Source organism: Helianthus annuus, chromosome 14 (assembly GCF_002127325.2).
Source record: "Helianthus annuus cultivar XRQ/B chromosome 14, HanXRQr2.0-SUNRISE, whole genome shotgun sequence".
NCBI lineage: Eukaryota > Viridiplantae > Streptophyta > Magnoliopsida > Asterales > Asteraceae > Helianthus > Helianthus annuus.
The window spans coordinates 79,619,916-79,692,004 of record NC_035446.2 but is presented as its reverse complement, the minus strand read 5'-3'; the positions used below and the strand labels follow the sequence as shown (position 1 = coordinate 79,692,004).

The window sequence follows — 72,089 nt, the reverse complement described above, 5'->3', positions numbered from 1 at the left end:
TGATTGAAGGCTGTTGAAGGGTTTGGAGCATCTTGGAAGCTTGGAATCATTCGGGTACACTTTAGAAGCGTTCGGGAGTGAAGACCACGGGTTTTACCATCCTAATCTTTCGTTCTTTGTTCGTTTTTTATGTGTAACATGATGAATTCAGAATTTAATACGACTTTATTTGCATTCTTGATTATGTTTTCCGGCTAAAAACCATCAACTACCTAGGCTAATGACTATGGCATAATAAAGTTTGGATTTTTATTTGATTTTTGTCGTGGTTGTGGATCTTTCTTGTATTGTAAACGCTATGGTAGTTTATCTTGGTGCGTATGCGTGCTTGTGATTATTTGATTATTGTTTATTGCTTCATTCGATTCTTGGTGACGGTCTTTATCACATAATAGAGTCGGATTAGGGTTCTTGATTTAGGTGAGTGTCTATATCACATAATAGGTCATTAATCATTTAAGGTGAAAATCACGTGAAGTAACCTTAGAAACAATATTCGGTAATTAATTAAAATCAAGTGTGCTGCTAGACTCGTCGCGGAAAGGCTCGAGGATATTAATAGGTCTCGGAGTAGTTATAAGGAATTAACAACCCATTGTCTATTAAGCCAAGATTAAACCCATAGTTGCTTTAGACGTTCGCGCGGCAAAGTAGAGCGTCTTACATAAGCACTTTCAAGAAACTAGAGGACGGAAAAGAAATCTAGAAAACCGGTGAGCTTAACATCCTAGGTAGTGCCGCAAGAATCGCCTCGAGAGTGTTTGAGGGGCTTAGTGGTGTCTTAATAGGTTTAGCATTAAAAGATCCCGGTTCCACACCACAAAATTATCAAATAGGTATCCATTCTGAGTTTAGCCTGCGTCTAGCCTAGGTAGTCGTCATCGTCACTGGTCAAACCCTTCGTTCGAGTTCGTGTCTAGCTTTCTAGTATTCTTTTTTTATTTAGGATTTTTTTAGAAACCCCCCCCCTAAATTAATAAACAATTTAGTATGTCGTGTCAGTCTGAGTCTAGATAGAGTCGTAGCGTAATCAGTAGAGTCTCATGGGTTCGATACTCGGACTTACTTTAGCTTTACTACATCGATCGGTTCACTTGCCGGTTGTGTGTTTTAGGGTTTAGGTCGAGTCTTAGTTTTATAAATTTAAAGCTTAGAGAGTCTAGAATTAGGGTAATTTAGTTTGTTTTTTTTTAACCTATTTTCAGCACATCAAGTTTTTGGCGCTGTTGCCGGGGACTCTTGGCGATTGCGTTAATTACTTTGTTTGGACTTACTTGACATATTACGTGCTATTTGTTTATTTTGTTTGAGTCGTAGGAGTCTAATTAATTTAGTGTCTTTTATAGTTAGTCGAGTCGTTTAGTAGAGTCTTCTTACTTGTTTGTTCTCGGTTTTTGCAGTGGATGCCCCATACGCGCTCGCAGGGACCGCCGCCGTTGCCGTTTGCACTCAAGTCTTCCTTCTCGTCTTCTACGTCCGAGGTACGTGCTTCTAGCTCTACTTCATTTTCACAGTCCACCCCAGCTTTCGATTTTACACCAAAGTCTTCACCCCACAATTCCCCGCCATCCACCCGCCCACCTAGTCCACCACCCGTAGCTCACATGGCCCGTAGGACAGTTTACGACCAGGCTACCACCGGCTTCGCCGGTGGTAGTTCCCCCATCACCCTTCCCGAGATCCCGAACGATCGGTCTTGGCAGATTCCATCCTACATTATGACCGCCATCACAAATTCCTGCCAGTTCCATGGTCGTGACGACGAGGATGCCCCCGCCCATATCAATCGCATCACTCGTCTCTGCAGCACCTTCTCCATCGAGGGTGTCAATCTTGATGCTAGGTATCTTCAGGTTTTTCCGTTCTCACTTGCTGGACGCGCAGCCGTCTGGTTCGATTCTCAGCCCGCTGGCACTTTCACTACTTGGGCGGGCCTTCGCGATGCATTCTTAGCCAAGTATTTCCCGCCAGCCAAGGCATCTCGCCTTCGTGACCAGATTCATTCATTTCGTATGGAGCCAGATGAGCCTTATCACTTAGCTTGGGAGCGTTTTCAGACCCTGATTACCCGTTGTTCTCAGCATGGTCTATCTGACTGGGCGTTAGTAGAGAAGTTCTACAATGGGCTTACTCCTGAGATTAGAGCTCGTTTCGATACTTCAGCAGGAGGTCAGCTTATGGGAAAGAAGACAGTGGCGGAGTGCAATGATTTGTTTGAGAGTTTTGCCCACTCCGATATGGACTACAGTACTACCAGCAGGACTTCTATTCCTGTGCGTACCACCTCGGCCGGTCGAGGGGTAAACCAAGTTAGCTTGGATTCATCGGTAGCTGCTGCAGTCGAGAGAGCGAAGGAGGAGCTGAGGCAAGAGATGAGGCAGGAGTTGAGTGAGATAAAGAAGAAAGTCGATAGGTGTGAGGTTTGTCGAGGAGGACATGATACTATAGATTGTCCTACGATCACTCTTGAGCAGGTAGAGTACATAGCAGGTCAGTCTAGGGGTCCCACGAATCCGTTCAATAATTCTAATTCCAACTGGCGCGGTAGTGGTAATTCGAGTGGTTATCGTTCGTCTGGAAATCCTCCTGGATTTCCATCTGGTCAGTATCAGAGTAGAGGGCCCAGTATTTACACGAATTCTGGTTCAGGGCAGTTTAGTGGTTCAGGTTCGAGTGGTCAGTTTATGAGTGGAGGACCGACTCAGGAGAGTCAGGGTAGTGGGAAGGCTCCTGAGGTTAGTACGAACAGGTTGGAGGAGATGTTCGCCCAGATGATGACGCGGACCGATGCGTTCATGAAAAATCAGGAGCAAATTAATAAAAATAACGAGCTCCAGCTCAAGAATCAGCAGGCCGCCCTCCTCGATCTTCAGAGGACAGTAGGCGGGCTTGCTAAGCAGTTACAGGAGCACCCACCGGGTCAGTTTTCGGGAAACACTTTCCCGAATCCCGCAAATCAGTCAGCGAAGGCGATTACGACCCGTAGTGGGAAGAGTTTGGGAGAGGTTGTGAGAGAAGAAGTTGAGGATGAGAGAGGATGAAGTCGATGAGGAGATCGAGATGGAGGCTCCAGGCAAGGTGCACACGAGGCTAGCCCCAGCAAGTACCGCACACGCCGAGGAGTCGCCAGTAGAGAAGAGAGTGGAGAAGCAGCCGACGAGGGGTCGGCCGGCACCGGTGATTGATTATTCTCACCTTCCGTTTCCAGCCCGTGCCAGGCAGCAGAAATATGCTCAGGAGTACGGGAAATTCCTCGAGATGTTTACTCAGTTGAAGATAAATCTTCCGTTCATCGAGGCGCTTCAGTCTATGCCTAAGTACGCAAAATTCCTTAAAGATCTTTTGAAGCGTAAGGAGAGAATCAGTGAGCTTTCGAATATTCCATTGACAGGAGGTTGTTCCGCGGTAGTCTTGAATAAGCTACCAGAGAAGTTGACCGACCCTGGCACATTCACGATTCCATGTCTCTTTGGGGGAGCCGTTACCCCTGCTCACGCCTTAGCCGATTTAGGGGCCAGCATCAATCTGATGCCATTCTCGTTGTATGAGCGACTTGGTCTAGGAGAGCTTACACCCACGCGCATGTCATTGTCCTTGGCTGACCGATCAGTCAAGTATCCTCGTGGGATAGTAGATAATTTGTTGGTGAAGGTCGATAGGTTTGTGTTCCCAGTAGATTTCGTTGTGCTCGACATGGAGGCCGATGAGAGAGTTCCTATTATTCTAGGCCGTCCATTCCTTCGAACCGCAAAGGCGATCATCGACGTCTTTGACGGTAAGATTTCTCTTCGTGCGGGTGATGAGATTGTCACATTCGAGATCGACAGAGCGATGCAGCATCCTAGCGGCCGTGATGATGATGTTGGGCCGTGTCATTCCGTTTACTTTCTCAATTCATTCATATCCTGCGTCGACACGTGTCTTGAGTACATTAGTGGAGCTGATTTAGTAGGCGAGGGAGTTGTTGACGAGCATTCTGAGGATGAGGTAGATGAGGTAGAGGAGGAGCAGTTAGATGAGAGCGATGAGTTGAGTGCTGAGCCTTTAGGGCTCGATGCGATTAGTGATGAGAGTACTCCCGTAGAGATTCCACCGCCTTTAGAACTTAAGGTTCTTCCTTCACATCTCGAGTACGCGTTTCTAGGAAAGAAGCCGAGTATGCCTGTCATCATATCTTCGAAGTTGACAGAGGAGGAGAAGGCGAGGTTGATTGAGGTGCTTAGAGAGCACAGTGATGCGATTGCATGGAGGCTATCCGATATCAAGGGCATCAGCCCTACCTTTTGCACGCATCGCATTCTGATGGAGGATGTTTTCAAGCCTGTCGTGCAGCCACAGCGTCGGTTGAATCCGAATATGCAGGAGGTAGTGAAGAAGGAGGTGATGAAGTTGCTGGAGTCTGGTTTGATCTATCCTATTTCTGATTCGCTTGGGTGAGTCCTACGCAGGTCGTCCCGAAGAAAGGGGGGATGACGGTTGTTCTGAATTCGAAGAATGAGCTTATTCCATCTCGTACTGTTACGGGTTGGCGTGTGTGCATTGACTATCGAAAGTTAAATGACGCCACTCGTAAAGATCATTTTCCGCTCCCATTCATTGATCAGATGCTTGAGCGTCTCGCGGGTCAGCAGTTCTATTGCTTTCTCGACGGGTTTTCGGGTTATTTCCAGATCCCTATTGCACCAGAGGATCAGGAGAAAACCACTTTTACATGTCCATACGGCACATACGCGTACCGACGCATGCCATTTGGATTATGTAACGCTCCTGCTACATTCCAGCGTTGTATGATCGCGATCTTTCAGGATATGGTCGAGAGTTCGATGGAGGTGTTTATGGACGATTTCTCAGTGTATGGTAGTTCTTTCGATCAGTGCTTGACAAATCTTGAGAGGATGTTGAAGAGATGTGTGGAGACGAAGTTGATGCTGAAGTGGGAGAAGTGTCACTTCATGGTGACTGAGGGGATTGTGCTAGGGCACAAGATTTCGCGAGCAGGTATTGAGGTTGATAGAGCGAAGATAGATACGATTAGCCAGCTCCCTCCGCCGACTAGTGTCAAGTCGGTTCGTAGTTTTCTCGGTCATGCGGGATTTTATAGGCGCTTCATTAGGGATTTTTCCAAAATCACTCGCCCCATGACGCGATTGTTGGAGAAGGACGTTCCTTTCGTCTTTGACGAGGAGTGCCTTCGTGTGTTTGAGTTTCTGAAGGAGAAGTTAGTGAGTGCACCGATCCTCGTGTCGCCTGATTGGAGCTTACCGTTCGAGTTGATGTGCGATGCGAGTGACTACGCAGTTGGTGCGGTGTTAGGGCAGAGACGGGAGAAGCATTTTCACCCGATTTACTACGCGAGTAAAACGCTGAATGATGCCCAGGAGAATTACACCACCACGGAGAAGGAGTTGTTGGCGGTGGTGTTCGCGTTCGATAAATTCCGATCATATCTCGTTCTTTCGAAAACCGTCGTGTTCACTGATCATTCTGCTCTGCGTCACTTGTTTCAGAAGAAGGACGCGAAGCCGCATCTCATACGATGGATTCTGCTTCTTTCCGAGTTCGACATTGAAATTAAGGATAAGAAGGGGGCAGAGAATGTGGCGGCGGACCACTTGTCCCGCTTAGAGGATCCGAAGCGAGAGGAGATTCGTGAGGAGGCGATAGGAGATAGATTCCCTCACGAGTCTATTGATGCTGTCACGGCAGGAGCCGTGGACCTCCCGTGGTATAGCGATATAGCCAATTATTTGGCCGACGGGTTTGTGATGGAGAGTTTGAGTGCGCAGCAGACGCGGAAGCTGACGAGGGATGCTAGGAAGTACATTTGGGACGATCCCTATCTCTTTAGGATAGGCGGTGATCGAGTTCTGAGGAGGTGTGTTAGTAGAGAAGAAGGTGCGGGGATCCTGAGGCACGTGCATGAGGGATTGACTGGAGGACACCATGGTGCGCATGTGACCGCACAGAAGGTGTTTGATTGTGCTTTCTATTGGCCGACAGTAGTAGAAGATGCGGCCGAGTTTGTGAGAAAGTGTGACCGATGCCAGTGGACCGGCAACATCTCATCCAAGGATGAGATGCCCCAGAATCCTATTCAAGTGTTGGAAGTCTTGGACGTTTGGGGCATCGATTTCATGGGACCATTTCCATCTTCGAGTGGAAATCGGTACATCCTCGTTGCGATTGACTACGTTTCGAAGTGGGTGGAAGCTCAAGCTTCGCCTACGAACGATGCACGAGTGGTGGTGAGGTTCTTGAAGAAGCTGTTTACGCGATTTGGTACGCCTAGGGCCATTATTAGTGATCGCGGCACGCATTTTTGTAATGCGGTTATGGAGAAGGCGTTGGAGAGGTATGGAGTTACGCATCGCTTGTCTACCGCGTATCATCCGCAAACGAGCGGTCAAGTGGAGAACGCGAATCGAGGAGTGAAGAGGATTTTGGAGAAGACGGTAGGGAAGAGTCGGCAGGATTGGTCCGACAAGTTGGACGATGCGTTGTGGGCTTTCCGAACCGCCTACAAGACGCCATTAGGTACGACACCGTTTATGATCGTTTATGGGAAAGCGTGCCATTTACCGGTCGAGTTGGAGCATCGGGCTCTTTGGGCGCTCAAAACAGTGAATTTAGATTTGACCGAGGCCGCTAGGAGACGATTTTTCCAAATTCATGAGTTAGAGGCGCTTCGTGACGCCGCGTATGATCGTTCTTGGAGTATCAAGGAAAAGTCGAAAGCTTTGCATGATAGGAGGTTGCGGAAGTTGAAGGAGTTTAAAGTAGGCGATCAAGTGCTATTGTTTAACTCGAGGTTGAAGTTGATTGCCGGAAAGTTGAAGTCGAGATGGTCCGGGCCGTATGTCGTGAAGGAGGTTTTCCCGTACGGCACCGTCGAGTTGTTTGATGAAGCAAGTTCGCATGTGTGGAAGGTAAATGGGCATAGGTTGAAACATTACATAGGGGGTCCCATCGATACCGCCGAGGAGGAAACCGTTCCTCTTTCGGACCTGCCTAGCACCGCCACGTAGGGTCTTGAGTGAAAACTCAAGTGTAGAGTTTGTACATTGAGTCCTCGTCCGTGTCGCGTCTTTAGTTTAGTGTTCGTGTGGTTTCGCGTCTTTTATGTCGTTTTTCGTGTTTTTGCGTCTTGTGTGTGTCGTGAGTATTTTTGCAGGTTTCATTGCCTTCACGTGGCCGACGTCGACATGGGAGCAGCACTCCAGGTACGTTTACTGTTAAAAACGACACTAAAAAGGTCCAGGGGCAGAATTGGAAATAAATAAAGTTGAAAATCAGCAAACTGCTGCTGCTGTCAACCAAACAGCAGGCTTTTGCTGTCCATGCGGCCCGCATTAACTTAATAGTCTATCTTACGCGGCCCGCTTGAATGTAAAACATTTTGAAAAATAAACCAACGCTCGCGGCCCGCATTAGTTTGTCATTATATTTTACGCGGGCCGCGTGATTTGCATAAGTCGGCAGCAGTGATAAAACCCCCAAAAACGTTCATTTTGAAACCCTAATCTAACCCTTTCACCTCCGGCGATTAACCCCACCCTTACCTTCCATAGTTCCGGTCACCTTATACATCCCACTTCCACCATCACCGCCGCTGTCCACCCTCACAAAACACCATCTCCGGCCACCACCACCATTAATCACCGAATCCCACCACCTCCACTGACCCCGTATACAAACCCACCACCGGACCACCTCCACCGGTGACAATACCCTCCACCACCATCATCATACTCCGTTGACTAACCACTGATCTCCACCGTCGGCCAGTACCTGCAGTCCACCACCACCATCTCCGCCGCGGACCACCACTGTTAAAACCCACCATATCATTTTTCTGTTCACTCGGTTCGGTCACGTTACAGGTATGTTTTCTTGCAAAAATACGTAGTTGTTCAGTTTGTGTTGAGTCGAGTCAGTTTGTTCCGTGTCCAGTTAGTGTCGAGTCAGTTCTGTCGTCGAGTCAGTTTATTAGTCGTCATTAATTGCGGGTCAGTTTTGTAGAGTCTTTAGTCGGGTCACTAGTCTGTTTGTTCTGTTTGTTTGTCGGGTCAGTGTTTGATCAGGAGGTCCATGGGTTATTACTGAGTCAGCGAGTCCGCAGTCAAGTCAGTTTAGGTTATTGATTAGTTATAATTATGCGGACGGGCTCGGGTTGGTTTGTTTTGACGATTGATTGATTTGAGAGGCGTGAGGTTGGGGTTTGATAGACTTATAGGGGGTGTTCTTGTCTGCGGAATTATTGGGCGTTTTGTTTGGTCGCGGACGTTTATTTGGGATATGATAACCTTCCAGTGTGGGGAGGCTTTTCGCGCATTTTTCACATAAAATCTCCATTTTCACATACTATGCGCGCATTTGCCTCCATTGCTTCCACGCTTCGGAGTGTTTTGGTTTTTCGGCACTTAGGATTGCTCGAGGACGAGCAAGGTACCGGGAGGGGGTGAAAGTGTATATTTTGCGTCTAAAAGTGTCGATTTTAGAGTCGATGTGTCAAGTTTGCGTCATTAGTCTAGTTTTTGCGTCGTCTAGGGTCGTTTAGTGTGTCTTGTGCGTATCGAGTCATGTTGAGTCTTGTGAGTGTCATTTTGCGCGTACTATTGCATCGCTTGATTTTAGGCCGCTTCGCTCGTACTCAATCTCCATTCGGGCGAGGTTGGCCTATTTTCGAGTTGTTTATGTGATAAGCACTTGTATCGAACAACGGCCGCGAACGAAATGCTATACGGCCGTTGTCCGATTGTATATTATTATATTAGTATATGATTATTATATTAGTATATGATTATTTTATAAAAATAAAAATAAAAATAAATAAATAAAAAAAAATCAGAAAAATTCCAAAAAAATCAAAAAAATTCAAAAATACCAAAAATAGCTTGTGTTTACTAAGTGTTCACCTGTTTTGCATGTTTATTTGATTTGTTGTGAACAGGATGTCAGGTGAAGGATCCTCGTCAGGTGTGAAGCGCAAGAGGCGCAATACTCGAGCTCAGGCGGCTACACAGGAGCAGTCGGGTGCTCCGATACTTCGGGGGATCATATACAAGGATGTTGGGGTCCCACACGGGCAGAGTGACAGGTTGGTAGAGAGCCCATTGCTGCGTTTCACTATCGGGTCGTTCGAGTACATGAAATTCAATGCGATAAAAAAGCTGAAGTTGTTAGAATTTAGGCGGATTGATTGGGGTTTGGTTAATCAGCTGGGACAGGTTGAGAGGATTCAGGAGCTTTTAGGGCAGAAATTCAGATGGGCGTTAGAGTGCGAGGTGCCTCAGTATCTTGAGCTTACCATGGAGTTTCACTCCACATTTATCTATAGGCACGCAGGAGGTTTCGATCAGCCGGATGTGGTTTCGTTTGCGTTGGGCAAACAGGTTTTCAATATGAGTTTGCCGCAGTTTGCAGAGGCGACGGGTTTCTATTCGGCTGAGGAGGTTGGTTCAGATGAGTTTAGAGGTTTGTTGAGGCAGGTTGTGAGAGACGAGGCGGAGTCGTGTGTGCTGAAGGAGGATATAGCGAGGTTCTGGCGCACCATTGCTATTTCACCATATTCGAGCAATTTGGTGGCGTCAGATATCAGGGATCCGGTGTATAGGTTTGTGCATAAGATTTTGGCATCGACTTTGATAGGAAAGTACGAGGGGGATAAGGTGAATCAACATAGTCTGTTTTGTTTGATGTGCATGGTAGAGAGGCGGCCAGCCAACTTGGCGAGTATTTTGGCATGGTCCCTAGCGAGGCCGAAGAAGGGGGGAGGTACGGCCAGATTGTATGGTGGGCCGTATATTACGATGCTGGCGGCCAATCTGGGTGTGTTTACTGATTTTCCAGCTGAGAGGATGACTGAGGGACCAGCTCCATCTCTCATGGAGCTGAGGAGTTTACAGCTGGCTAGGATAGTCACGGTTACTGATCCGCTAGCATGGACAGAGGTTTTGCCAGCGCCGCCGTCACCGGATCCGACTGCCGATGAGGTAGCACACACCGCCACCCCACAGCGTATTCGGGCGCCACTGCAGAGGCATCAGTTACCTGCACGTGAGCGCCCTGTCAGGCAGCCGCGGCCAGTGCCGCTGACATTGGAGGGTTTATATGACAGAGTGGAGCAGGTTAGGCAGGAGATGCATGAGGGGTTTCAGGCTATTTATGATCATTTCCACATACAGCCACCATCATCGAGGCAACCACAGCAGGAGAGTCCAGCTGGTGGTCAGGAGGAGCCTGCTGGTGGAGAGCAGGGTTAGGCAGGAGATATGTGGGATGTGCAGCAGTTCTTGGAGCATTTATATCTTTTGTTTTATTTTATGCTGTTTTTTATCCTCGTAGTTGGTTTGTATTGATATGATATATTGGTTGGTAGGGTTGTGGGTTGGTTGATACTTGTTTGTTGATACTTTGATAGTATATATTATTTTGGTTTGGTATGTTTGAGTGTTAGGTTGATTTTGGTGCCGCTTCCGTTCGCGTGTCCGAGTTAGTACAGTTTGCTGAGCGCGTTTTGGATTGGAGGGCATGTGTGGTATCGACTGGCATACTGACAGTCTCACATATGATTCAGCTAAGTCGTTCCACTTGTACATTTGTATATTTTATTTATTTATTTTGTTTTAGGTTTTAGGAGTCATGTTTTCATCCTTGCATTAGGGACAATGCAATATTTAAGTGTGGGGATGGGACATTCAAGTCGTGAGTCGTTTAGTTAGTGTCTTGAGTCATAAAAAACCGAAAAATACAAAAAAAAAAAATTAAAAAAATAGAAAATGTCTTTTGAAATAAGAAGTTTGCAACATAAAAACGGAAAATGATAGAAAAGTCGGGTTTTTGATCGGGGTCAAATAATAATAATATGAGATAAAAAAATCGTGCTTGTGTCTAGTTTGGGATGCGCGGGTAGGCTTGATTCGGTTTCGGGTTCCTTTGATATTAATTATACTTAATTGTCGGTCTACTAGTGGGTTCTCATCTAGGGAAAGTGGGGAAAATGAAACCGCCAATAATAGTATAAGGGATGCCGTTATAAGCTAAGATTGTTAGAGTTTTTGGTCATTATCTTGTTGGAAAAAGAAAAAATAAATAAATAAATAAATAAGCGAGCTAGAAACTAAATGAAAGTAGCCATTCTATGTAATCTGTGGTTGGGGATAGCGACTCTACAGCCGGAATACCGCTAGAATGTGTGAAATCGACCTTGCAAAATAAATAAAAAGTACCGAGGCCTATGTAATCTGTGGTTGGGGATAGCGACTCTACAGCCGGAATACCTCTGGGATTAGGGAAAGCAACGTCTACGCTCGTAAATGTGAAAAAAAAATGAAAAAAATAATGAAAAAATGGGAAGAATAGATTTGATTTTAAACTCTCTTGATCTTGGTATAAGGCGGTTAGGAAATAACCCAGTGGTGGTTCCTTTTGTCCTATAAGCTTGAGGGGGGAGTAGGTGGACTTGCAATTCTTAGCGTGAGACCCTAGGTGGATTGACCGAACTTGAACCTAAATTGCATGATAAGGGCTTGAAACCGGGTTGGGTTTAAGAGGATCATTATACTTGCAATCGCGGCTAACACGAGTATCGATTTAATAAAATAACTTAAGCTTTTGTCCCGATCGACTATCCTAACTATGATTCCGTTTGCATTATTCTTTTTCGATGACGAAAAAAAGATAAGTGTGGGGATATTTGATGTATTGCAAAATACATCGGTATTCGCGTCGGTTTTAGTCGTTAGTTAGATAGTTTTAGTGTTAGTTTAGTTTAGAATGTATATACTTTTGATTAAATTGTGTTTCCAGGTCTTTACAGCCAAAAGGAGCAAAAACGAGCAGAAATCTGGAAAGGCGGAAGGCTGGCACGGAAACCGAGGAGTCGGGAGCTGAAACGAAGCGAAAAATGCAGTTCTGGAGCTTCCAGGCGGCCCGCTTAGACTTTGGAACACATCCAGGCGCCCCGCATCAACTTAACATGGAAAAACTGAATTATTTAAGTTCAGGCGGCCCGCCTGAACTTAAGGTTACCTCCAAAGCGGGCCGCGAGCCTTATGAAGATGGTTTCCAGTATTTAACTCTAAGGCGGCCCGCGTTAACTCTTCAATTTATCTCAAGCGGGCCGCGTGAAGACCCTATGTCGGCAACAGAAGTTGCGTGCATGAAAATTTAGGGTTTTGGGGTTATATATTGATGGATAAACGTTTACAGCTGATCATCTACGAAACTAAACAACCTTGGGCAAGTTTTGACTGCTGATTGAAGGCTGTTGAAGGGTTTGGAGCATCTTGGAAGCTTGGAATCGGGTACACTTTAGAAGCGTTCGGGAGTGAAGACCACGGGTTTTACCATCCTAATCTTTCGTTCTTTGTTCGTTTTTTATGTGTAACATGATGAATTCAGAATTTAATACGACTTTATTTGCATTCTTGATTATGTTTTCCGGCTAAAAACCATCAACTACCTAGGCTAATGACTATGGCATAATAAAGTTTGGATTTTTATTTGATTTTTGTCGTGGTTGTGGATCTTTCTTGTATTGTAAACGCTATGGTAGTTTATCTTGGTGCGTATGCGTGCTTGTGATTATTTGATTATTGTTTATTGCTTCATTCGATTCTTGGTGACGGTCTTTATCACATAATAGAGTCGGATTAGGGTTCTTGATTTAGGTGAGTGTCTATATCACATAATAGGTCATTAATCCTTTAGGGTGAAAATCACGTGAAGTAACCTTAGAAACAATATTCGGTAATTAATTAAAATCAAGTGTGCTGCTAGACTCGTCGCGGAAAGGCTCGAGGATATTAATAGGTCTCGGAGTAGTTATAAGGAATTAACAACCCATTGTCTATTAAGCCAAGATTAAACCCATAGTTGCTTTAGACGTTCGCGCGGCAAAGTAGAGCGTCTTACATAAGCACTTTCAAGAAACTAGAGGACGGAAAAGAAATCTAGAAAACCGGTGAGCTTAACATCCTAGGTAGTGCCGCAAGAATCACCTCGAGAGTGTTTGAGGGGATTAGTGGTGTCTTAATAGGTTTAGCATTAAAAGATCCCGGTTCCACACCACAAAATTATCAAATAGGAATCCATTCTGAGTTTAGCCTGCGTCTAGCCTAGGTAGTCGTCATCGTCACTGGTCAAACCCTTCGTTCGAGTTCGTGTCTAGCTTTCTAGCATTCTTTTTTTATTTAGGATTTTTTTTAGAAACCCCCCCCCCCAAAATTAATAAACAATTTAGTATGTCGTGTCAGTCTGAGTCTAGATAGAGTCGTAGCGTAATCAGTAGAGTCTCGTGGGTTCGATACTCGGACTTACTTTAGCTTTACTACATCGATCGGTTCACTTGCCGGTTGTGTATTTCAGGGTTTAGGTCGAGTCTTAGTTTTATAAATTTAAAGCTTAGAGAGTCTAGAATTAGGGTAATTTAGTTTGTTTTTTTTTAACCTATTTTCAGCACATCAGTAACTAGTGTTAGTTATGTTACTACTATTTTTTTAATTAGTAGATTAAAAATACTGGACTGTAACTTGTGTTATTACGACTTGACCATAGCAGTTGCAACCAAACGAGAAGGGATCTTGGCAGGAAAAAAGAGAACTACAATATCGGATACGACAAAAGGTGGCCATAAAGCGAAAGAAGGTAGATGGAGAAACCAATGAAGAATGGGAACAAGAAGTCGATGAAGGGCAGGTGGTGGGTACCTTTGACGTTGCACAGAAGTTACCCTTTAGTGTAACACATGTTACAAACATGTGTTACGCATGTTCAACCCCTTTGTTACTAAAAATCGGGGCTGCACATATGTAAGACATGTTTGTAACTTATGTTACACTAGAGGTAACACATGTATGATCATTTTTGGATCATTTGTATATATTTAAGTCTGTATAGACCTACAACATCGAAACCCCCAAAAAGGTTACACATGTTATGACAGAATGGGAAATGCGTAGCAGTGTTCAATGCTGTTGTTTCACTCTATAGTGTGTAACATGTGTGACATGGCGTTTGTCAGCAAAACATATAACTTGTAAGGTGATACGGTTGTATCTTTAAAACATGTTTACCTAAAATACTTACATGTTACAGGTTGTATCTTTAAAACATGTTTAAACTGGAAACTGGAAACACTTACAAAATATAAAGCAGAGTTACACAAGATTTAACATGTGTAAACTGGCAATAAATTGTGGACACCAAATGTCAACGAGCAATATCATCCTATTAATGTTAAATCATTCGTCACACTGGAAGAACTTCTTGCCATGTATAAGACTTATGACCAATAAGCTGGGTTCAATGTAAAAAATATACGTTAATGCAGTTTTTTATCTACTAATAACATTGTTAATAACAACTCTAGGTACATATGTAACATGAAGTGTATCGTTTGTCCCTTTAATTCGTTACGCTAGTCTCATATACTTATAGTTACATATATTACTTGTTTGTTCATTGATATGACATTTTGGATGATGTAATGTTGTTACATATGTAATTTTACTAAGTTTAAATTGACACCAAAGGGACTGACATATGTAACAAGTGTTTATAACACATGTTACGCTATGGGGCAACATATGTAACACATGTATAGCCATCTTACACATGTTACATATAGGTGTTACATGTGTTACAACGTCAAGGTTACACATGTTACATATAGTTGTTGCATCCAAAAAAATTGCCTTCACAACAACATCCGTATTCATTAAAAAATGGGCATACTAACAATGAAAATAAAAATGAATTTTATATCAATAGTTGTAATGCTTCTAAAAATGGTATTCACAACAACATCCATCTTCACAACACATAACAGCCAACCAAAAAACACACCATCGTCACCATTAAAACCTGATGATGCGTTTTAATCCTTCGGCGGGCTTCGCTTCTTGATAACCATCTTCATCTTGAACACAAAACATCTTTTCACCTGTGAACAAAACAAGTACATCAATATTAATCTTCTATAGTTAAAACTTATTAATCTCCTATGTAACATGTGTAACGTGGCTATACATGTGTTACCTCTCTAGTGTTTGTCCTGTATGATAGTTTTTGGATATTTTTATATATTTAAGTTCATATAAAACACTTATGTTAAGTTTAAGTTTGATGGTAATGTTTTTTTATAATATATATAATCTATTTATCCCTTTATTTTGTTACATATGTTACACTTCTGCCAGCTACATTCCTGCCAGCTACATTCTAAAATGTTTGTCCTGTATGTTGTAACATGTGTTACACTTCGGGGCAATATATGTTGAACACATGCAGAAATGAAAAAAAGGTAAACCTTTAAACTTATGAAAATGTATACATGCATACTCATGTGTAACCCTAATGTTGTAACACATGTAACAACTATATGAAATACGTATAACGTGTATACTCATGTGTGACCTTAACATTGTAACACATGTAACAACTAAAAGCAATCATTAACTCAAAATTGCTGGACAAACAATTTAGAAATTTAACATTAATCTTCATAAAAAATATCAATACACTTTGAAGAGAGAAATACAACATAGAAATTTAACATGAATTTTCAAACTAATTATCTACCATCAAAAACCTGCAAAATACATGAACATTTAACCATTACTAGTAGGGCTGTAAATGAACCGAACGAACACGAACAATGTCTTGTTCGTGTTCGTTCGTTAAGGAAATAAATGTGTTCACGAATAGTTCATGAACACTTACCGAACGAGATTTTATGTTCGTGTTCGTTCATTAAGGAAATGAGCGTGTTCGCGAACGGTTCACGAACACAAATAAATTTGGCAAGCTCGACGAAGCATAAAGATAGATGGCCCAGAGAGTAGCACTCGAACTTGAATCCCTTATTGTGGAACGGAGGTCGATCATATTCGTGGATGTAAATAATGAGAAATGAAAGTGAAATGATGCATAAACAAGGTGAAAGTGGGTTTCCTAGTTTAATTGTTAGGGAAATAAAATAAATAAAAGTTTAATAATATAAAAAGTACAAATAAAATATAAGAAAGTACAAAGATCTTCAATTAAAACACAAACATACGAACATAAAAGAATGCAAATCAACGAATGTTCACGAACACGTTCACGAACACTTTACTGAAAGTTCACGAACACAATCGAACGAACGAGACCTCTGTTCATGTTCGTTCATTTAACTAATCGAATGAAATTTCTTGTTCATGTTCGTTCGTTTATCAAACGAACGAACATAAACGAACTTCCCGCCGAACGATTCACGAACTGTTCGCTGAACGTTCGGTTCGTTTACAGCCCTAATTACTAGAACACTTCAAACACACAAAAACTTATTAACAACCATCTGAACAAAAAAATCATGCGTGAAATGATTTTCAAAATAAAACACTACAAAAAGTTAAAAAAACCATTCTGAAAAGAAACTCAAGAGATGATCACGATGAACATGTTAAAACACTTGCTTCTCTCTCACACACAAAAACTTATTAACAACCATCTGAACAAAAAAAATCATGCATGAAATGATTTTCAAAATAAAACACTACAAAAAGTTCAAAAAACCATTCAGACAAGAAACTCAAGAGATGAACACGATGAACATGTTAAAACACTTGCTTCTCTCTCACACACACTTGTATATGTGTTCTGGGTGTTCTTGATGAAGATGATGGAGATTGTTGTTTCTCACTCTAGAAATCAACTTTCTCTCTCTAAACACATCAGCTTCTCCCACCATAAACAATAACTTTCTCTCTCTTTCTCACACACACACTTGTATGTGCGTTCTTGGTGTTCTTGATGAACATGATGAAGATTGTTGTTTCTCACTCTAGAAAACAACTTTCTCTCTCTAAACACATCAGTTTCTCCCCTCATAAACAACAACTTTCTCTCTCACACACTTGTATATGTGTTCTTGGCGTTCTTAATGAACATGACGAAGATTCATCAAGGATAAAGCGGTTCGTGTGGATCGCCCATTTAACAAAGAGAAATTTGAACATGAACAATGGAACTTAGAAAAGGGAATGGATTAGATGTAGAAGATGTGAAGTACAAAAAGGTGATGGGGTGGGTTGGGGTGTAATCGATGGAGCTTGGGGAAGTGTGAGGGTTAGTCAAAGTACACATGCTTATCTTACACACATGCACATGCTTCATACAAAATGACCAAAAAACTCTTCAAGCATTGGTTTCAATGAGGTGATGTGGAGGAATGTAGTCCACAAATTCTAGTTTCCTAAGTTTTCTCAATAAAATGGGTTTTCTCCATATACTTACACTATATATATATATATATATATATATATATATATATATATATATATATATAGGGGACCGCTAAAATGAAAACCACCTCTAGTTGTAAAAACCATGGGAACCACTTTTTAGCCCTTAGATCAACTAGATGGATGGATGAGATTAAAAGTAGTTAATATTAATATTAAAAGTTTTTTGTCTTATTATGTTTTTAATATTTTATTGTTAAAGGGTATTTAGGAAAAATTGTATTTTTTGTCTTTTTATATATATTATTTTTAAATGTCTTTTTTGTCCCATTCATTTATTACTTTTTGGTCTTAATAATTTTTTATTAAGAAACTGATTTTTTGGTTTAAAAACTTTTTTGAAATCAGATTTTTATGATAATTTTTTTTAAGATTAGTTTAAAAAAACGTTTTGAAGAGCCGTTTTTTTACGCCCCGTTCTTACGCCCGGCTTTTTCAGGCGTCGTTTTTTTAACGCACCGACGTTTACGTTAAAAACTTTGCGCGCCGTTTTTTTAACGTTTTTGGCGCCGTTTTTTACGGTTTACGCGCTGTTTTTTTACGTTTCAATCGTTGTTTTTTTAACGCGCCGATTTTTACGTCGGGCTTTTTCAAGCGTCGTTTTTTTAAGCTCCGTTTTTTACGTTAAATTTTTTACGTTTTAACGCGCCGTTTTTTTTACATTTTATGTTAAATTTTTTACGTTTTACAGCGCCGGTTTTTAACGTTTTACGTTTTTACGTTTTTTTTCGTTTTAACGCGCCGTTTTTTTTACGTTTTTACATTTTTTGCTTTTTTAACGCGTCGTTTTTACGTTTTACGAAAAAACTTTTTACATTTTACGTTTTACGAAAAACTTTTTACGTTTTACGAAAAACTTTTTACATTTTACGTTTTTACGTAAAACTTTTTACGTTTTACGTTTTACTTTAAAACTTTTTACGTTTTACGTTTTACGTGAAAACTTTTTACGTTTTACATAAAACTTTTTACGTTTTAGGTTTTACGTTTTTTACGTTTTTCATTAAAAAGTTTACGGGTTAATTTTTTTTACAAAAACTTCTTTACGCAAAAACGAACGCACCCAGAAATCGCAAACTCAGGAGATGTCTCAGATATATCGTTATCATCATCGACTAGGGGGAAAAAATTAAAAAACAACAACATCAAAACAAAGTCTATCTCGAAAAAAAAACAGGGTTTGGCTCAGATTAACCGATAATCAAAAGGCTGCAAAAGAGGGGTTGCAGGTTTAAAAACCTACCCTTCGCCGTCCTTGCGGCGCCATCGTCATCAAAATCGGCGTTTTTTTTCATCATCGCCACCCACAGCCAACATATCAAAACCTACAGATTCAACAGAACACAAATCAAAACCCACGAAACCCACCGCCACACCACCAAACCCACTGCCACACCACCACACCCACCTCACATCGGAGCAGTCACCCTCAAAACCCATACATCGGAGCCGTCGACATCAACCACTGCCACACACCACCAAAACCCCCGCCACACCACCAAACCCACTGCCACACCACCAAACCCACCGTACCCACCGCCACACCACCAAACCCACCGCACCCATCAACAGATCAAACCTATCAACAGAATCAACAGTTGATTCCAAAACTTTCAAAAGAAACCCTCAACATATCAACAGTTGATTCCACACCTATCAACAGAATCAACATATCAAACCCACAAAAATCAAATTTTTTCCAGATTCAAAACTTTCAAAAAGAACTGGTATTTGAAGACATGAAAAACAACCAGAAGATCTGGTCTTTGAAAACATGAAAAAAAAAAACACAGAAACTACCTGATGGCATGATGGAGGTTAATCGGAGCCCCACGGTGGTCGGCGGCAGTGGTGTAACATAGAGGTGAGTTAGGCGGCGAGGTGATCAGAAAAAAGCGATGGTGGTCAGTCGGGGTGGGTATGGTCATCATCATCATCGACGGCTGGTAGGGTGGCCGGCGATTACTGTAAAGACGGAGGGGGGGGGGTGTTTGGTGTGTGGTTGTCACCGGAAACACACATCATCATCATCGGAGAACCGGGTGTGGTGACCGGGTGCCGGAAACACCATGAACAATGGTGTGTGGTGGTTGTTTTTGAATTTTTTTCTTGATGCAGAGCATTTCAAAGAGAAAAGAATAGAAAATGGTGGTTTAGAAAGATGAGAGATAAAAAGGAGAGGTGACTATGATAACTGACAAATAAAGAGGAGAGATGAGATAACTATAAATCAAGAGAGAGAAGGGGGATTAGACATATGGGATAAAAGACCAAAATACCCTTTTAGTTGGCTTAATCTGATTGGTAGAGAGTGGTTCTCGCGGTTCTTACAACTGGAGGTGGTTTCTATTTTAACGGCTCCCTATATATATACATATATATATATATATCTATATATATATATATATATATAGGGCTTGGCTATATAAGAAACTCTATCTTTTTAAGAAAACTATGAAAACCCATTGTGAACCATTGATTAGCTTACATCATACTTGATCAATGGCTATGATTATTTTTGTATGAATAAAATTAAAAAGAAATGAAAGTCCTGCCATTAGTACCAGTGAAGGGCATTTTCGGAAGTCAACAAACACATTGGAAAACTGAAATCACTGCCATGCAGTAGCCGTCTAATCAAGAACTTCAAACAAAATTCAAATTTTTTTCTTCTTTATGTTCAACCCATTATACTCAGTACTCCCATGTTCTTGTTTCTCTCTCGTCAAAAAAGAAACATTGAAAACCTACTTCCGGAACCCTAACACAGTAGCCGATAGTGTCGATCTTGGAGAATGAGTAAGTCCTTCATAATCTTGTCGTCGTCGGTGAAGCTCAAACGATTAAGGAGGATTAAGAGTTCAATTAAAAGGTTAGTTGTTGCAATCGTTCATGTAAAAGGAGGTTTTGTTCAACCGATTTATCGGAAAATGGCAGCTGAGTTTGTTATCTTTTATATATGTAGGACTTCGAAACACAGATTAGGGCAAGAAAGATCTGAGAGCCGTAGTGTTGTGATTATATCCGACTCACCCAAGCAAGGACCTTCCAAACAACAATCTGACTTTGGTCCGACCCAACGGGAGTTAGGTTAGAATTGTTATGTCTATGAACCTTTAACATAGTTCAAGGTGATCTATATATGGATAGTGTGTTGGATAAGAAATTGTGCATAACAGAAATTTGTTGGCTGCGTTGCAGTGTATGATGAACCCGATAGTGTGTCACCAAGCCATGGGGAAAGACGGAAATCAGGTAACGGTTAACCAGTAATATTGTTTATAATTTGTATAGTTTGTTGTTGGACTAATCGTTTTCGTTACGAATCTATCGGTGCTAAATGAAGGTTGTGTGGAAAGCAAACGGGGACATAACAAAAATCACAATGGTAAGTTCCTTTTGTTACAATAGTGGCTATTTGCGTATCCAGTTAAATCTGAGTAACATGTTTGAAACTGTAGGGAAGAAAAGCATTGCCGGGGACAGTTCTGGGTGTGGAAATAAAAGAAAACGTGGTAAGTTAAATATTGTTGGCTTTGATTAACATGTGTTAATTGGGCATGACCTTGAAAATTCGCTAACATGTGATAATTGGCAGGGGAAAAGAACAGCGCCCATGATAATTCTTGCAATGTAATGCGAAGAAACCGTGGTTAGTAAATTTTTAAGCACTTCAAATTTTTGGATGTTAGAAATGAAAAATTGTTACATGTTTTAACGTAGCTAATCAATGTTACCGTTTGTGTTAGAAAGATGTTGTCATAGGTGGTTGTAAAGTAGACTAATTTTTTGGGTTCCTGTGGTTTCGTATAAAATATTATTTCAGTAAGTAGGGCAGAAGTGACGGCTACATCGAAGGGTGGGACGTTAAGGACCAAAAAGAAAAAGGGTTCAGAGGACAATGTGAAAGGTGAAGCAGGGAAGCGAAAGCTAGTTGGTAACAAACCGGAAAAGGTTCAGAAAGCCCGTAAGCGAGCAAAGAAGGATGAATTTCCGGGTATAAGAACAAATTTGCACCACTGCAGTTTTATAAGTGTGTACGGGCATTGACAGAACAACAACGTGACGCAGTCAGGCAAATGGGCTTTGGTCGTTTGCTTACTTTCAGCGTTGATGGTTTGCCGGCTAAGTTAGGTTATTTTGTTGTGGACAATTTTAATCCCGATAAGATGGTGATATGTACGCCTGCTGGTGATATCAAGGTGAACAGGAAAGTGATACATAAGTTATTAGGGATTCCGACTGGTGGACAAAAGATTAGTTCGATTGATAAGTTGCCGATGCTGATTGATGCCATTGCGGATTGGAGGGCGAGATACTCGGGTGTAATGGTGCCTCCAACACAGATGGTGAAAATGATAGATGAGTCCGATGGCGAAGACAGTTTTGATTTCAGGATGGATTTTGTAATGTGTTTTGTGGCAGTGCTGGTTGATTGTCATAAACAAAGTTGTTTACGGGAAGAAATCTTAGAGCATCTGGATGACGAAATGGACTTTGCAACAATAGACTGGTGTGACCTGGTTGTAGATAAGCTGAGAACTTGCAAAGATACCTGGAATCGGCTTGACCCACAAAGTTTCTTCGTTGGACCTCTCATGATTCTGATGGCAAGTGTACTTTTAATTATTTTAGTTAATTAACACGTGTTAGAATATTTGATTTTCCAGGCTGAACGGATCGTTGTTTCTTGTAGTTGTTGTACGTTGATAGCATTGAGTGCACGGGGATGGAGGTAGACAAGGCGGTGTGTCCTTTAGCTTTTTGGAACTTGAAAAGATTGCGAGAGAGAGAAAGGCTTGAAATACTTGCTGGTGGGTTTGGACTGGGACGGTTTAAAGGATTAACACGTCCCAGAAACTATAACGTGGAACACTGGGCAAGTAAAGAGGTAAAGTTATATGCTCTAACATGTGTTTTTTACAATTAGTATATAATCTTGGTATCAAAATGTTGAAAAACTAATTTCAACAGGAGAGGTTGACGATGGTACGACAGTTAATAGATGTGACAAAGAAGAACAAAGTCAAAATAGAGGGTATGTTAGAATCTCTGTTGGTGGAGAGCCATGAAGACGAGGAAGTACAAACGTTGAAGGCAACGTTCGAAAGTATGTTTGAGAAGAAAGTTAGTGAAAGTGAGGATCACGATGAAGCGGTAGATTTAGCATCGCACAAGATCAATTCGGTGTTGGAAGATTTGAAAAATGATCAAAGAATTCACATCAACGAGGGAGAGAACGTTGGTTAGTAACTGTTATTCTTTGTGTTATTTAGTTTAATAATTTGGAATCCATTTATCGATGTGCAAACGATTTCGTAGGGGATGGAGTGGATGACGATTTTTCGGATGGGTCGCCAATAGCTAGCTTGTACAGGAAGTCACTTATTCGGCAAAACAAAAAAATCATTAAAAGTAGATTGAAAGAAGTAGGATCTTCGGCAATAGACTTTGATGCCCCAGAAGGTGTGTTGATAATGTTTTTGAAATGAACACTGAAACACGTGTTAATGTGATACCTGTTGTGTTGGTTATCATTCTTAAAGTGATCACTGTAACACTTTTTACGGTGTGGCAACCTGTATTGACTGACATATGTTTTTGGGGTTGCAGCTGATGTTGCGGGCCAATCAATCGTAGATGATGGTGGAAAAGACTATGCTGAAAAGATGGAAGATGGTGTGAAGTCGGGTCAGGTGAGGAGATCTGCTAGACTCGGTAAGTTAAAGCATGTTAGTGAGATAGAAGAAGGGTTTGTGACCCCAAAAAGACGAAAGACAATTATGAAGTTTGGTGGACAAGACACGGATGGTGGTAAAGAAACAGGTAAATTGTTACATGTATTACCATTTTAAGAGTACGTTTATAGCGCGAAAAGAGTTTATGTCCACGCACTATAGGTTATGGAATGAAATGTGTAGTGTAACACATGTTAATGTGATAACGATCGTAAAGTTTAACATTTTATTGTGGTTGCAGCTGATATTGCGGGGGAATCAAGCGTAGTTGGTGATGGAACTGAGTGTGCCGGAGCGCTGGAAGAAGGTGGTATGTCGTTGCGGGTAAGGAGATCTCCGCGTCTGAGGAAGTTAAAGGATGCTCCTGAAATGGAATCAGGCTTTGTGACCCCAAATTGCCGGAATACAAAAATAAAGATTGATGGGGGAAAAACGGATGATGGCAACGAATCAGGTAAACTGTAACATGTGTTACCAGTTTCATCGTACATTTAGATGTTTCAGACACGTTGACGGTGACACGTAGTTTGTTGGTCGTTAAAATTTATTACCCTCTAATATGCGTACGTGTCTGAAACCCATTTATTATTAATGTGATGTTATAGGGTTCAACAAGACTGAGAAGCAACGGGAAGAGAGAGAACTGGGGTGCAGTGAAGTTGGGGAAGAAACAAATCAAGGCGTCCAAGGTGATAAGGTTGTTCATGATGCTGGTAATTCAAGTGGAGGTAACTGTAGTATGGGTGTGGCCGAAGATAATAAAGGAGCAGGAAGCGTGGACAAAAGTGAGGTTGAAGAAGTGCATAAGCCGCTTGGTTTAATGCGTGCAATACTGCGTATTAAAGCAGCAGAAGTGCATGGTGCACGTGGTAGTTCCCGTACCCTTCCTTAGAATGTCTGATTTTAAAAGTGTGCTGTATTACTTTATTCGTTTTAAAATGTGTCATCTTGTTTTGACAGATGACCGTGGTTCGAACATGCAGTTTGTTAGTAAAGATGAATATAGAGTGGATACAGACAATAAAGTGGCTGCGAATGACATTGATCACCAGAATACCGATCTAGAAGCGAATGACGCCAAAGAGGATGAGATTTACGAAGCACGGTTTATCTGTGATCAAGAGGTGCCCAAAATGGTTGAGATGGAGGTTAAGGATAGGGAACAGGTTGAAGGGAATGAGAATGAAGGTAATCTTCTGAAACCGTTTTATTTGTTTAGCGATGTTTAGCTATGTCACATTTACTCGAAAATGTTTATGCAACTTCAGATAGTAAGATTGAGAATGAAGTTGGGGCTGCAACTGATGGAAGTAAAGAAGAAAGTGGTGGCGTCGTGTTTGCATCTGTGGAACGTGCTGACAATGATAAGGACGAACATGTGGTTCTGGATGGCAAAGACAAGGGGGCTGTTGATGAGTGTGACCGTGATTTTAACGGTAATTATTTATGCAGCTTTTGGTACTAAGTTGTGCATGAGATGTGATAAGAATGTTTTATGCAGCTGAAAAAGGTAATATTGAGCATGATGGGTGTCACACCCCGATTTCCACGTGTATCACCGGTGGGCCCGGTGGGGATTATCGTGACGTAGTTGGAACCAATATAGCCAAACCACAATATATAAATGCACAGCGGAAGCATAAAGATAAATATAATTCAACCATTTACTGTAATATCAAATGTATCACAAGTAGTTGAATTGTATCCACAGGAGGGATCAAAATAAATAAAAATGTAGTTCAACAGATAAGACATCAAGCTTGCGAGACTTCTTTAGATGCTAGGGAGCTATTACCAGCCAATTACGTGTAGTACCTGCACTTAATCTTTTTGGGAAAATACGTCAGTTTACACTGGTAAATACAATCAACTGACTCATTTTGTAAAATGATTGGAAATTGGTTTGGATGCACATGGCATAAACATGTTTGTTTAACTTGGGAGAATTATTTAATATTATAATCTTGTGAACGAATTACATGTTCCTTCTTTGCGTTCAGTAGCCCGGATCGTGCCGGGTTAAAGATCAATAGACACACCACATTGCGTAAAACCGAGGCGGGTAGACCATCGGCTACGTCTTTTAATAATATAGACATCATACCGGGTGTACGCCTACACCCGGGTGTCGAGGTCGTGGCCATTTCGTAAAATGATGCCAAGGATATCCGGGACATGGTCATTAACCCCCCAAAGGCTTTTAAGTAACAAGACTGTTTAAATGAGCCGATCAAACTATTCAATTAACCACCTAAGCGATGGAATTATTTGATGCTCAATCAAGCGGTATTTTATATACCGTAACCCAAGCCCGTATAAAGGAAAATAAGTTAAAAGTATTTACCTTTGCAATGTATATTCCTTAATCAATTAAATCACTGATATCTTTTACTGGGGCTCCTTATTCTGGAACGAAGGTTTTAAAATAACCTATTAGAATCCTAACGGGTCTTTATATTAGCCGTAGCCTAGACCGGTTAATTTCGAGGGATAGATACGGTTTAATCGCGTGAAAGGCGAAAACCGAGAATGGAATGTGATTCTGACCCAACAAGTTTGGAGACTTGTTTTATATAGGTTTAATATTCACACTCTGGATTTTGGGGTCAAAATGATATGGTTTGACCCGTATCGGCTAATCTATGTAAACTAGTTACATAAGTCGAACCGTGCGCGCAATAGGCGCAACGGGTAACCGTAGGAGTCCTACACTGTTTTCCTAAGTCAATATACTTTAAAGAGGTTGTGGTATCAGTAGGATACCTTCCATAATGCCCGCAACGAGTTTTAGTTCATTACACGCCCCGTAGGGGTTTTCCGGTCATTTTAAAGACTTTTAAAGGGATTTCCGAGTTCTACAGGAAACCTGAGTTTCCCGATCAGTTTGATAAGTCTAAAATATCTTATTTATTATTTAAAATCAGTGGCAACTGGAATCGGGTCAAAAGACCTTGTAGAACTCAAGTTTTGGCCGAAAAGGGCATATTCGGTATTTACCGAACCGTAGCCGTAACCGCAGGTTATGAGCAGGTTAAAATTAATTAAAAATCTTTAAAAATCCCAAAATATTATTTTACTACAGTGGGTAAAAGCTTTGGTGACGAAATCTTGGTTTAGGTAGGCGTTATGCTAATTGCGCCGTTTATTACAAAAGTTTCTTATAAATGCGCTATTTAGCATAACTCCCATTCTGGACCTCAGATTGGCGTGAAATTTTAGGGACATGCTTAGAATTTAGTAAGCAAGGTTATGGTCCCTTCACGTGTCCGAAATACTCGTTTTATTTTAAAAAGGGCGTTACGGTCAACTTTTAAGTAATTAACGGAAATGCGTAAAAGACTCGGACAAACAACGAACCGGTCACAGAGGGTGATACCATCACGTGACCTGGTCCTAAGAGAGTCCTAAGGCATATCTACATTGCACTAAAATGGGTCAGAACTGAAGTCAAAGCAAAAGTCAAACTTTTGCGACATTCGGCTCCGAACCGGGTCAATATAGCAAATGGCCGAATCAAACGAGTTTAGACAAGTTTATATACTTATTATCATGTTTTATGATTGTCAAAACAGGTTTCATAGCATATACATTACAGATTATGCAAGAATCGCAAAAAATGACTTTCTGTTGACTTTTTAAGCATTCGTTTGACTCGACATTTGAACTAGTTAGAGTGGTGATCATGGGGAACCCTTTCAGAGGTTTATTACCCACATAAACACCAACACATAACTACCTTTGATTCGACATAAGACTGAGCCATTAAGGATTTATCTTGAAGTCAAGCCGTAGTTACGACGGTTTGGTTTTTAGCTATATACTAAGCAAAACTAAACCACAAAGGATTTAAACGACTTACAGAAGCTTGAACACGAAGTAGGATGATAAGAGAAAGCCTTGAGAGCTCCAAGTATGATCAGAAGAGTGTGTTTGAGGTGTGTTCTAATAGTGAACCAAGTATGCCTATTTATAGTACTCAACATGCCTTTAGATCATTACAACACACACTACAACTGAGTATGGATGATGGGCAGGTGGCCTAGAGTGCTATGGGTCGAGTAGGGGGTGCCCATGCCTCACTTATTGCTTAAATGATCGTTCACAAGTTCAAAAGGCATGCAAGTCCAAAGTTTCTGCATCTGGGCGTCTCACGCGGCCCGCATGGAAGAACCATGCACTTTACGCGGGCCGCCTGAGTTCAAATATCAGACGCGTACAATTGGAAGGCTCGCGGCCCGCCTCAACTTAACCCAAAACTTAAAGCGGCCCGCGAGAGGTTGATTTTTCAGGTTTTTAAAATCTTTTGTAATCATAACAGAATCCTGGTAATTAATAACGAAATCTTCTGTAATTATTAACCTGACCTTTCGGGTTTGAAGGGGTAACTTTGCGATTTGGCCCTCGATTATTTACAACTAAGGGCCTCGTGTTATTTACCCGCACCGTTAAGTCCCCGGTTAACTTTGTTAATTATTCAGAAAGTCTTAACTTTCATTATTGACGCTTCTAACCCCTCTCGTACGAATTTGATCATAACTTTCTCGTTTTAAAACGGAACTTCGCGGAATTTATACAGTATTTTCTAGTGAGCGTATTTTACTGTTACAAAGCCTCGGGTACGTCAAAGGGTCACTCAGAGGTATAATTAAACATGTTGACACAGTTAACCCCCGCAGCTTGTAATCTCCCACTTTCTTCCGCGTTTCGCTTCCGTACGATCCATGATTTATTCGTTTGAAGGTACGAGCACCATTTAGGGTTACTATACAGTATATTTACCCTTGTTTGACATTTATAACCCTCGAATTTACATACTTTCAAGGTTTGTCAACATTAGTCCTTTATTAAATACAATACGCCACGTGCAAACTTAAGACACGTGTCAATACATCATTGGACACAAAATTTCGAGGTGTTACATCCTCACCCCCTTAAAATAAATCTCGACCCGAGATTTACTCAAAAAAATAGGGATATTTCTCTTTCATCGTGGATTCAACCTCCCACGTGAATTCGCGACCTCTTCGGGCATCCCATTTAACCTTAACTATCGGCACATGTTTTCTTCAGAGCTTTTTCACTTGTCGGTCTTCAATCGACAAAGGCTTCTCCACGAACTTCAAGCTCTCATCTATATGCACATCTGTGTGTGGGATCACTAATGATTCATCAGCGAAGCACTTCTTTAGGTTGCAGATGTGGAACACATTATGAATTCCATTGAGCTCTTCTGGTAAGTTCAATTTATAGGCAACTGGCCCGACACGTTCGATAACCTCGAAAGGTCCTATGTATCTCGGCTCAGTTTACCCTTCTTTCCGAAACGCATTACCCCCTTCCAGGGTGATACTTTTAGTAGTACTTTTTCACCTACCTCAAAGTGAAAATCTTTACGCTTCGGATCAGCGTAACTTTTCTGCCTATCACGGGCAGCTTTGAGACGTTCCCGGATCTGGACAATCTTGTCCGTTGTCTCGAAAACTATCTCTGGTCCTGATAATTGGACCTCTCCCACTTCCGCCCAACAAACAGGCGATCTACACTTCCTACCGTATAATGCCTCGAAAGGCGCAGCCTTTATGCTGGTATGGTAGCTATTGTTGTAGGAGAATTCGATTAGGGGTAAGTTCTTATCCCAACTACCACCTAAATCGATAGCACATGCTCGCAGCATGTCTTCTAACGTTTGAATAGTACGCTCACTCTGACCATCTGTCTGAGGATGGTAAGCCGTACTAAAGTTCAAACGTGTGCCCAAAGATTGTTGAAAACTCTTCCAGAAGTGAGACGTGTATCTAGTATCTCGATCAGAGATAATAGACACAGGTATGCCATGTAAGGCGACAATCTTATCAACATATAACTGGGCCAATGTATCGGAGCTATAAGTCTCCTTGATGGGTAAGAAATGAGCTGACTTAGTCAGTCGATCGACTATAACCCATATTGTGTCGTTTCCTTTGCTCGTTTTTGGTAACTTGGTGATAAAATCCATAGTTACACACTCCCATTTCCATTCAGGAAGTTCAGGCTGTTGTAGCAAGCCAGATGGCTTTTGATGCTCAGCCTTGACTTGCGCACAAGTCAAGCATTTGGCTACATAAGCGACAACAGACTTTTTCAAGCCTATCCACCAATAATTTGCCTTTAAATCCTGATACATTTTATCTGCTCCAGGATGGACAGAATATTTGGAGCTATGGGCTTCCTGGAGGATAACATCTCGTAGTCCTCCATAAATAGGAACCCATATCCGCCCATTCAATCTCAAAAGTCCATCCTTGTGAAGAGTTAACTGCTCCTCAGTTACTCCTAACCTTTCTTTATGATAATTAGCTTCCAACACAGCCTCTCGCTGTGCAGTTAATATCCTTTCAATCAAGTTATTATTTACTTCCATTCTCCTAGCATTGATTCGGATGGGTTTCATCCTTTCTTTCCGGCTCAGGGCATCGGCGACTACATTCGCCTTGCCGGGATGGTACCTGATCTCACAATCATAATCATTCAAGGTCTCCATCCAACGGCGTTGCCTCATATATAGCTCCTTCTGATTGAACAAATGTTGAAGGCTCTTGTGATCTGAATAGATCACAAACTTGATTCCATATAAATAATGCCTCCATAGTTTTAGTGCGAATACAACGGCACCCAGCTCCAAGTCATGGGTGGTGTAATTCTTTTCGTGCACCTTTAGCTGTCTTGAAGCATAGGCAATTACTTTGCCCTTCTGCATGAGCACACACCCCATGCCGGTGTGTGACGCGTCGCAGTAAACTACGAACTCTTCCGTACCTTCTGGTAGCGTCAACACAGGAGCGTTGCTCAGCCTTTGTTTCAAAATATCAAAGGATTCTTGCTGCTTAGGGCCCCAAATAAACTTTTCCTTCTTCTTGGTTAGAGAAGTTAAGGGCGCAGCAATCCTTGAGAAATTCTCAATGAATCTCCTGTAGTATCCTGCCAATCCCAGGAAACTACGGATCTCTGTGGGCGTCTTTGGCTCTTGCCAATTCATGACCGCCTCTACCTTAGCGGGATCCACCTGGATACCACGCTCGCTTACGACGTGTCCAAGAAATTGGACTTCTCTTAGCCAGAATTCGCACTTGGAGAATTTGGCATAGAGTTTCTCGCGATGTAGCAATTCGAGAATACATCGTAGGTGTTTCTCATGCTCAGCTTTATTCCTTGAATAGATAAGAATGTCGTCGATGAATACGATGACGAATTTGTCCAAGTACGGCTTACAGACGCGATTCATGAGATCCATGAACGCAGCCGGTGCATTTGTGAGCCCAAAAGGCATCACTAGGAACTCGTAGTGGCCGTAGCGAGTCCTAAATGCTGTTTTATGCACGTCTTCATCTCTGACCTTCAGCTGATGGTAGCCCGACCTTAAGTCGATCTTCGAGAAGTAGCTAGCCCCTTGCAATTGATCAAACAAATCGTCGATCCTTGGCAATGGGTATCTATTCTTTATCGTGACTTTATTAAGTTCACGGTAATCGATGCACAGACGCATCGATCCGTCCTTTTTCTTCACAAACAGGACAGGTGCTCCCCAGGGAGACGAACTAGGCTTGATGAATCCTTTTGCTAACAGTTCATCCAACTCGGTTCTCAATTCCTTCATTTCAGTCGGTGCTAGCCTGTAGGGTGCTCTAGCAATGGGAGCTGCTCCAGGGATGATATCTATTCTGAATTCCACCTGCCTATCTGGTGGCAACCCAGGTAGGTCTTTGGGGAAAACTTCTGGATACTCCGAAATGACAGGAATGTCTTCTATCCTTGCTTTGGGTTCTTCAATAATCACTTGTGCCATGTAGATGACACAGCCTCTTTTTAAGCATCTTGAAGCTTTGAGCATAGTTACATTCTCGGGTAATCCATACTGCGTATCCCCTCGAATGGTGAGCGATTCACCAGTCGGGGTCTTTAGCACAATTTGTTTTCTATTGCAGACTATCTGGGCCTGGTTGTGCGCTAACCAGTCCATGCCCAGAACGATGTCAAAACCAGCTAGATTAAAGGGAAGTAGAGATAGAGGAAAAGAATGGTTCTTAATGGATATCATACATCCCTCTAATATATTGGAGACGGTTTCTACAGTGCCGTCTGCTAGCTCTACTTCGTATTTCACATTTAGGGTTTTGATAGGTATGTTCAGTAGTTTGCAAAATTTTTGGTCTACAAAGGATTTATCAGCGCCTGAATCGAAAAGTACTCTTGCAAATATATCATTCACGAGAAAAGTACCTGTTATTACGTTGTCGTCTTGCAGGGCTTCCTTCACATCCATTTTGAAGACTCTAGCGTTATTCTTTTTGGTTTCCTCAGTCTTCTTGGCGAACTTGGGGCAGTTGCTCCTGATGTGCCCCTTCTCACTACAGTTGTAGCAGGTTGCGTCTTTAATTTTCTTACAGTCCACAGTCTTGTGGTCTTTGGACTTGCACAGTCCACAAGCATACGTCTTTGACTGAGACTGTGAGTTCTGCCCAAACCTGCACTTCCCAAAGTGGAATTTTTGGCAGTTCTTGCACTTGGGCTTCTCTCCCATTTGTTGCCCTTCTTTTCTCGCCTCCGTTCCTCTCTTGCCATCACCGTTCCCACGGTGCTTCTTTCCCGACCTTCGTGAGGTATCATCCTCACGTTTTCTCTTTTCAGCCTCCTTGTTCCTCTGCGATCTCAGTCGGACCGCGTCCATCGTGAGGGACAAAGAGAGGTCAGTCACTGACCTGAAGGTCGTTGGCCGAGAGGCCTTCACACTAGCCTTTATCGCGGGTTCTAGCCCCCCGATAAAACGAGCAATCCTCCTTGGTTCCGGGGTGACTAGATAAGGAACCAAGCGAGACATTGTATTGAAGCTCGTCAAATAGGCCTGGCAGTCCAGATTGGTCATCACCAATGACACAAAATCGGACTCTATCTTCTCCACCTCATGCTGAGGGCAGTAATTTTCCCTGATGAGAGAAACGAATTCCTCCCACGTCATGTTGTAAAGCACAGCTTTTCCTGAGACCTGAACCAGCGCCCTCCACCAAGCTAGGGCCTCGCCCTTAAATGACTGTGACACAAACTTCACTACATCCCTTTCAGCGCAGCCACTGATGTCCACTACTGCGTCCATCTCATCCAACCATGTCATGCATTCGACGGCACCCTTCTCCCCCGTAAAGTCTCGGGGTTTACAAGATACGAAGTACTTGTATGTGCAGCCCCTGGCACGGGAAGCATCAGTATACTCCCGTTCGCGACGAACACTATTTTCGTTCGACGAGTGATTGTCGTCGTCTTTCTTGGGCTTGGACGAGTGGTTATCGTCGTCCTTCTTAGGTTTGGATAGTGGTTTGCTGTGGGTTTTTGAGTGTGTCTTTGGCTTTGATGGTGGTTTGGAAACTGTTCTGCTTCGGGATTCTGTATATTGTCGATCCAGAACTGCTTGCACAGCGTTGTCGACAAGAGCCTTGAGTTGCGCGCCCGTTAAATTTATTTGGGCATTATCATAATCATCTTCATTTGTATGACTACTTCCCCCATTTGGATTCACCATAGTAGCTTGTATCTGCTGCAGAAGAAATGAAAAATTCTATTTAGGAGTTTATCATTGAATTGTCTTTTATGGCAATTCATTAACCATGGTATTGAAGACCATATCCGGTTAATTTGTTACTCACTTTATATTTAGGATTTGAACATACTTATCCTAATTACAATTAATATCGCTAGTGGCCTAAAAGCCTAGTCACGAGGACGTTATTATAATGTTAGCCGAGATTACAGAGAATCAAGGTATGAAGGTTTGAACCGTAGTCCTTTTACTCCTTCTGACAGGGAGTCATAACCCACCACTGTCTTTTGTCTTATTATGACAGCAATTATGGCCCATAGGCACTACATCACTAACGGATGTTTGATAATTTGGCCCTTAGGCACTACACCACTTATGGATGTTTAACAAGTGATCATCTTTATTGATGATTTAACCCATGATTTATTATATCATTATTTTGGGCTTTGGAATCCTTTTAAGGATTCTTGTATAAGAATGGCGTGTGTAATTTTAACGAATCACATCTGCCATGATTGTTAACATGCTTACAGAGGTTAACAGGGAATCAGAATCTTTTAATTAGGTCTTACCATCTTGGCCGGATCTTAAAAGACACCTGGCTAGGTTTCACTCTAAGATTCTTTATTTTGGCAGATCAAATTAAAAGGAATGGTTTTGATTTATTTCATATCTAGTAATCACAAAATGAAATTCATAACATAATATTCCAAAATTTTAATACGATTACACACCGCCCTAAACGGGACTTTTAAATAGTACATACCTACATAGAGGTTTAAAACAAGTGACAAGTCCACGCAGGGACTAATACAAGATAAGTGTCCATGCAAGGACTAAAAGATAAGTCCACGTAGGGACTGAAATACGGTAAATGTCCACGCAGGGACTTCTTTCAAAATAAACATTACATTAGAACTTTCATAAGGACTAATGGTCACGTTTCTTCTTCTTGCCCTTTAGTAGGTTTGCTAAGCCCTTGAGGAATCCTCGGTGGCTCTTACGTTCTTCCTCGAATTCTCTCTCCACACGGCTCAAACGGTGGAGTATTTCTTCTTGTTCAGGAGGAGAGAAACGTGGTTGTGGCGCCTGTTGCGGAACTGGAGGTCTGGGAGGTGCTGGATACCCATGAGCTGAGTAGTCCGGTACTCCCATGTTCCCATGAGCTCCGTCGGGATAGCGTGCATTATACCTAGCCGACACCACATATGGGTCGCACTCATAATTGTAGTTGTAATGTGCTTGTGATGACGGTTCGAACGGGTTGTAAGCCGTTGGACCCGTGTAAGCAGGTATGGGTTGGTCATACCCAAATGGTGGCGAATTTGGTGCAGCTGGTGCGGAGTTCGCCTCCTGTACAGGACTTGAAGGTCCTTCTTCTTGTAGTGGCGGGTAGTGGCTACTACTAGAGTGTCGAGGGGTGCTGAAGTGGAAATCCCCTCCTCCTCGTGTGGACATACGAGCATTTGTCCTCCTACGCCTTGGCGGATCAGGCATTACTGGCTGTACCAGTGGCGGAGGTGGTGGCGTAACTGCCACGAAATGTGGATCCTCGGAGGGATCTCGCAGATGTTGCGGCTGTTGTGATGTTTGTGGCGTGTGGTACCACTCGTGTTGATTAAACAGCGCCATGAAACTATCTGGTCCCTGATAGGGTGCACCATGGAAGGATGACCCATCAGAGATTTCTATTGGGTGCGTGGGCGTACCACGAGTAGGTTCTGTCGGATCAGTATCCTCGTCCATATGATCTTCGGAGAAGTGATCTTGCGGCCCTAACGGAACAAAGCCTGAAGGCTCCTGGATGTAGTCAGCTGGATTAAACTGACCTCTGAAGTATGGAGTAGGGTCGTCAAAATTTCGGTGTGATACCGAACGCTGTAGAGGTATGAAGGAGGGTTACGGGTTGTTGGGGTCATTATCGGAATTTGGCCCAAATGAGTGCCGGTATGATGGCGTTGAGCTATGCGAGGTGGAATGCCTCGCAGGTTCATAAAGGTCTCTTCGCCTTTGCGGTTCTTCACTCCTTGTGGTTGAAGGAGCTCGCGTATTTGAAGGTCCGGCTTCGTGATCGTGATGAGTAACGATCTCTCCTCTGCCCCTTCTTCCCCTTCCTCTTCCTCGGAATATCACTGGCGTCATATTTCCTGCTTTTTAAAACTTTAAATACCATAATAAAAGGAAAAGACAAATTTGGAATAACAATTCGAATTTGTCCTATGTTCTTGTCTAGACTCAAGTATGTGCAATTGTGTCACTGAGATTAAACACGTTAGGATAGTGTTTAATTCACTCAATGTTGGCTCTGATACCAACCTGTGACACCCCGATTTCCACGTGTATCACCGGTGGGCCCGGTGGGGATTATCGTGACGTAGTTGGAACCAATATAGCCAAACCACAATATATAAATGCACAGCGGAAGCATAAAGATAAATATAATTCAACCATTTACTGTAATATCAAATGTATCACAAGTAGTTGAATTGTATCCACAGGAGGGATCAAAATAAATAAAAATGTAGTTCAACAGATAAGACATCAAGCTTGCGAGACTTCTTTAGATGCTAGGGAGCTATTACCAGCCAATTACGTGTAGTACCTGCACTTAATCTTTTTGGGAAAATACGTCAGTTTACACTGGTAAATACAATCAACTGACTCATTTTGTAAAATGATTGGAAATTGGTTTGGATGCACATGGCATAAACATGTTTGTTTAACTTGGGAGAATTATTTAATATTATAATCTTGTGAACGAATTACATGTTCCTTCTTTGCGTTCAGTAGCCCGGATCGTGCCGGGTTAAAGATCAATAGACACACCACATTGCGTAAAACCAAGGCGGGTAGACCATCGGCTACGTCTTTTAATAATATAGACATCATACCGGGTGTACGCCTACACCCGGGTGTCGAGGTCGTGGCCATTTCGTAAAATGATGCCAAGGATATCCGGGACATGGTCATTAACCCCCCAAAGGCTTTTTAAGTAACAAGACTGTTTAAATGAGGCGATCAAACTATTCAATTAACCACCTAAGCGATGGAATTATTTGATGCTCAATCAAGCGGTATTTTATATACCGTAACCCAAGCCCGTATAAGGGAAAATAAGTTAAAAGTATTTACCTTTGCAATGTATATTCCTTAATCAATTAAATCACTGATATCTTTTACTGGGGCTCCTTATTCTGGAACGAAGGTTTTAAAATAACCTATTAGAATCCTAACGGGTCTTTATATTAGCCGTAGCCTAGACCGGTTAATTTCGAGGGATAGATACGGTTTAATCGCGTGAAAGGCGAAAACCGAGAATGGAATGTGATTCTGACCCAACAAGTTTGGAGACTTGTTTTATATGGGTTTAATATTCACACTCTGGATTTTGGGGTCAAAATGATATGGTTTGACCCGTATCGGCTAATCTATGTAAACTAGTTACATAAGCCGAACCGTGCGCGCAATAGGCGCAACGGGTAACCGTAGGAGTCCTACACTGTTTTCCTAAGTCAATATACTTTAAAGAGGTTGTGGTATCAGTAGGATACATTCCATAATGCCCGCAACGAGTTTTAGTTCATTACACGCCCCGTAGGGGTTTTCCGGTCATTTTAAAGACTTTTAAAGGGATTTCCGAGTTCTACAGGAAACCTGAGTTTCCCGATCAGTTTGATAAGTCTAAAATATTTTATTTATTATTTAAAATCAGTGGCAACTGGAATCGGGTCAAAAGACCTTGTAGAACTCAAGTTTTGGCCGAAAAGGGCATATTCGGTATTTACCGAACCGTAGCCATAACCGCAGGTTATGAGCAGGTTAAAATTAATTAAAAATCTTTAAAAATCCCAAAATATTATTTTACTACAGTGGGTAAAAGCTTTGGTGACGAAATCTTGGTTTAGGTAGGCGTTATGCTAATTGCGCCGTTTATTACAAAAGTTTCTTATAAATGCGCTATTTAGCATAACTCCCATTCTGGACCTCGGATTGGCGTGAAATTTTAGGGACATGCTTAGAATTTAGTAAGCAAGGTTATGGTCCCTTCACGTGTCCGAAATACTCGTTTTATTTTAAAAAGGGCGTTACGGTCAACTTTTAAGTAATTAACGGAAATGCGTAAAAGACTCGGACAAACAACGAACCGGTCACAGAGGGTGATACCATCACGTGACCTGGTCCTAAGAGAGTCCTAAGGCATATCTACATTGCACTAAAACGGGTCAGAACTGAAGTCAAAGCAAAAGTCAAACTTTTGCGACATTCGGCTCCGAACCGGGTCAATATAGCAAATGGCCGAATCAAACGAGTTTAGACAAGTTTATATACTTATTATCATGTTTTATGATTGTCAAAACAGGTTTCATAGCATATACATTACAAATTATGCAAGAATCGCAAAAAATGACTTTCTGTTGACTTTTTAAGCATTCGTTTGACTCGACATTTGAACTAGTTAGAGTGGTGATCATGGGGAACCCTTTCAGAGGTTTATTACCCATATAAACACCAACACATAACTACCTTTGATTTGACATAAGACTGAGCCATTAAGGATTTATCTTGAAGTCAAACCGTAGTTACGACGGTTTGGTTTTTAGCTATATACTAAGCAAAACTAAACCACAAAGGATTTAAACGACTTACAGAAGCTTGAACACGAAGTAGGATGATAAGAGAAAGCCTTGAGAGCTCCAAGTATGATCAGAAGAGTGTGTTTGAGGTGTGTTCTAATAGTGAACCAAGTATGCCTATTTATAGTACTCAACATGCCTTTAGATCATTACAACACACACTACAACTGAGTATGGATGATGGGCAGGTGGCCTAGAGTGCTATGGGTCGAGTAGGGGGTGCCCATGCCTCACTTATTGCTTAAATGATCGTTCACAAGTTCAAAAGGCATGCAAGTCCAAAGTTTCTGTATCTGGGCGTCTCACGCGGCCCGCATGGAAGAACCATGCACTTTACGCGGGCCGCCTGAGTTCAAATATCAGACGCGTACAATTGGAAGGCTCGCGGCCCGCCTCAACTTAACCCAAAACTTAAAGCGGCCCGCGAGAGGTTGATTTTTCAGGTTTTTAAAATCTTTTGTAATCATAACAGAATCCTGGTAATTAATAACGAAATCTTCTGTAATTATTAACCTGACCTTTCGGGTTTGAAGGGGTAACTTTGCGATTTGGCCCTCGATTATTTACAACTAAGGGCCTCGTGTTTTTTACCCGCATCGTTAAGTCCCCGGTTAACTTTGTTAATTATTCAGAAAGTCTTAACTTTCATTATTGACGCTTCTAACCCCTCTCGTACGAATTTGATCATAACTTTCTCGTTTTAAAACGGAACTTCGCGGAATTTATACAGTATTTTCTAGTGAGCGTATTTTACTGTTACAAAGCCTCGGGTATGTCAAAGGGTCACTCAGAGGTATAATTAAACATGTTGACACAGTTAACCCCCGCAGCTTGTAATCTCCCACTTTCTTCCGCGTTTTGCTTCCGTACGATCCATGATTTATTCGTTTGAAGGTACGAGCACCATTTAGGGTTACTATACAATATATTTACCCTTGTTTGACATTTATAACCCTCGAATTTACATACTTTCAAGGTTTGTCAACATTAGTCCTTTATTAAATACAATACGCCACGTGTAAACTTAAGACACGTGTCAATACATCATTGGACACAAAATTTCGAGGTGTTACAATGGGCTGCATTCAACTGATGTAAATATTCAAAAATGCATTAGCGCGGTGGTAGACTCTGTCGTAGGCGCAACTTTCAATAAGGCTCAGGATGTCGACGCTAAAGGGAAAGCGGCTGAAGAGGTGTGGCAGCCGGTAAAGAACGGTAAAGATTTTCATGCTCTAACATGTGTTAACTGCTACCCTACCTGCATCATTTAGAGAGTTAACATGTGTTAATCATACAAACAGTGTGCGAAGGCGATACATTTTTTGATGAATGTACTTTAGATGGCCCTAATTGGAGTCTTGGAATGACACAAATTGGGGGTGAGTTGGACGTGTCACAGAAAATCGGTACGATATAGCGTTAAACAAAATCAGCACCTTTTGGGTTAGTAGGAGTCATCTATAATATACTTATTTGCATCAAACGTGCAGGTTGCACTAGTGGGAAGGTGGATGAGATGGCTGGAACAGAAATAGTGCTGGAGCGTTCCGGTGAGCTGAAATACATTCATTTACTGTGAAAAGTGTTATATTCGTTACCGCGTTACATGAGTTATTTATTTTATATGTTTTTAGGCGATATGGAGGCTACCACAGACTTGAGTATGGTTATAATGGTAGAACCAGTTAGCTCCTATGACCCGGCAATTGCAATCCACAAGGGGCAAACTGGTCTGGATTTTTATGGGGGTGATATGAATGAGGTGGAGGACAATATGCCGCTTGCAAACCGTGTGTGTATGTTGGCTGAGTTGGGGGCCCAAAAAAGGAAGCTCCCTTTTCGAGAGAAAGTGGCAGCGGAACCAAACAGATCACCTTACTATATAAGGTCTGTTGACATGGGTCAGCCAATAACTAAGAAGGAGGCAAATCTGTGGGAGTACATATACGCTGATGAAAGCCCAATGCACCTTTTAAATGGACATTCTCGTAGGAAGCGGGCAATGGATGCAAACGTGTAAGTAGAACTGCAACGTGGTTTATTGTTGTATAATAAATAGTGTAAACCATGAACCAAGTTCCACACTAGTTAATTGGTTATATTTTGATTTTTTCCGCAGGAGGGAACAGGGTTCGTCGTCGGTTGTTGATGTAGATAGTCCGATACACATGGCTGTGTAAGTAGGGGGGTCACCGTAGCATAAATTAGTTATATAAAAAATAACATGTGTTAAAGTATGCAATTTAATTTATAATTTGTACATCTGAAACCAGGGAGTTGCTGTTTAGAAGCCCTACCCATGTAGAAGCGTCTCGGGCTATGTTCAAGAGTTTAAACGTTGGCAATGAGGTGTCAAATGGTATTATCGACTGTTGGGCGGAGGTGCTAAACTTCCAAGAGAAACGGAAATCACGGGAGGCTTACAGTAGGCAATTGTTTGGTACTAAAGTTGTGGTGAGTGTCATGTATATAGAGATTACAATGTGGCGAGTTTTTGTCCTAATTAATTTCTCTGTTGTGTTTAAAGTTTCCGTGGATGCTAACAACTGAGGAAGGTGGCGTCGAGGCGCGGATGCACAAGTTTCGGCTTGGAATAAAAGGTGCGGTTAACAGCGGTGAAAATGTTCCCGACTTTCGAAATCACGACATTGTTTTATTCCCGATATTGGAGCACAAACACTTTTACTTGCTAGTGTTTGAGTTACGCGACCCCGGAATTTATGTCGTTGATAATGACAAAGCACGCCAAGGTCAGTTGATAGAAGATAGTGTCTACTACCTCCACAAGGACACAGCGTATAAGATCGTAAGTTATTAAACTGACCATTGTTGAACAATAAGTGTGATAATATTGAGGATCTATTTTTTATTGAGCATGGCTTGTATATGTGTATGCAGAAAGATATGTTTGTGCAATACCTTCGGGAGGTTGGGAATCCGCGAGCCGATGACATAGACTACTGCAACATCCAGCGTATGCCGGTTCCTTGGGCGACCACCGCAAACACAACTGATTGTGGAGTCTTCTTGATGCGACACATGGAGTGCTACATGGGGAAAAACAAAAGTTCTAACTGTGGGTTCAGCATGAGTGGGGCGAGGAAGATGGCGGAGGTGCGAAAGTTGAGAAAGAGGTATGCTGCGCACATCTTATGTTCGGAGGTGAATGTGCTGCTGCCAAAAATCAAGCAGGATTGCCGAATAGACTAACACGTGTTAGGGGGGTGAAATGGTGGTTACTGTATCACCAGTGGGCTTTAAATGCGGCAGCTTTGTTTTTGGATATGTAATGTACTTGGATTTGGGGATGTTTCTTTAAACTTATTGCGGGGTTGGTGTTTTGTTGGGTATGGCATCGTCACGATGTCTTTTTGGGGATAGACTATCTATATAAAATCTGATGTTTAGTAACTTGGTAATTGTATACTCTAAAGAATATTGATGTGTTGTTGGATGTGTTAGAATATTATTAAAGTAGTTGATGGATGTAGTTGATAATGTTTTAGATGAGGTTGTTTTAAATTATATAATGGTACGTGTAACATTATAGAAAATGAGAAAATGCTGCTTCCTGTTTCCAAGGGGACCACTATTTCTAAAAATGTAGTGGGAATATTGGAAATTGGGGAAAGTAGGTGGCAGAAGTCTACACACATAGGGGTTGGTGTCTATAAAACAACTTTATTGGAAAAGGGCCCCTTATGGTCACATCAAAGTCAAGTCACAAAGACCTATATTAAATGTACCCAGGGAAAACCTCTATAAGTAGTATAATGAAGAACCAAAGTCATATTCTGTAATATTTCACCAGTTCAGTAAACTGTTAGCGGTTCAAAAGTGTTGTAATGTGATGGACCCTTGTAAAGGTAAGGTAACGGCTACCCAACCAGGCATGGAGAAGCGGAAGCAAAAGGGGAAGGAAGCATGTGAGGGCCGGTACGGGGTGTGCTACGAAAGAAAAGTGTCTCACAAGAAGCGAGAAGACGGGAAAACTGGAGTAGGTTCTGGTGACGATGCTTCAGATAGCGGAACCAAAAATGTAGCTGATGTAGCTGTTATGTCGCAAGAAACGTCACGCCGTAGGGAACACGTTGTTCCAGAAGCTGAAAAGTTGAAGGGGCTACCAAATGAGTTGGTTAGGTTGCTGACGGATCCAGACCACGAATTATGTGGTTGCCCCTTGTGTCCATACTCACCCGAAACAATCCAGTCCTGGTGTTACCATGACCCATGGGAGAGTGAGCGCAGCCCATCTCCTCTGTACTTTCATGATGAGGAATTTGGCACATCATGATGAAAAGCTTGTTAGAGATGGAGTATAATAAGGGGTAGTTAGTATGTTGAAAGTGGTTGAAGATGTGTTAACCTGATGACCCTATGTTTTAACAAAACGACATACCAATGTCGTTTTGTTGGTATTTTATTATGTTTTTTTTGGCAATCGGTTGATGTCATTTCTCGGTAGTCGATCAATTGTTTTAGACGCGGGAGTGTAACCTATTGGTAGAATGTGTGGTTAAGTTGCCTAGACGTGAAGTTTAATTCTATAACCTGATGTGGTTTAATATATAAGCTGTTGGTGTGGTTAACACAGATTGTTTTGATCCTTTCCAGTTAAAAGAACCAACACTTATGGGGGCTAACATGTGTTAAGCCTAAAGGTTTTTATGCCATGGTAAAAAAAAAAAAAAACACAATCATAAATGCAGATAATATTAAGATAAACCCATTAATAGCAAACAGATGTCCACAAAAAAAGTAGGGCTACAAACACAAAAGTGGCCAAGGCCATAGAGTTTCTTACAATCCTATTTATGACAAATGGGATCAAAATAGTTCCACCTTAAAAGAACCGTGGGGATAGTTCCAGTTAAAAGAACCAACAATTATGGGGGCTAACATGTGTTAAGCCTAAAGGTTTTTATGCCATGGTAAAAAAAAAAACACAATCATCAATGCAGATAATATTAAGATTAGCCCATTAATAGCAAACAGAGGTCCACAAAAAAGTAGGGCTACAAACACAAAAGTGGCCAAGGCCATAGAGTTTCTTACAATCCTATTTATGACAAATGGGATCAAAATAGTTCCACCTTCTTACACACGTAACAGAGAAGAGCAGGAGGATGTCAAAAGACTGTTACATGTGTGTAAGAAGGCCAAAATGAAGAGAGTCTCCCATTACATAGTACTAGAAAACGACAATAAAGATTTTAATCAGAGGGTGAGGCACCAGTGGCGGTCTGCCTTTGTTGTTCAGCAGCTGCCTTTGCTGCTTTCATTGCAGCCACCTTAGCGCAGTTGTGTGAGTCGTGGTCGTCGACGTACAGACCACAACGCTTGCATAAACGAAGCTGCTTTGGACGTTTGGGTGGTTTTGCCTTTGCCTTCTCACCGGGGCCAGAAATGCGAGTATGAGTACCACATCCTTTATTGCGTGCAACTTCTGGATTAGCAACTTCGACTGGAATGTTGATTGGCTGCCCAACTATTTCTTCCATTTCACACTCGTTTGATGCATTTTGAATTGTAGACAATGGTTGCTTGGAAAGCACATTGATCTTGAAATCCCTGAGTTGGTCAACCAATTTTGCCAACGAATCCTCATCGGTTCTGGCCACATCAACGCATTCAGTAACGAGGTCGAGGATTTCATTCCGCATCACGGACGGTGCGTGTGGGTTGACTCCGTATCGGCTGGAAATTGAAAAAACCTGTTTGGGGAGGGCATCTCGACGCCACCTATCGTTTATGTATTGGGGTGGAATCCTTTCAACATTTTTCAATCGATAGACACAAAAGACATGGCGACACAGATATCCGATACGTGTGAAATTCCTGCATGAGCAACTGGCGGATTGATCTACAGTGTTATACGTAACCTGTTTTGAACATAGTCAGCAAAAAAAAAAGCCCTTTAGGTCTAACATATGTTAGAGGATGGGTAATAATGAAATTGCCTAACATGTGTTACCTGATAGACATTTGTGATGTTGTTCCTTTTATCCAAATGAGTGACGTCTATCAAAAGACTGGAATCGCTGGACTCGGTTTGGTTTGTGATGTAGCATAAAAACTTCCCTTTAATTATCTCTTTTTGAACTTGCGCGAAAACAGCATTTGTGTAAATGGCGAACGCGTGCTGTTCTATCGCTAAATCAGTATTGCCAGTGAACATCGTGGATGAGGTTTTGTACTCCGATACACGTTGCCGATATCGTTGGCTGTCTACCCTATTTTCAAAGCACATCATAAATTGTACAAGGGTGTTTGCGCTTGTTGAGTTGACCTTGAAGGCAGCGTTAGAGCTTTCGCAACGTGAAGTGGTCTTCATTAAGCAACACATGGGCAGTTCCCTGAAGTACGCTGGTACCCAAAGATGTTTGATGTTGTACATGTCGTTCAACCAGCTGTGGTCTTGAAGCCCAAATGTTTGTAGGAGGTCATTCCAGCGGGACTCAAACGTTTCAGGTTTGATATAAACATTCCAAACCAACCGGTGAATGCAGGACCGAAGATCAGTGTTTTCGAGAACGTCCGCAGAGATCTGAAAAAGTGAATAGTTACTAACACGTGTTAGATTAAAACAGTTTGAAAATACGTATAAAAATTCTGTTATGTTGAATAACACATGTTAAGGGCTAACAAATTAAGCTAACCTTGGAGGGTAGTTTTTTCATTATATGCCACATGCATAGACGGTGTCGTGATTCGGTAAAGACCATAGGAACAACTTGTAGCATGGATGGGTCTTGATCACTCAGCACGAGAGTTGGTTGAGTACCGTGTGCCTTCAAAAAAGCCTTAAGCAACCACACATAGGATTCAATGGACTCGATTGATATCAAACCCGCCCCAAATGTAACACATTGGAAATGATGATCCACACCCATGAATGGCACAAAAACCATCTTGTACCTATGAACAAAAAATTGATTTGATGTTAACAAAATGTAAAACTTTTTTGGGTTAGGGTTGCATACTTGGGGATCAGGCCTAACACATGTTAATGGGGGGGGGGAACTAACCTGTTAGTGCTGTAAGTTGCGTCAAACGCGAGGACATCGCCAAAAGCTTTGTAGTTTAGCTTTGAAATCTCATCAGCCCAGAATACAGAAGACAACTTTCCATTTGATACAGTGTAATCAAATAGAAGTTGGGTAGGTTGTCAAAGCGCTCACGCAGGCGTTCAAGGAAAACTTGTGCGTCGTGTTCACCAATAAAAATTCGTAACTGGTAGCTAAAGTTTTTAAAATCCACCGGAGTCCCATTGACATTGTGATGCCCTCCTTTTAAAGCTACAAGACATCTATAAGCTCTCATGGGTCCGATATGGTTTAGACTCATATTGTGAATGAATTGTTTGGTGGAGAATGACAGCTTCCGTGATATCTTGCTAAGATCACGGTTGTAACTCTCAACAAGTTCATGATTATGAATATCATTGAAACTCAGAGCTGTGTATGAATCATTCGAGATTGAGACTAGTATGCTTGCCTTACAGTCACACCATGTGAAGTTGGTCCTCCGGTGCTTAACAGAAGATTCATCTAGGGTGTCAAAAGTCCTCTTGGGTTGTGGTTTTCCATATTTTGAGCATCGAAGATACTTGTGTGTGGGAATTCCATTCCAGACTTTAGTTTGCCCTTTTTTTACAGAAAAAACCTGCTTCAAACGCATAAAGTTCATACATGGAAAGAACATCCGCAAAAGTTGGATAAGATTTCCCACACACTGGTATGAACTTATCAGCGACGTTAGGAATCCAGTAACGGGTTCCCTGAGGGGTATCAAAAACGAAGTATGGATTCGATGGCCCTGCATCATAAAACGAAAAAGGTTAGGAATCTGCTATACATGGCATGGCAAAAGGTTAGAAATCTGTGATATGAGAATAAAGTGGGCTCCCATGTAATATATACAACCGTCTATCTGGCCGCGTGATGATTCAGCAAACAGAGAATGACCATGAGATGATCCAGAAACAGCACCAGGCATGAGCTGCATATGGGAATCTTGGGATGCTACATGTGAACATTATGGAATATGTTTGAACAATGCCATATCTGGGGAAGAAAAGTACAAAACCCGTGTATAGAAAAAACAAACCTTCTTCATTATCCATAACCTGGTCATCATTAAAAGCGCTGTTCATGAAATTGTTGGAGATCACAACATCCGGGGATCTAACAGGGGCTTCGGATGATCGCGAACAATCAACAGGCATATAAGTGTATACAGAAGCTTCGAATGGAACAGGTGAACATGGCCATGCAGTATAGTTTGGATTATTCGATTAAAAAGTTGTAAAAGACAAAAAAAAAAAAAAACAGAACTTCGAGAACAGTTAAGTTACATAAATGGACAAACCTGGAGCATTAAATTCCTCATCATTTTGGAAGTCGCTGCTAAAAAACCGGTTGGGGAAACTATGGACCGGCGACATTAACTCATAGGTTGGTGGATTTGTCTCCATGGATATTAATGGAGTTACTTACTAATTTGGAGTAAAAGTGAAATGGATTTCTCTGATGAATGTTGACGAAGATATAAAGGAAAAATGGAAAAAGAAATATGGGGGAGGGTGAATGGTACATAAGATTTGATGGGCAATAAATGAAGATGTCAATTCATATTGGGGATAGTTCTTGGTGGTTAAGTTAATTTACTAAAATAACCTTGTTGCAAAAAGTAATAGAAAGGGGATCTGTGCAACGTGGCTAAATGTAAGCCACAAACATAGTTTGCTAAGTTTTCTAAAATAATGGGGTTTCTTATACAGCATTATCATATATATATATATATATATAGAGGGGAGGGTTATCTTGAGAACGCTAAATATTGCGAGAACTGTGAGAACGAATGAAAAAACCAATCAAAACCAATTTTTTTTTATACAAACCTCATTGTAATTAAGATACAACATCAAAATAAGAATTTATAACATCACATAATTCATTTCTCATTTCAAAATCATTTTTTTTAGATTTTTTACACATGTGTAAATATAGCAGATTTACACATGTGTAAATGGCAAACTTACACATGTGTAAATTTTCTTTATTTATGAATTCACGTAAATTTATACGTGTAAATTGAATTTCTAACATTGTATACGAATAATAATGATAAGTGTAGAAAAAATTTTTGAATTTGAGTTGTTTTTGACCAAGTTCTCATGGTTTTTTCATTTGTTCTCACGGTTCTCACAAATATTTAGCGTTCTCATTTAAACCCTCCCCTATATATATATATATATATATATATATATATATATATATATATATATATATATATATATATATATATATACTTGATTACATGAAACACAATGACTTTAAATAAATTATCATTATATGCAATGAATATTAAATAAGTTTTATACCATATAAAATCTAGAACTTATAATTTCATGCAATAACATTGAAAACTATGATCAAATTCAGTGGTGAATACATTTTTTCTTTTGTAGAGTCTGACAAAAAAAGAAATGATGTCGATGATAAAAATAAGTCGGACAATATAAATAGTTCATTTAATATCTGAATATAATGTATAAATAAATACGTTATTACAATTTTTCTCGTGTAGGGTTATTCAAAAAGCTCGCGGTTTGCAGGTCGCTACTAGGTAAAGATATTTGATTTGGATAGATTAAGCCATTAACCATTCAACTTGGTGTTAAGTATGTTTATGCATGTTGTATTAAAGTAGATATATTGTTAATTTGAGTTAAGAATGCCGTCTAAATAAACCATAAGGTAGCGTTTGATATGCAGGATTGAGAGGTGGATTGGAACGCATCATTGTCAGGGAACGAAGAAAATAGTGTTTGGTTGGTCAATGGAATGAAATCGCCCATTCCAAAATACATTTCATTCCTTCAAAATCATTCCATCCGTTCCCCCTGTTTTTTCCATTTCATTCCATCTTCACCTTTCACTAACAACATTACAACCCACTACCGTTGCCACCACCCACCACCACTGTCATCCATCGCTGCCACCTGCCTCCGCCGCCACTCGCCACCCCTGCCTCCGCCGCCACCCGCCACCAACCACCGTCGCCGCTGCCACCTCCGATCACCGCCACCACCCCCTTCGATCATCGTCGTTGCCCGTCGTCGCTACCCAGCTCCACCATCGCTATCAACCACCACCACCCACCGCCACTGACGCTACCACCTGCCATCACCGTCGCCGCCGCTACCACTTCCGACCACCGTCGCCTCCCACCTTCGGCGTCACCCACCACCCCCACCACCGCCGTCACCACCCCACGCCGTCTCTACCCACCACCACTGATGTCGCTACAACTGCCACCTATCACCACCCACCTATCACCGCCTATCATTGACCACCGCCATCCGATTTTATTCCTTTTGTCTTTTCTCGAATTGGCGAAGCTTGAAATTTTTTACGGGGGGGGGGGGGGGGTGGTCGAAAACATATATTCCAAAAATTTCTATAGAATCGGGGGGTCGAAAACGTATATACCCAAAAAATTCTATAGAATCGGGGGGTCGAAAACGTACATACCCAAAAATTTATATACGAAAACTACATATATAACACTATTGGCCGAAAAGTTCGGGGGGTCGGGCGCCCCTTCCGACCCCTTCAAAGCATCGCCCCTGCGAATACCAAACAACAAAAGGTAATGGTTCATTCCATTCTCACATGGGAACCAAACTAGACATAGAACGGTAATGATCAATTCCATTACCTCGTTCATTCAATTCTCCCGTCCATTACATTGCCCCATACCAAGCAGGCCCTTAGCCTTGTCACGGAGGGCCCCGAAGGGGATCCGTGACCAAGCTCCGGCGTGAGAGTAAGTAAGCTTGCCAGAAATATGGAGTCGTTCCGACGAACAGGGATCGCCGGAATATCCTGGTGTGGATCTTAGACTTTGAATATTTAGTGTGATTCGGAGAAGGTCCGAAGTTATGGTGATTGTGTGAGTAAATGCTTGAGGTATTGAATGCATACCTTAGGTGATCATGGAGGCATCTTATATATAGCAAGGTTGTCGTATCAACTGTCGAGATCCCTTCACCAACCCGATGGTCTCCCATATGCCAACTCATATCTCGGGCTACGAGGGTTACATGTCACCTTTGCCGGAGAAAAGGTTCACACCATTAATGAGGCAAGTACGAGGTACGTACTTTACCGGTCGCTTCTTTCTCTTTCCTCTTGCAGGTCACTAAATGACTCTGCAGAGAAGATCCTCTCCCTGGTTCCCACCTTTCCAATATGCAGCGTAATAAGAGTAACAATTGGGCCTGTTGTGGAAGCCCAGTGGAACCGGCCTAGACAGGGAGCCCAGCCAGGGGCCTGTCGACAAGATCAAATATCAAGAAAATAAGAAAGTAGCTATCTATTTTTACACCTACGGCATGATTATTTAGTCGCATATATATGTTTGCTTGCACACTGAGTTATGTGTTATAAACTCACTGTATAATTATTTCACTAAAATTACTTGGGAGTTACGACCGTAAAAAAACATAAACTCAAATATGTTTCACGTAAAAATATATCAATGTAAAGGAAAACATATAAAATGTACTTTTTATGGATACGCTCCTAACATTTATCATGTGTAGACTAGACAAAACTTTTTTCAGGGATATGAAAATTTGATTACACGCCGTAAAATTATGTGTCCAACATAATGTATCTCATAAATTGAAATGAAATAATTAATGTAAAAAATGTGCTTTGTAGTAGAATAATGATTATTTTATTTATATAAAATAATAATATCCTAAACAATACACGCTCGTAAGTCAAAACACTATCCATATTGGTACGTATCGTACTTTAGTAAACTTTACATTTGGATGGAGTAGACTTTAGAGACATGGAAACACATGTGTGGAAATAATCAAATAAACTACTAAACTACATGAATAGTCCATGTAGTTTGTAAAAACATTAAAGGGGATTTAACTATCAGAAACTAGTCAAACTACGAGAAACTACATTCATGGTTCAAACTCATGAACACTCATAATATGTTTGGTCTCTAATTTGGATTAAAGTTAATCATTTTAGTTAAGTGCATCTAAAATAATCAACATACCCTTATCATCTCACTCATAATATATGTTTAGTCTCCCTTCCCCTCTCTCTCTCTCTTCTTCAAGAAACCCATTGGTAGCCACCACCACCATCAAAAGTCGCCGACAATCACCACCACCAGAAATTTGTTAAGTTTTTTAAATAGCCATTTATCGCTTGGTAAACAAATGTACTTATGTTATTTTACATGTACTTTATAGAAGAGTTAAGTGTCATTTTTGTCTCTATAGTTTGTCCAATTAAGTCAGTTCAAGCCAAATTTCAAATTTGTAACATTTTCATCCTTAACATTATTGAAACATGCCAATTCCTGAGTTCCCTAAAAAAACAGGAGTTAACTGCCATTTTCGTCCCTGTGGTTTTTCTAGTTTCTTTGATTCAACCTTAGTTTTTTGGACGGAAATGACATGTGTCAAAAATGTTAGGGATGAAAATTCTACAAATTTGAAATTTGATTTGGACTGACATAATTGGACAAACCACATATACGAAAATGACATTTAACTCCTTTATAGAAAAAAAAACTAACCTCATCTGCGTTCTGAGACCAAACATGTTACGTAAGTGCAAAATTTTGACTAGTTTACATAGTTAAGAGACCAAATTTAAAACTTTTACAAAACACAAGGACTACTCTTGTACTATAAAAAAGTAGTATGAAAGATGAAGGAACCCGGTGACCGCTGATTTTGACCAAATCGTCGGCAACTTCTTCAACTTCCAACGGCGTCTACGGCTCAGTCAACGGTCAGTCGTCGTCTCCAAACATGTAATTATACAGCTTTATGACCGGTTCCACCGGTCATCCAGTCATTCTCTCATTCATCACCTCTACATTGGCGGTTAGTATTTATGATTATTCACTCAAAATTCATTCGCTAAAACCTCCAACCTACACGAATCATGACGGTTAGTTATAGTTTCTTCAACTTAATTTCATAAATTGCATCGTAAATGACCGAATTTATTCTCTTTTTGATAAATTAGTGTTTAGATTTAGGTTTTATTGCTAATTAAATGTTCGTAGCTAGGGTTTTATGACTAGATTGTTGTTGTATTGTGTAATTTGTTGAGGATTTGACGTTATAATGCTGGATATTGGTTATAAACATTACCGTTGATTCTCAATTTCACATTATGCTAGTTGAAAACAGAATTGGAAAAGAATATCTTCAATATTTTAGTGTTTTGATTATTCTTTTCAGTTGTGGTTGTGATTTATGTTAATTTGATTAGATTAGGATTCGGATGATGTAACCGATTTGACTGATTTTAGGTTTGTTTTGATTTTCAGTTCCATATTATGCTAATTGAGAACAGAATTTAGAAAAGAATGTATTTAACTTAAAATTATAGGGTTTAATATTAGGTTTAATTATTTTCCTCAGTTGTAGATGTGATTAGTGATAGTTTTATTAAATTAGGATGATGTTATCGATTCGACTGATTTCTAGATTTGTTTTGATTCTCAGTTTCATATTATGTTAGTTGAAAACAGAATTGGAGAGTAATGTTTTCAACTCTTTAGGGTTTTGATATTAGGTTTTGATTATCTTCTCGACTGTAGTTGTAACTAATGTTAATTCGATTAAATTAGGATGTGAATGATGCAATTGATTTGACTGACTCTAGACATGTTTTTAAATCTCCAGCAACGCTCACAAGTACCAAAGTTTGGCGATTGGGAGAATCAAGATGATGTTCCCTACACCGTCTACTTTGAGAAAGCGAAGAAAGGACGAAAATCAAAGATGACTCCACAAATTTCTGATCCGTCTTTAAACAACAACCAATCATTTCAGGCTCCAGAAGAAGCTCACATCAGTTATGATGAATCAATACAGTCTGAACCAGAGAAACCAAAGGTTCAAGATTCATCAAGAACAAAACATGAGACTCGTGTGAGCCGTGAAGAAGTTGACTTGAGAAAGTCAAGTGATTCTTCTTCACAGCCCAGAAGGGTCTCAAGGCCGAGTGCTGGTTCTGTTCAGAGTTTTGATAACTCACCGATGCACCCACGCCACCATGCAAGAGGCGGGAACAAGGCTAGTGTTTCGTCTGAAAGTAGCTATGGTGCAGGTTCTTCGACTCCTGGAAGGCGTTTGGGACCAGTTACTCGTGGTGACGAAAACGTAAGTTAATCAATGAAGGCATAATTTATAATAAAAATGCATAAGATCATCTGCATTGTTATGGATGGAACTTTGTCCATAGCTCTGTCTGCCATGCTGTGGCACATCAAGATTCTTAAGACAAAAGCATAGTCATTTATTCATACAACTATGTATACGTTTTATACGAAGTTTTATTTAATAATAAGATTGCGAGCGTATAGACGCACCAAGGTTTGTGCTTGGCCATCAGTGGTAAGGGCGAAACTGTTATGGAAAGCAATTCTCAAGGACGCCTATTGACCGTCTATGAGCGTAAGAGTTTGTTCCGCAAATCATAATATCAAATATATTTGTTTTAAGTTGTGACGTTTTTGCCCTTCCCTTAACACTTGCATTAGGATATGACAGTTTAGTGTAGGGAGAACGAGAACGGTATAATGGTCATATTATTATAAATTGTGTTTGGTAAATTAGGTGAATATGAAATTTGAAGTATTTTGAAACGGTTATATTTTATATCAATTATTTTTTGAGTAATATGATATTATGTACATTTTTAAGGGTATATATGAAATTGACCCGTTACAATATAAAAAAAATGTCAGGTTGATGATGGCCCTGCAATCCCAAAGTTTGGTGATTGGGACGATAACGATCCTGCATCAGCGGAAGGTTACACTGAAGTGTTCAACAAAGCCCGGCACGACAAACACGCAGGCGGAGGAAAGTCTCCGATGATAACATCCGAGAACACTAATTATTTTGGTCAACGCAAAGAAAAGCCAAAGGTATCGATCTATATAGTCGTTAGTCGACACTTGATTTCTAAACCTCAAACCTTGTTCATGGTTTTTGACTTTTTTCTTTCCATGCCTCAGGTTTTTGGCTGCTTTCCATGGGGCAGAAAATGATTATTGGAATAAAAGTGTTGGTGGGTGTATAGTTTATACAAAAGAACACTTAATCTGTTATATGAGTTCTTATTATGGTTTCAAATTATATTTTTTTAAAGTGTGTTATAAAGGTTAAGATCAAAGGTGTTTTATATGATTTTGTATGCAGTATTGATATGATATGCTTGTTACATTGATATTTATTTTCTGGTTGTTCGACTCTTTTACAAACTTTAGGGTCAAATACGTAAATTGCTACTGAAGTTTTGTTATGATGTTACAACAATTCAAAACTCACCTTTTAAAGTATCTGGTTTTCTGCTGCGTAATTTCTTTAATTCTTATTTAGGGTTAATTTTCTTTAATTTTTATTTAGGGTTAATTATACTGAAATTTTGTCAAAAAAGTAAAATTAAAAATAAACTAGGGTTAATTACACTGAAATTTCGTCAAATACAAACAAAAATGCCCTTCAAAATAGTTTAGCGGAACAAATAAAACATTGAAACTTGAAAATGCAGCAATTATTTATTAGGGTGAAGGGGGCACCCCTAATGAGGTGAGGGGAAACTTTTTTTAACCTAATTATACGATGCCATGTTATTTTTCCTTTATAACTTTCCTCTTGCCCAAAAACGTACAGGGTGCACCCCTCATAAGGTGGGGGAAAACTATTTAAAAAAGAAAAACATATTATTGGTTGAAATGTTAGTGGGCCACCCTCTCCCTCTCTTCCCACAATCGGTGAACATCCACCGATTTTCATCCCCTTCATGTGGTGAAAAGAGATGGCGGCACCCTCCCCTCATGTGGCAAACCCTCCCCTCATGCATTCACCGTGAACACTCACCCTTATGACTATAACATGAATTCCAAGAGTATGGGTTCTTTAAAAAATATAAGTTCTCAAAATATAGCATTGTTTGAAAAATGGAGTGGTCCCATAAAATTATTAAAACCATTGTCACTACATGTCAAGGCAACAACTAACAAGTTTCGCCACTTTGGATTGTTATTGTATTCCAATGCTTTCCTTTGGACTTTCAAAATCAGTCAAGAATGTACTATATGATTTTGCCACATTACCCTCGTCTATGTCTACATGACCTTGATGCTTATGGGATGGGGCCCCTACTTAAGCCTTCCTCGTATTCGTATCATCGACTTATGTCTTGCACCAAACCGTACATTCAAACGGTGCTCAACATGTACTACTTTTGAATGTACCATGCCGTATGTCTTGACAACACTTAACCAATTATCATTCACAAGTAATTGTTTTTACTTTTATACAACAAACTGACGAATACGTTGTATCATTTCACCAATTCATTTTCCCAAACTATTTGCTACCTTTTTTTTTTTTCGAACAACAAACACTATTTAAACCTATTGCACATTTTGTCGATCATGGGACACTTTTTTCCAATAATTTTGTAGTACTAGGCCAAAGGCCCTTTGGTAACTATTTGTTACTTGGTTTCAACGTTATATTCATACATACTTGATAATATTCCTCTGATTACATTCAAATAATTTGGTTACTTAATTCAACTTATGCATAACTTTATATTCGACATATATTTCATCAACCAAATTTCCACACGATTGGTTACTAGTTCACTTATTGTGACATCGAGAAAATGGAATATAATATTTTAGAATATTATACTAGAAGTTAATAAAAGTATATGCATAAGGAAATTACGAGTATATGTTAAGATTTATAAGTTGTTGGGTGCAAAATGTAATTTTGGTAATCTCATGCAGGACACACTTATGTGATGTTTAATACATAACAATGTCATTTGTTCAAGGGATATTGGGGCCCATAAAGAAAGTAACTGTATTTGATAGCGATAGCGAAGATGTGATTGGTGATCATCTTCATATGCAATCCACACAGCTTGCCACGTAGATGAAGCATTGTCGGTGTATCAGACACAACCTTGGCCAGACCTCTAAGCATACAATGGGTAGAAGTGACCCCACATAATTGGGCCCAATATCATATCTCTTTATTACCAACTCCCTTTACTCACGTTGAAAAGCATATAAACTTAACCTAATAAATAATCCGACACACAATAAATACGTGCCGGTCTTGTGCTAGATTTAACGCAATGGGAAAGAAAGTTGACATGAAGGTATTCTTCGAAGGTGGAAATTTTCTTGAGCTCATGTGACATCCATGATAACAATATTGTTATAAAATTAGCAACATTCAAATGCTTATTTCTTTTTTATACAGTATAACATTACTACATATACGGTATACCTAGATAGCAGTTTATTTATCTAACATGGGTACAAATACACTATTTGCCAATAAACTCCACATTTTGAATGCTTAAACTAATTTTATTGGATATATGTGATACAACAACGACTTTGACCCAAATCAAATTAACATGCTGGTAACTTTTAACTCTAGTCCATCTCCTTCAAGTCCAGGTTAAGGCCCAACTCTAAACAACTCTAAGCCCAACATGTAATCAACAGCCCACAGAGCTCAACCTCAACAGTCAACATCCCAATTTGAACCAAAAACAATATTAAAAAATAACAAAGAGACAAACGACACATGTTTAAAGTACTGAACTGAAAATGTTTTCACGCCCGGACCGGACCGGCCGGTCGAACCGGTCGGACCAGGAACCGCAGACTACGCCGGTCCGGTTTAGGGTGTCAAGCCGTTTTGAAGCTGGCCGGCCGGTCTAACCGGCGGCCGGAGGTCGAACCGGAGATTCACTGGTCGAACCGGTGGCCGTTATTTGAGATGGAGACGTAGAATGGAACGAAAATGGAGAATCTATACTTCTTTTTGCAGATCTGAATCTAGGCTTGAAAAGACACCTTACCTTCATAAAGAGAATCTTCGACATAAGAGAGGGTGAGTCGGGACGAGAAAGTTCTTTTAGGGTTTCATCTTTCAAATGTTGGTTTACAGAATAAGAACTTTCAAATGTTGGGGAAAGCTCGACGGCGGCAGATAAAGAATGAGATAACCCTAAGAAAAGGTTGGAAAATAAATGAAGGTAGATGTAATGAGGTTTAAAAAAACATAAAAATCTATTCACTTTTGATAAGTGGAGACGAGGACAAGAAGAATAGGTTTTTTAAATGTAAATGCATTGACTATTGACTTTAGTGGGTGTAGATACAATAGGAAGTTTATTTGGCTAGGAAGTGATCTTGACCATCCATTAAGTTAATCAAGGGCTAAGATTAAATCAGGGAAATTGAAAAGAAGAAAAGAGGCGCGTGAGTTTGTTCAAGGGCATTCTAGTCAATCCAAGCCAATAGTTTCTCTCTCCTCAAATTCCCCCCCCCCCCATTTTTTAAACGTTAATAACTCTTTCATACGACATTATTTTTTTTATAAAAATTGCACCAAAAAAACGAGCGTTTTTTATCTTTAAAACAAGTATACTATTGCTATATTTAAAAAAAAAAATTTTAAAACCCAGTTGCGTAAAACGCAATAGAAAAACCACCAGTTATGTAAAACGCAATGAAAAAAAAACCTAAAAAATGACATTTTTCTAAAACGCAATGCACCAAAAACACAAAGAAATGACTTATTTGTAAAACGCAATGGGCAGAAAACACACAGAAATGTCTTATTTGTAAAACGCAATGGCCAGAAAACACATAAAAATGTGTTTTACCTAAAACGCAATGCACCAAAAACACAAAGAAATGATTTATTTGTAAAACGCAATGGCCAGAAAACACACAGAAATGTCTTATTTGTAAAACGCAATGGCAAGAAAACACATAAAAAAGTGTTTTACCTAAAACGCAATGCCCTAAAAACACAAAGAAATGTCTTATATGTAAAACGCAATGGCCAGAAAACACTTAAAAATGACTCATTCTAAAACGCAATGGACTGAAAACACCTAAAAAATGTGTTTTACCTAAAACGCAATGACTAAAAACAGTTAAAAATGTGTTTTTTTCTAAAACGCAATAGCCAGAAACCACATAAAACTCTCTTATTTCTAAAACGCAATGGACACATAAAACTGTCTGTCACTGTGAACTGTCTGAATTGTCTACGATTTACTGTCTTCGAAATGAGCCAATTTCTGGAAAATTAATTTTTCTGATGCGTTTTTAGTACAACAATTTAATCGAAAAAAAATTTTTCGGAGCTGACAACCCCAGCCAGGGGCTCTGCCCCTTGGACCCCGCCAAGGGCTGCCGCCCCTGGGACCCCGCTACCAGGGGCTGCCGCCCTCGGACCCCCGCAAAGATCGTAAAACGCAATGAATAAATCAAAAACCCAAATCGTGAAAATGAAATTAAAGAATTTCTTACATGGATCGAAACCGATTTCTTCATCAATTGACGAAATTTAAATGATAGAAACACTTATCAACGCACGAATCGAGTGATTATCTCCAAAATCACCGGGAAAACGATTTTTTTTATGAAATTAAACTGGGTTTTCTTCAAAAAAGCTGAAGAACACGTTGATCGGGTTCTGAATCATTGATTGGTGATGAAAATCGCACTATAATGTAGTGATTATTGAGATAGAAATTGAAGAAATAGTTGAAGATGGTGGGTTTTGAAAATGGTGGGTTTTTGAATTTACTGGGTTTTGAAAAAGGAAGAAGAAGGAGTTGGATTGACTAAAATACCCTTTCTCTTTATTTTAAAATTTGCCACATGTCATAATCCTATGGCTTCCTATCCTTCCTAGCGAAAATTAACTTCCTATTTGATCTTTTCCCTGACTTTAGTATAAGTAAATATAAGTTACTTGTTAAAAAGGTTATTTTTAATATAATGTTAGAAAAATGTACATCTAGTCTATTTTTAATATATTATAAATATAAATTTTAAGTTAACCGGTTCTTGAATCCGGTCCGACCGATCCGACCGGTTCGACCAGTGAACCGATGAGACGTCCGGTTCGATGTCCGGTCCGGTTATGAAAACATTCTGAAACATAAAAGAGTATTAGGCCTGAAACCCCGTTCAGCCAGGGAGATCACGATTGTGCCCGGCTACTACACCAATGCCATGGTCATTGCATGATTTAACGTTGGTGACTTTCAAACGCTGATGCTTCATGCTGAAATTGGGTGTAGAAAACGAAAACAGAAGATGTATAGACGGGTGGCGGTGATTGTAAACCCCAAATTACAAAAACGATTCATGAAAAGTAACAAACTTAAGGACTTTGAACACAGTAGAAACGGGAAAATAATCCAAATCAAATCTATTATAATCCTGAAATATCAACAACACAAGAATCTGGAAGTCGGAGACAAACGCAATGGGGTGTTCATAAAACATAAAGTTAATGCTTAGACTATATGGGATGTGGAGGGGCTTAGGTTGGGGGCATTGCTCGACACGTGGCGAGGGTGGGAGGGATCCACAAGGTAATACTCAAAAACTAAGGGTGTGGTGTGGCGTGGCTTAGCTTGGCGTGGCCAGCCATGTGGATTTTTTTTAATTGGCATCGGGTACCCCCAACGGCTACCCCAAAGGGTGTGGTGTGGCATGGCTTAGCTGATCTTTTGTTAGATTCAACGCACTAGGTGAGAAGGCTAACATGAGGGCTTTCATATATAGAAGGCAAAAAGGTGGGAATTTTTCGTGTGCTTGTGTGACTTAGCAATTTTGTTAGAGGACACGGGGTGGTCCGTTATACCACCCCACAACACGTGAAACTTCAACGAGAACACCGCCGCCGCCGGTTGTATAACGCGTGGAACTATCACGGCGTGGATCCGAGCACGCGTTGAACATTTGAAAATTTCGACCGTTTGAACATTTGACCGTTTTAAAACGGTAAACAATTTATTAAAAAAAAATTATCCATTTTATCTATTTATATATCTACATTTTAACCATTTTACACACACCAATCTACATATTTTATACCAATTTAAACCCATTTCACACAATTTTTATATCTTTCTCAAATGGAATTCCCTACGGATTCGACGTTTCCGATGTCTAGCGATACCGATTCCGAGTCGTCTTCCGACAACGACACGCTAAACTATTTTGTGTCGGTGTATAACGAGCTTGATGCCGAGTCGTCCCGCCCAAAGAAGAAGATGGTCGACCGTGATCGTATACGTGCCAACGAAGTTTTGATGAACGATTATTTTGTAGAAAACCCGCTATACAATGCCGAAATGTTTAGAGATCGGTTCGTTTACCCAAAGAATTATTTTTAAAGATTGTTGGAGACATCGAAGCAAGCGAGGAATGGTTTCAAGAACGTTACGATGCGAGGGGCAAACCAAGTTTCACGCCGATACAAAAATGCACGTCCGCCATTCGCCAACTAGCGACAGGTAACCCACCCGATCAATATGATGAATACCTAGCTATGTCTGAAAGGACTTCACGTGAATGTTTGCAATTTTTTGCAATGCGGTCATTAAGTTGTATGCTAACGAGTTTTTACGTAAACCGACGAGCCACGACATCTCACGTATTTATGCCGCACACGAGGCTAGATGGCATTTTCCCGGGATGCTCGGTAGCATCGATTGTACACATATCGAGTGGAAAAATTGTCCAAGAGAGTTGCGAGGAGCGTATGTGAGGGGAGACATCAAAAGACCAACCATCATATTAGAAGCGGTGGCGTCGAATGATTTATGGATTTGGCATTCGTATTTCGGTGTTCCAGGTTCAAACAACGACATCAATGTGTTGCACACGTCGTCGTTGTTCCAAAGCGTAACGGATGGTACCGCACCTTCCTCTCCTTTCTATGTTAACGGTCGACATTACAGACGAGGCTTTTATCTTGTGGATAGTATCTACCCGTCTTGGTCTGTTTTTGTGAAAGCTCCCTCATTTCCTGTCGAGGCTAAAGAAAAGGCGTTCAAAAAATTGCAAGAATCGGCAAGAAAAGATGTTGAGAGGGCATTTGGTGTTTTAAAGGGTAGATGGGGTATACTACACCGACCGGTTCGTTCGATGACCAAGAAATCAATACATAGCATAGTGTATGCATGTATCAAATTGCACAATATGCTGATCAAACACGACGGATGTCACACCCCAACCGATGGCGGAATCATCGGGGCGCGACACTAGGCGAATCAGATTGCTCAAGAGAATCCATACAACTATATTGCGATAATATTTATTACATTCGTTATCCCATACTAACAAATAATACAATCACATAAGTCATCACAGATTTCTTGTCCTCTCGAACAATACAAATCCGTCAACCTAGAATTTAGGTGGGTTTCTAGACTTCCTAGCTTGATTTGATGTAGGCTTCGACTAATCCTGCAACATACGTTAAAATAATATCAATACAGAAGTATTGGCGAGTATACAGGTTTGATATGTAATAGAATAATAGATTAAAAGTGCTGCGAATTTCCATATGCATAAACGTAATACACGACATATATACTCACAAAACTGATACTACCAGCTAAGTCCTCGATGCTCGACTCTTCGATGGCATAACTAGACCCCGTCGGGCGCAATAGTACTACACTAGTTTGGGTGGGACGTCACGAGTATAAGTCCTAGCATACATGCAACTAGCATCACGTATATCTATGCAAACAGTTATTCGCAAGTGATAGATTAACAATTTGAATCATTCGTTTGATAAGTTCGATTTATAAGGAACGTATGTTACACCCAAAATTCGATAAAAGGGGCCAAGTATACTCACAGTGCGTATTTGGTTGGATTGACGGGATGATGCCTGAGAATGTCCTGATTTCAGACTAATTACATGAGTATTGGGTTACGCGTTAAACGGTATCGAATTACATGAAATTGGACGAAAATTGGATTGGAACTGGCCCATTCGGATGGACTGCTCGATCGAGTGGGCCGTTCGATCGAGTGGGCCGTTCGATCGGCCAGCCTGTCCAGCTGTTCTTTCGAAGATTTCGCGTGTTTTTCGGTGGTTTTGGTCGAGACGTTGTTGTGACGTGTTAAACAACTGAAACCCCATCAATTCCGACATGTTCTAACGGCCGGGAATCACCCCGTCTCATCAGTACTGGCCGTGTTTGGCGGTTTTTCCGTGTTTAACCCGAAATTGGCCGTCTCTTCGGTAGGAATCAGATCCTTGACCAACACGACACTAAGAATGAGTAGAAGATCGGTCTAAGCTCTGTTTCTACCATTTTTATGTATAGATCTGATGTGAAAACCTTGATTATTCTTGCGGAAGTTCTTAGATCCGAGTTGTTCTTGGTGGAATGAGGCCAACACTTGAAGTTCATAAGAACTTTATGATGACATCACTCTAGAACATCTCAAATCTGTAACTTCTTGATTGGAAAACATAGATTTAGACGAGATTAACGTAAAATCGTACGGAAACCATTCGGATCTGAGTTGTTCTTCATGGGATGACATCACCTTGGAAGATCTCCATGGTGACATCACCCTAGAACACTCCAAATCCGTTGATTTCACGGTTAAAAGTTGGATTACGAAAGGTAGAAAGGTGTAGGATTGATTATAGATTATAGAAGTACAGGATTTGGGTTGAAAACTTACAAGAATCGGGGGAAATCGAGAGAAAAGTGGTCAAGAACGTCCTGGTCGAGTAGCAGCAGCAACAAGAAGTGTTTGGAGTGAAAAGAGAGGTATTTATAGGCAAGGGAGGAGAAAGAAGGAGGAAAGGCGGGCCGGATCGGTTGGCCCAACCGATCGGCTGGCCTGTCCGATCGGACGGCCCAGCCGATCGGCTGGCCCGTTCGATTGGGTGGTCCAGCCGGTTGGTTGTTCTGTCCGATCGGCCGGCCCAGCCGATCGGCTGACCCGTTCGATCGGGCGGCTCAGCCGATCAGCTGGCCCGTCCGATCGACTGGCCCAACCGTTTATTGCCTGTTTGCTAGAACTGCTTAGAACTTTGCTCGCATTACACTTAGATACACATGACTTATTTCGTGAGAACACCTACGTGCTTACACTTTTCTGTCATCGCCCTACTCGCGAACCACTCTCATTTACGTTACTTTTACTATGAAGATCATGTCTGGAAGAATTAACATGACACAAGCCCAGCTAGAGGCTCTCGTCCAAGCTCAAGTTGCTGCGGCACTTGCAGCTGCTCAAGCAGGTAGTATATCCTGTAGTTATAACTTACGCTAGGGCCTTTAGATCCTACATTCCTAAACTAGCCCTTGTATTTAAACTTTGCCCTATTCGTACACAATAGGTCAACCAGCGCAGCAAGTTTGCACCTTTAAGAACTTCATGGACTGTCGTCCAAGTACCTTCAGCGGCACAGAGGGGGCAGTGGGACTCCTCCACTGGTTTGAAAAGCTAGAGTCAGTATTCGAAATGTGCGAGTGCCCTGAGGCTCGCAAGGTTAAGTATGCAACTGTCACCTTGGAAGGAATCGCGCTAACCTAGTGGAATGCGCAGGTGCAAATTCTGGGGTTGGCAGCTGCTAACGCCACACCCTGGAACGATTTTAAGGAACTTATCAAGAGGGAGTATTGTACACGTGAAGATATTCACAAGTTGGAAGACGAGCTGTATAATTTGAAAATGGTTGGATCAGAGATCGAAGCGTATACTAAACGGTCGAATGAGCTGGCCGTACTGTGCCCAACCATGGTGGACCCTCCATACAAGCGCATTGAGATGTATCTCAAGGGATTGGCGCCAGAGATCCAGAGCCATGTTACCTCGGCTAATCTCGACAACATCCAGGATATTCAGCGTCTCGCTCATCGCATCACCGACCAGGCAGTGGATCAGAATAAACTGCCTAAGCGTGTCAACGCTACTGCTACAGTCACTCCGTCAGCTACTCCTGCTACTACTAGCGACAGCAAAAGAAAATGGGATGGAGATTCTAGTAAAGGTTCAGCATCCGTTCAGTCTCAAGCTCAGCAACAGAAGACTGACCACTACCAGAGTCCCAGTCAGCAATCCTCTAGTGGTCATAGACGGGGAAGATATCAGGGATTTCACCCCAAGTGTCACAATTGCAACAGGCACCATAGCGGCCCATGCAGCAAGGGTCGTTGTCAAAGGTGTCTTAAGATGGGTCACGAGGCTAAAGACTGTAGGAGCCCACGGCCTGCAAACCAGAACCAGCAACCGCAACAACCAGCTCCACAGAACCCACAGCAGCAGCAGCCACAGCGTGGAAACCGGGGATGTTTCCAGTGTGGGGCTGAAGGCCATTTCAAACGCGACTGCCCTCAGTTGAACCAGAATCGCAACAACAATAACCAGGGCAACGGGAACAACAACGGTGGGAACAACAACAATAATGGCAACGAGGCTAGGGGACGCGCTTTTGTGCTAGGTCGAGGTGATGCAGTGAACGATCCCAACGTTGTTATGGGTAAGTTTCTCCTCGACAATATTTATGTTACTATCTTATTTGATTCGGGTGCGGATACAAGCTATATGTCTGTGAAAATGTGTCAACTGCTAAAACGTGCACCAACACTTTTACCCACCAAACACGTAGTAGAGTTAGCTAACGGTAAAAGTCTAGAAGCCACGCACGTAGTTCAGGGTTGTAATCTTATCTTAGCTGGTCAAGCTTTCTCTATCGACCTCATTCCCATAGTATTGGGTAGCTTCGACGTCGTGATTGGGATGGATTGGTTATCCCAACACCAGGCAGAAATCTTATGCAGCGAGAAGATAATTCGTATTCCTCGTTCTGGTCAAGAACCTCTTGAAGGTCAAGGCAACAAGAGTGGTGCTGTGGTTGGCATCATCTCTTTCTTGAAGGCTCAGAAATGTTTGCGGATGGGTCACACCGCAATCTTGGCACTCGTTACAGACGCATCAGCAAAGGAAAAGAAATTGGAGGATATTCCAATTGTACGTGACTACCCTCAGGTGTTTCCTGAAGACTTACCTGGCTTACCGCCTCATCGTCAGGTCGAATTTCAAATCGAGCTCGCTCCCGGAGCAGCACCCATAGCTCGCGCACCATACCGTCTAGCTCCATCAGAGTTGGAAGAATTGTCAAAGCAGCTACAAGAGCTCTTGGAAAAGGGTTTCATTCGTCCAAGCTCTTCGCCATGGGGAGCTCCAGTACTTTTCGTGAAGAAGAAGGACGGTACATTCGGAATGTGCATAGACTACAGGGAACTGAACAAGGTGACGGTGAAGAACCGTTATCCTCTTCCACGCATAGATGACTTATTCGACCAGTTGCAAGGGTCGAGTTACTATTCCAAGATAGACTTGAGGTCAGGATTCCATCAGCTGAGAGTCCGGGATGAGGACGTCTCCAAGACAGCCTTCAGAACTCGATACGGCCACTACGAGTTTCTTGTCATGTCGTTCGGGTTAACGAACGCGCCTGCCGTATTTATGGATCTTATGAACAGGGTGTGCAAACCCTATCTTGACAAGTTCGTCATAGTATTCATCGACGACATTCTGATCTACTCCAAGAGTCAGGAGGAGCACGAGCAGCACCTACGCCTTATTTTGGAACTTCTTCGAAAGGAACAGCTGTACGCTAAGTTTTCAAAATGCGACTTCTGGCTTCGTGAAGTCCACTTCTTAGGCCATGTAGTGAACAAGGATGGGATCCATGTCGATCCATCCAAGGTAGACTCGATCAGGAACTGGCCTGCACCACGTACGCCAACGGAGATACGCCAATTCTTGGGTTTGGCAGGTTATTACAGACGGTTTATCAAGGATTTCTCAAAGATTGCTCAGCCGCTTACGCTACTGACACAGAAGGGTGTCACCTATCGCTGGGGAGAGCCCCAGGAGACTGCTTTTCAGTACTTAAAGGATAGACTTTGCAGTGCACCTATCCTCTCATTGCCAGAGGGCACGGACGATTTCGTAGTATATTGTGATGCATCCATCCAGGGTATTGGATGCGTGTTAATGCAGCGCGACAAGGTCATTGCTTACGCTTCACGCCAACTTAAGATACACGAACGGAACTACACGACGCACGATTTAGAGCTGGGAGCTGTAGTTTTCGCGCTTAAGATATGGCGACACTACCTGTACGGTACCAAGTGCACGATTTACACCGATCACAGGAGTCTCGAGCATATTTTCAAGCAGAAGGAATTGAATATGCGTCAACGACGATGGGTCGAGTTACTGAACGATTACGAATGCGCTATCAAGTACCATCCAGGCAAGGCCAATGTTGTGGCTGATGCCCTCAGTCGGAAAGACACTCTACCACGGCGCGTGCGAGCGCTACAGCTTACGATTCAGTCTAGCCTTCCTGCACAGATACGAGATGCTCAGGTAGAAGCATTGAAACCCGAAAACGTCAAGGCCGAAGCCTTACGCGGCTCACGACAACGATTGGAACAGAAGGCAGACGACGCTTACTATGTAACGGGGCGTATTTGGGTCCCACTTTATGGCGGACTACGCGAACTTGTAATGGACGAAGCACACAAGTCTCGCTACTCGGTACATCCAGGGTCGGATAAAATGTACCACGACATCAGCACTACTTATTGGTGGCCTAGCATGAAGGCCCACATCGCTACGTACGTTGGAAAATGCTTGACCTGTGCGAAAGTCAAGGTTGAATATCAGAAACCAGCTGGCCTACTTCAGCAGCCTAAGATACCTCAATGGAAATGGGAAGAAATTTCCATGGATTTCATTACAAGCCTACCTAGATCCCAGCGGGGGAATGATACCATATGGGTGATCGTGGATCGACTCACCAAGTCTGCACACTTCCTACCTATAAAGGAAACGGATAAGTTCTCCACTCTCGCAGACGTCTATCTTAAAGAAGTTGTTTCGAGGCACGGGGTGCCCATCTCCATCATTTCGGATCGCGATGCACGATTCACGTCAGAACTTTGGCAAGCAATGCACAAATCTTTCGGCTCACGATTAGACATGAGCACAACATATCATCCTCAGACGGATGGGCAGTCGGAGTGAACGATCCAAACTCTAGAAGACATGCTTCGGGCATGCGTCATAGATTTCGGCAACGGCTGGGAAAAGCATCTCCCTTTGGTGGAGTTCTCATATAATAACAGTTATCACACCAGCATACAAGCCGCTCCATTCGAGGCATTGTACGGGCGTAAATGCCGGTCACCTCTCTGTTGGGCAGAGGTGGGGGATAGTCAGATTACGGGTCCAGAGATAGTAGTGGACGCCACAGAAAAGATTGCACAGATACGACAACGCATGGCGGCAGCACGCGACCGTCAGAAAGCCTACGCGGACAAGCGTAGAAAGCCATTGGAATTTCAGGTCGGGGACCGGGTTTTACTTAAAGTCTCACCCTGGAAGGGTGTGGTACGTTTTGGCAAACGAGGCAAACTAAATCCGCGGTACGTCGGACCGTTCGAAATCATAGAAAAGATTGGCAAAGTAGCATACAAGCTAAACCTACCAGCTGAACTCAGGGCAGTTCACAATGTTTTTCATGTGTCGAACCTAAAGAAGTGCCTATCAGATGAAAACCTCATCATTCCTTTCAAAGAACTCACTATCGACGAGCGGTTGCAGTTCGTCGAGGAACCAGTTGAAATCACGGACCGGGATGTGAAGGTCCTCAAAAACAAGAGAATCCCTCTTGTTCGAGTATGTTGGAACTCCAAACGTGGCCCAGAGTACACCTGGGAACGCGAAGATAGGATGACAGAAAAGTACCCCCAGTTATTTGGAACCAATGCAACCACTGCTGAGGCTGAAGCTACTACTTCGGAATTTCGGGACGAAATTCCAGATCAACGGGGGGAGGATGTGACACCCCAGGAAAATCAGTGAACGAACGATTGAACTTACCTAGCTTCCTCAGTGAGTGCGTACTAAATTTCGGGACGAAATTTCTTTTTAGTTGGGGATAATGTGACAACTCGTACTTTAGACTTATCTTGTGTAACGTTACGTGCCTATGTGATACTTCGATCTAATGAATGTTATGTTATTATGTGCATTATGTGTGTATGTATGTTATGTGAATGATACACGAGCCCAAACCACACACTATAACCCGATCGTACAAGACTAACCGGTCACACAAGCCCATTCGGGCCACTCCTTGTAATCGGATACCATTAGGCAGCCGAGTTGGGCTCGGCCCACTCCCCACTCGCAAACACAAAACCAAGTGTAGGGGTTGATTTTCATTGTTTTGCAAAAACACATTAACACACACAAACCCTAGAAGCTCTCTCTCCTTCTCTCGTGTGCTTTGGAACCCGACGGCAAACACCACACGAAGCTCGTGAACCGAATCGATCCCCCTACTTTCACCCGGTTAGTATATGTTCACCGATTTCATGTTTGGTGATGTTGATGTTATATTTGTTTTGATTTCATATGATTACTTTAGGGTCATGCATGCTAGTAAATCGGTTGATATGTTGTATGATATGTGTATGCATGATAAACGGATTGAAGTTTGATATCCTTGTTATTGTTCTTGTTGTAAATCGGATTGCACGTTTAGAACCGAATGGATATGTTTAATCGGCTGCATATATGAAGTGATAGATATTTGGTCCGAGTATAACCGGTTAGGTTGCATGCTAGTCTAATAACATGATTCATGATTCGGTTTAGGTTTGTCTAATAATATGTTCTTGATGCTGTTATGATGATGATTTGAAGGTGTTATGAAACTGTTAATTATCATGTTTGATCTGAATTCCGAAACTGCCTAAGTTGTTAGCTTGAATCACGGAACTAATTGACTCGGATTATGGAAAGTTGTTACTATTGATAGACTTAACACGGTTGCGAGTCGAGACCGTGGTTGCGAGTCTAGTTGCGACTCGAGACCACACACTTCCGGCACAAACTGCACAAGCCGAAACCATGGTTGCGAGTCCCGTTGCGACTCGAAACCGGACCATGACAAGCCGAGACCAGGGTTGCGAGTCCCGTTGCGACTCGGGACCTTTTTGTTGCGACTCGAGACCATTAACACATGCACACGGAATTGGGCCTTGTACTGGCACGGGCCCAATTGTCTGGGCCGGGTAGCTGGACTTGTTTACGTATCTGCTAATTGGACTGATTATATGTTGGGCTGGGGTACTTTTGGGCTAATAATTATTTGCACAAGTTGACTGGATTTGCTTTGATTATAAACTGTTGCCATGAGCTATATGTGGTGGTAACGTGTTAACCTATGTGATACATATGTGCATTACTTGAGTCAAAACCTGACTTCTATGATAACCCTGTTAGGACGTGATTGATCACTGTTAGTTCAAGAACCCTCTCTTTTGTGTATCTGCCGAGCAAACCAAGGTGAGTTCACACAGCCAAGGCATGGGATTCCCGGGTTGGGAATTGGGTTGGAAATGTTGATATTGAAAGAGTTACTCGTTCTTACGCATTCACTAGACTATAGACCATCGTCCTCAGGATAGTCAGGACACGTTACGTAAAGCCTACGTAACCCAATACCTTCTACTGTCTTCCGGGTCGGAAGGACACGCTGCGTAAAGCCTACGTAGCCACCCACGCGTACCACTGTCCTCGGGGAAGGGCACGTCACGTAAAGCCTATGTGACCCAGTACGTATTCCTGTTCTCGGTTTAAGAAGAACACATGGTTGCACTAGTCTAGTAAGTACCATAATGGGAAGCCCCCATTATAAAGGATAAACGTGAGAATCCCTCATCAGTAGTATATACATGGGAAACCCCCACTAGATGAACTTACGCATTACTGTTATGAACTTACTTTCTGTGAACTCGCTCAACTAGATGTTGATTATTTGCTGCATGCCTTGCAGGACCTTAGGTACATTATGGAGCTTGCACAGGGAGGAGCAGGTCGTTGTGGGATATGGATCATGAACGATATCTGAACTTATGACTATTTTGAGTTTACATTGCTATGCTTCCGCCTCTTAAACAATGTTTGGTTTTGAAACATCAATCATGTCATGATGAATTACATTAATTACTTTTATTATTAAATGCTATGTTTGATATGATTGATGGCTTGATCCTGGTCATGTCACGCCTCCAAGCGGTGGTACTCCGCGTGTGGGATTTTAGGGGTGTGACAATCGGGGTACTACTTGCTCGTGTTGCCGTCATCGTCACGATGGCTGGAGACATGGTACTCACTCGTTAGTCTTTGTTAGCGTTGCTTGTTTATGTTTTGACACCTCACGGTTATTGAGGAGGGTAGATTAAGCCCTCACTCAACATCATCGTGAGTGTTATAATTTATGAAAATAGGTTTGAAATAGCGATAGAATATGCGTAATTATTCGATCATACTTCGATTTAGTGATATATCTGATATAGTTACATTATGATCTGAATCTCTGGTGCTAGGCGTAACGAGTGTATCGAGTAGTAACAACGCATGAAAGTGCGGGTTGTTACAGTCTCCCCTGCTTTAGGAAATTTCGTCCCGAAATTAATCCATTAGTAGGGTCGTAAGAGTTGATGCGAATGAGAGTAGCGACTAAAAGCGTCTAGATTTAGCGAGCGATCGATTAAGATTCGACGAGCGAGTGCGGTGAGAGGATACGATTCGAATAACCAGAAGCGATAACACACCCATGAGCGATTCCATAACGTTTTAAACCATTGAAAAGTCGATGAGGTAGGAGAACATGTTTATGAAAATCTCTTCGCACCGTAGCGTTAATGGTGTTGATGTCCACCTTTAGTGTTGTAAAAAGGTTTTTTTGTTAGTTTAATGAAAGATTTCGAGTTACACAGTTTAAAAGAATTTGGCGGTAAAAGTAGTTTTGAGAGAAGAAACTCTCCTATACGTAGGTTCAAGCTGAAACTCGATTGTCGAACCATCGTTCTTGAGAAGATCCCTTCCTATCATTGCAAAAAGTTTTAAGGAAATACTGGACTTATGAAACTCCCATTGGGCATGGAGCTAAACTGATTCGATGTTTTCTCCATGTTGTAAGGAAATTTCACTTGTCCAACGGTTTTATTAAAATTTTATAAAAATTGGTTTTCTTTAATACTATGGAAAAATAATTTTACATCGGGCCCCACGTGGCACTTTCCCACGAAGGTTCGTTAATATGATTAAAACACTTATATATAGGAAGTACCAGCGGCGTATCCACCATGTTTTACCCATATTACCTCTGTTTCGTGAGGCGGTGTCACGCGTGCCGATAAGACACAGATAGAATTTCGATCCCTCGGTCCAAGCGATAGGATGTTAGACCGAGTCTTGAATTGAAGCGAATTGGATACTGACAAAGCGTTGATAGCGCATGCGAGTAGTTCGATCATACGAAACATTGATATGGCACACAGGGTTAGATGACGATTGATAAGCGATAGCGAAGTACGCGATTTGATCCGACTAGATGCGATTTCGACTTGTTCCACATAAAACCTACATGGCATGTTTCCACGAGAGTTGCTAATATAGAAAACACCACATTTCCCATGTTAGTTTTGTCCCGTGAAGCGATGTCATGTACCCTAATTCTACACAACTGCGATGACTTCCAAGCGATAACCGAATATCGATAGGCAATAGACCCTGATAGATGATAAGTGACGATCGTTGCGTTGCGAACGATATGCGATTCGATTGAGTTGATTACACCACAAACAGTAACTATTGCTAGCCCGCATGGCCTTTTTCCACGAAAGTCTGCTAGTATGGTCAAAACACCACCATGTTGCGACCCTATTAGTTTTGTCTCGTGAAGCGAGGTCGTGCCTGCTAAGATAACACAAATAACATGAGTATCGATGAGTGATAGCGACACGTGATGAGAGTATCGAGTCGATGAAATAGGCGCGAAATGCGTTAAAGCGAAAAACGACGAGTGATTTTCGATACTCGTCTAGCGGTCCACAATAAGCGATCCACACCAGGCGGTAGAAGTTCACACAGTAGTCAATAAACAGCGTTAGAGATCGCGGAATAAACACCAGATACGATTGCGATTTCGAGCCGTATATCGAGTGATTTAGTTTGCGAGATGGATCTAGCAAAACTGCGATTGAGTTGCATTCTAGACTTACGACCAGTCTTGCGTTGCTCCAATTGCCCTTCGGGGTGAACTTACCTAAGTTCATCGATATGGCAATTGTGTTGCGTACGCAGACTTACGAGAAGTCTCGCAGTGATGCGATTTTAGTTTTTTTACGCCTTGTGACTGATTTGTATTGTGTCGAAAGTACCCATTATAATATAATAGGTCTAATAACGTCCAACTCCACATGGCACTTTCCTCACGAAGCTTCGGTAGTATGGTAAAGCACACCTTGCGTTACCCCTACTACTTATGCCCCGTGCTTTGGTGTCACGCTTCGTTGACATGGCCAAGACCCTTGATCATGCTTTTAAACGTTATGGCACCATTAGAACTTCACTACGATCTCCGTGCACTGACCAGAATAATCCCGTGTGCACCCGCGATTAGTTGTTCCTTGCACGTACATCGTACCTTATTCTAAGAGTGTTGTAAGGGTAAAATACATCATACAGTACATAGTGCTAGCGTTTAGGTGGTGCTAGAGTAAAAGAGAAATAGAGTCCACATGCGACGATAGATGAAATAAGCTCCACACATAAAAGAAAAACGATGGCGATGAGTCGTATTATTACAACAACATTAGAAGCAAAATAACGTTGCTGTGGAGGACACCTGCGGAGACTGCGGGTGTTGCTGACTTCCTTCAGAGTTACGGTCCTGCGCGGCAGTGCGGTGTATGATGACCATACCAGTTGCAATTTGCGCAATAGCGACAATTTGCTTCTGGCGGGTGATGATACGTGCACGTGAAACACAGGGGATGAGGCCCATTGTAAGCACGTTTCGGTTGAACTGGGACTGATCGGAGAGGTTCGGGTTGCGGCAGTCCGGCTGTTGAAGAGTCTGGGCTCACGGTCTTTCGTTTGCGGCTAGGTTGCGCTTCCTGAGATGATGCAGTGTCGTCGTCGGATTCGCCTGATGATTTGACAGAGACATAGTCGGAGCGATCCTTAGAGGAACCTTCAGAGGAGTAGTCGGATGATTCCTCGTCCGATTCTCCAGAGGAATCGTCGGATGAGTTGATGATGATTGCTTGATGAGCTTGTTTGACAGGCTTCTTGGAGAAGGACCCGTCCAAGACTCGTTTGCTGTTGATTTCTGCAGCTAAACGGTAGGCTTCTTCGATGGTAGTAGGTCTCGCAGCTTCGACAAAATCGCCCACACTCTCAGGTAAGCCGCGGAGGTACTTCGCGATGGCTTTCCTTGGAGTGTCAACTTGACTTGGGCAGATTGCACTAAGCTGCTTGAACCTTGCTATATAGCCAGCATTGTCACCTTCGGGTTGCTTGATTTCCCAAAATTCGTTTTCTAGTTTCTGGACTTCGTGAGGAGGACAATACTCTTTCTTCATGAGTTCCTTCAGCTCGTCCCATGAGAGGGCGTATGCTGCGGAGATCCCACGTTTGTTGCGTTCGGCAGTCCACCAGTCGAGTGATCGTGATTGAAATACCCCGGTAGCACAAGTAGTACGGAAACTATCGGGACACCCACTTTGTCGAAGAGTGACTTCGATAGAATCGAACCACTGGAGCAGTTGGGTCGCACCTCCTTCTCCTGTGAACTCCATCGGGTCACAGGCTTTGAAGTGTTTGTAGAGGAAAGTAGATTGCGGCTCTTCCGTCTTAGAGTCCTTCGCGGCTCGAGCGTTGCTGAGAGAGTGCACTTGAGCGACAATTTGAGGAATGAGCTTGACCACTTCCTTGGTCACAATCGAGGCAATCCTCTTATTGGCGCTTCGTTTGGCTCTTCTCCTAGCTATTCGTTTCGAGATAGAGTTGTTGGAAGGCATCTAGACAGAGAGAG

The 72,089-nt window shown here is 41.7% G+C and overlaps 3 protein-coding genes and 1 long non-coding RNA gene across 5 annotated transcripts in view; 2 read left to right on the top strand and 2 right to left on the bottom strand.

The window, feature by feature from the left end:
- LOC110910224 overlaps positions 1–345 on the top strand; it is a 1,925-nt gene extending 1,580 nt beyond the window's left edge. Inside the window, exon 2 of the long non-coding RNA XR_002575947.2 lies at positions 1–345. This exon is cut by the window's left edge and continues 646 nt beyond it. This is a non-coding gene — a long non-coding RNA (uncharacterized LOC110910224).
- Positions 346–42,441: 42,096 nt separating this feature from the next.
- On the bottom strand, positions 42,442–43,406 carry LOC110918819 (protein FAR1-RELATED SEQUENCE 4-like). The gene is made up of 2 exons (XM_022163100.1): positions 43,203–43,406; positions 42,442–43,110 (listed from the first exon to the last, which is right to left on the bottom strand). Exons 1-2 carry the CDS (start codon positions 43,404–43,406, stop codon positions 42,442–42,444), a joined length of 873 nt encoding a protein of 290 aa, XP_022018792.1.
- Positions 43,407–44,543: 1,137 nt separating this feature from the next.
- On the bottom strand, positions 44,544–45,668 carry LOC118486397. Its single transcript, XM_035982819.1, has 4 exons — positions 45,599–45,668; positions 45,338–45,472; positions 45,154–45,252; positions 44,544–45,046 (listed from the first exon to the last, which is right to left on the bottom strand). The coding sequence occupies exons 2-4, from the start codon at positions 45,453–45,455 to the stop codon at positions 44,865–44,867; spliced, it is 399 nt and encodes a 132-aa protein (XP_035838712.1). The 5' UTR covers positions 45,456–45,472; positions 45,599–45,668; the 3' UTR covers positions 44,544–44,864.
- Positions 45,669–49,997: 4,329 nt separating this feature from the next.
- LOC110916132 (RPM1-interacting protein 4) lies at positions 49,998–52,527 on the top strand. 2 transcript variants are annotated; one of them, XM_022160890.2, is made up of 4 exons: positions 49,998–50,159; positions 50,970–51,449; positions 52,037–52,219; positions 52,310–52,527. In XM_022160890.2, exons 1-4 carry the CDS (start codon positions 50,103–50,105, stop codon positions 52,340–52,342), a joined length of 753 nt encoding a protein of 250 aa, XP_022016582.1. In that variant the 5' UTR covers positions 49,998–50,102; the 3' UTR covers positions 52,343–52,527. The 2 variants fall into 2 exon arrangements, with proteins under 2 accessions (XP_022016582.1, XP_022016583.1); XM_022160891.2 differs by having other exon boundaries at positions 50,012–50,226.
- Positions 52,528–72,089: the final 19,562 nt, after the last annotated feature.

Excerpts from the sequence above, each read along its gene's own strand:
- LOC110918819 (XM_022163100.1), bottom strand. The coding sequence starts at position 43,406 with ATGTTCACTGGCAATACTGATTTAGCGATAGAACAGCACGCGTTCGCC. Across the intron at positions 43,111-43,202 it reads ACATCACAAATGTCTATCAG|GTTACGTATAACACTGTAGA; the intron begins GTAACACATGTT and ends TGTTCAAAACAG.
- LOC118486397 (XM_035982819.1), bottom strand. The coding sequence starts at position 45,455 with ATGCCTGTTGATTGTTCGCGATCATCCGAAGCCCCTGTTAGATCCCCG. Across the intron at positions 45,253-45,337 it reads GGTTATGGATAATGAAGAAG|CATCCCAAGATTCCCATATG; the intron begins GTTTGTTTTTTC and ends GTTCACATGTAG. Across the intron at positions 45,047-45,153 it reads ATCACGCGGCCAGATAGACG|GGCCATCGAATCCATACTTC; the intron begins GTTGTATATATT and ends TTTATGATGCAG.
- LOC110916132 (XM_022160890.2), top strand. The coding sequence starts at position 50,103 with ATGACCGGTTCCACCGGTCATCCAGTCATTCTCTCATTCATCACCTCT. Across the intron at positions 51,450-52,036 it reads TTACTCGTGGTGACGAAAAC|GTTGATGATGGCCCTGCAAT; the intron begins GTAAGTTAATCA and ends AAAAAATGTCAG. Across the intron at positions 52,220-52,309 it reads AACGCAAAGAAAAGCCAAAG|GTTTTTGGCTGCTTTCCATG; the intron begins GTATCGATCTAT and ends TCCATGCCTCAG.